The sequence below is a fragment of the Camellia sinensis genome, chromosome 1 (assembly GCF_055761805.1).
Source record: "Camellia sinensis isolate YWXY chromosome 1, ASM5576180v1, whole genome shotgun sequence".
In the NCBI taxonomy this organism is placed as follows: Eukaryota; Viridiplantae; Streptophyta; class Magnoliopsida; order Ericales; family Theaceae; genus Camellia; species Camellia sinensis.
This window is the reverse complement of record NC_138961.1, coordinates 254,017,241-254,089,329: the sequence shown is the minus strand read 5'-3', so window position 1 is coordinate 254,089,329 and position 72,089 is coordinate 254,017,241. Positions and strand designations below refer to the sequence as shown.

Here is a 72,089-nt window from a genome sequence, read left to right as displayed (position 1 = left end):
GAAGAATGAGAAGGATATTATAACAAAATAAAAACCTCACAATACACTCAAAATAAAATAAACAAAAATAAAAAAAAAAAGTTTTGTATGCCTTTGAAACCACCTGAAGTTGGTTAACATTAGAAGACAATGCCATCTTGTCCAAAAGAAGCTAACCGGCCAGCCAAATAGGCTGGCCGGCCAATTAGGTCTAGCAAAACCTGTGTTATTGCAAAACCAAGAAAATGAACAAACAAGAAATATGTAGGTGGCTCAACTAATCACAACCTGTTAGATTAAAAAAAAGAAAACAAATATAAAATAAAATAAAAAAAAAAGTGCAAACTTACAACAAAACTAAGATGAACCTAAAACAAGAATACAAATATAAGATAAAACATGCAAGATTACAACAAAACTAATATAAGACTAATATAAGAAAAATATAAGCTAGGAGATGCAAGATGACAACATAATTACTATGTGTGGACTCGCCTTTTTTCGCGCCCCCTTTCGGAAGGCTTGAAATGAAGGCCTCACAGTTTGGACTCCCGCGGTTCTAAATCTAGTCTCACAAGTGCAATGTGAAACTGATAATCACTAAAGAGTCCAAATCCGGCAAATCGTTTTGAAAAATTGATTTTGAATCAAAAGTGCCAAAATTGGACTGGTTTGCCAGATATAGAGTCGCCACCTAAATATTTTATTTTGGAAAAATTTAGGAAACCCATGACTCGTGCCAAAGGCCACGTGTCCGTCATCACCAAAGTTGACTCAGCTCGAAAACTTAGGTACGAGAAGGGAAGGTCATGAATTGAGCACCCCCGCTCGCCCAATCAAAGATCGGCCTCTACTAATCATGATATGTTTTTTTTTATAAATATTATGTGCTCTTGTTCTGGTTATTAGCTAACATTACTATGTGATGCACACAAGCAAGTATAAACAAGTTTGCTCAATTTGGAACAATTCAACTCATGTTTGTTTGCGAAAATGCTTTGAATTTGCCACCTCAAGTAGGCTTAAAGATTGCGGATTTTCCATCAAACATAGTGGACTTAAGACATGACTTGCCACTCAACAAAGTGGGCTTAAAACGCACATTCGTTGAATCGTTCCAATTCAAACAACAAGCCTTCATCGACAGGCATTCATGTAGTTTAGCATTTAAGCACTTAGCCTCATGGCAAGCATGCGAAACATGGCAACATTCACACTCATGCAAGTATGTTAAAACATAAAAACTCATCGAATACTCCAAGCCAAAACAAAAACTAGTTAGAAAGATGCATGATCCTAACTATACAAGATGCCTAATGCAGCACATGCAATATGAAATTAATAGGCTCGGCTACTAATATGGCATATGGATCAATTTGAATAACATGAGATTAAACACGTATTCAAAGAAGTATTGAAATGACAATGCAGTTTGAATGATGCACCAAGCCTCGGTGCATGCAATACAGATGAATGGATGCAAGCATGCGATATGCTAATTTGAAATATGATGCTTCTAATCTAACCATCAAAAGTGATTAAATAAAAAGGGAGAAAGACGTGGGGTTGGAAGACATACGCACACTTATTACAACATTACGCCCTCGTGAAGCAGAGTCCGAATGAATAAGAGCTAACTAGCTAGCTAAACTAAGCTAATTAAGCTAATTAGACTAATTATTACAAATCAAATGAACAACTAGTTAAGCTAATTACTAATTATTACAACACTTTAACTAATTAGCAAACTAATTAATTAATTTACAACACAAAATACACACAAACTAAGCATGTAAGACATTAAACTATGCTGCCACTGCTCTGCCTCGGGAAGTGGAAGATGCACATGCTCGGTTTTGGTCTGAAAAAACCTCTATTTTGCTCTCGAAAGGCTCTGTTTACAGGGTTAAGCATTTCCAAAATCTTCTTTCTCTATCTTACCAAATCTTTGTTGAGATTTACATCAGTGGCCTACCGGCCATGGAGGGATACTGCCGGCCATCTGCCGGCCAGTAAGGTGTCCTGCCGACCAGAAATGATGCACTACCGGCCATGGATGGTGCACTGTCATCCACTGATGCATTGGATCACCATGCTACAACAGAGCACAAACATAGCAAAAAGGGAATTTTTCCAAGGATTTGTTGTACTGTGTCCCTCCTTATCATTTCAATATCTCAAAGGAGTGACACATTTGGGTCCAAAAACCACCAATCAAGTAAGTTCATTGCATGATGGCCAAAGATCCAGGTTGTACAATTTCAATAAATGAACAAATATGACCAACAAGACCACCACCCTATTATGCATGATCAAGGGCAATAGAGACATAGGAAAGTGACACATTTCATCACTTTTGAGTATGAAATGTCTCATTTTCCTTGTGTTCAAATTAATGTTCGATTTGAACACATGCAATGCAACACAAAGACATGCTTATCTTGTCACTTTTACTTGTTAATTTTATTTACACATTTTAATTACCAAATCATTCTTTAATCAATTTGTCCATTGGTGAGTATCCTCTAAGGTGAAGGAAGTGCCAACCAAGGGATAATAAAAGGCAAGAGAGAGATCATGCCTTTGATAATGAACCCTCAAAGAGGATTAAACCATTGAGCATGACCTTAATCTCAAGCTTAAAGGATCCCAAGTTTGGAACAACCCTCAAAAGCAAATGAAAGAGTGAAGCAAAGAGGGAGGTTGCAAAGATTTAGGTACTGAAATTGAGTGATAAAAGCACTAAAAACATGTAACCAAGTCACACCAATGATGTTTAAAGCTTTAAAACAACAAGCTAGTGCAATGATTTACACTACAACTACACAAAACAAAGTTCAAATGAACCAAACAGCCCAAAACAGAGCTAAAGTAGGCTATTTCAGATGCTAAAATATGTTGGACTTAAGCTAAGTTAAACTAGAAAAACATGCTAATATGTAAGGCTAACTAAGCATGCAAACAAGACACAAGGATGAGAGGCTAACCCCTCTAATTTTGGACTTCAAAATGAGATTTTTGCCACTGAAAAACCTCAGAAATTCAGTGGTTAAAAGGCCCAAAAAAGTTGCTTTCAAAGTGTTGGAAAAAGGCACAAAAGCTTTATAAACTAAGAAACAAGAAGGGTGAACCACCCCCTAACTAAAAAGGGCTCAAACCACCATTTTTAAGCCACAAAAAATAGAGCTTTATGCATTTCAAAACCAGCCCCAAAAACAATTGAAAAAGATAGAAAAACAAGTATTGAAAACAAGATAATAAGACTAGTATTCTACCTCTTAAAGCAAAGAACACTTTAGGCACAAGTTCAAGCCAAAACCACCTTCAAGAGCTCCAAGAAGGCCCCAAGGAACCTCAGCTCAAAGGTGAGAGGATTTGGTTCAAGGGAAGTAGGCAAAAGTGTAGAGAAACTAGGCAAACACACATAATTTTGCAAGAAAGAGAAAGAAATCTAGAGAGAGAAAATTTTTATGTCTCAAATTTTTCTAACCTCTACATATAAGAGAGAGGGGTCTTATATATAGAAAACTCAAATTTCCCTCACAAACATCCAGCCACACACGTGTAGGAAGATGCATGAATGTGTGCAAACAGCTGACACAAAATATCACAAAATATCTGCAGCAAACAATGGCTGGCCGGCCGACCATCAGTGGTGGCTGACAAGGCTTCATTGATGGCAGGCAATACACATCAATGGCCGGCAAAGAAAAAGTGGTGGCCGGCAGCCTCCAAGGATGGCCGACAGGCCATCAGGAACTTCAGGATGAAAAGACCCAGGCATGGTCCAAAGATGAGACAAAATGGATGCAGGGTTTGAAATGCTCAAAGTTGTGGCATTCTGCTAGAGACTTGGAGCGTTCGGCAATCAAACAGACTCATCATCGGATGTACCTGCAAGAATATCCAAGTCTTAAAGGACTATCAAAAATGGGGTGTCTACACTATGAGACTAAAACAAGAAAACATGCAAGATTACAACAAAACTAACATGAACCTAAAATAAGAAAGCAAATATAAGGTAGAACATACAAGATTACAACAAAACTAATATGAAATTAAAGCAAGCGAATAAAAATAAATAAATAAATAAATAATTATGAGCTAAACAAACCACTTAGATTACAACAACACACTATGAAATATAAAGTATGAAAATAAATATGAGATAAACAAACCACTTGGATTATAACAAAACACTATGAGGTAGAACATGCAAGATTACAAGAAAACTAATATGAAATTAAAGCAAGTGAATAAAAATAAACAAATAAATAAATAATTATGAGCTAAACAAACCACTTTGATTACAACAACACACTATGAAATATAAAGTAAGAAAATAAATATGAGATAAACAAAACACTTGAATTATAACAAAACACTATGAAATAAGAAGTAAGAAAATAAATATGAGATAGAAAATATATTAAAAAAAAAATGAAAGACTAGAAATTCACCTTCCAAAGAAAGATTGAACTTCTTTATTTCCAAACTTCCTCTTGATCACCCTCAAGTTTAGAAAGTGTATTCTCAATCCTTAATTTGAAAGCTTGGAATCCTCGCAAAAATGATGAATTGGAGGTATATGTGGGGGAAAATTATTATCTCTCTTGTTTTTGCTCACTTTTACCAACACCCACTCTTCCCCTTGATCAAAGCTACTGAAATTCAAATATTTAAAAAAAATTAAAGAGTTTAAGGTGTAGAAAAGATGGAATTTCAGTTTGTATGGAAGGTATGGGGTGTATATGGAAGATAGGAGTATTTTTAGCTCAAAAACTCAGACTGTGTTTTGAAGTGTTTTGAAACTTTAGTTCCACCCTTTAGTTTGCATATGACGTTTGTTTGCAGCTTTCAAAAATTAATTCCATGCTCACTTTCGAAAACTTGGTCAAAGGCCGGAAAATTTGGGCTAACCAGTTGTCTCACCGGTCGTCCCACCAGTTGACCGGAACAGTGCAATTTTTTTTTTTTTTTGGTGCAATTGACAGATGTTATTTTTTATATATTCAACAAAAAATATTTTCAGAATTCTTTAAAATTTTGCATGAGTTTTAATAGAATTTTGAGTTATGTATTTGATCATAAGTTGTAAGTTTTTATATCAAATATCATATGTCACATAAAAAATTCCCCACTTAATTCAAAACTCATCCACCAAACAAATTTTTCACACTCAAATCATAATTCCAAGACTCACAAACTCAAAATACAACTCCTATTCCCAAATCATATTTAGAAAGTTCTACCAAACGCTACCTCAGTTTTTCTCTCTTTTTTCACTCTTTTCTCACTCTTTTTTCTTCAATTTCGTGGTCTTCTTCTCTCTTACAAATTGATCATTCTATATAGGCAATGAGGGATAGTTAAGGTCAAAAAGAAGGTGGAAGACAAGAATATGATAGGAGGAGTGAATTTTCAAAGTGGTTGCAAGGGATACTCCTTTATGGATGCAAACAAAACCTCTTTTTAACAATGGTGGATGATTAGGCATGTATTTGGCAATATATGTGTTGGCCAATGGAGTAGAGAAGTGTCCCACACACAAGAAAAAAATGCAAAAATAAACCTTCTTTGCCTGTTGGTTTGAAATGATTAAATATTATTTGAGGGGAAATATAACACAAGGTAAAGCTTTGGCAGAGTGGCTAAGGAGTTGGGTATTGAGTGGTTAGGTTAGAAGTTCCAACCCCCTTCCAAGTATTCGTTAAATTCATTTTTTTGGGTAAAGACATGCCAGCGCCACGTCAACAGCAAGAACCAATCCAGTCATGCCACGTCAGCAAGACCGCCACATCAACGTCCCAGTCAACATTGACAGAATATTCTACATATGGACGAAACATTGCCTGACTTAACAGAATATTCCCTCACATAACATAATATTCCCTAAGTTTTGAAAATTACAATTTGGCCCAAAAGTTTCAAATAATTGTGTTCTAACCCAGATTTTGGGAGAATTTTTCAGTGAGGCCTTCGAAAGTGTAACGAAGGTTGATCCTAGCTAAACGAATCATTTTGAAAGCAGCCGTGAGGTCAGAATATTCCCTCGAAAAGGTAATTTGTGGCTGTTTAGGGTTGAAAACAGGGCTCAAATTCTAATTTTTTTTGTTGAGGATTCTATGAGATACACCTTCTTGTTTTCATCATCGGGTGATCAAAAAGAAGCGCCCAAGTCTTAGGGCCGGTCAAAATGGGGTGTCTACAATAGGGACCAAGTAAACTCTGATTTCTAAACTTTGTATTACTTCAAACTCTGTATCAGAGTTTTATATATGAAGTTTCTGATATTAATTTTTGTAAATTTTTGACATCTTTTTGTGTTTTATGATTGTTGTTCGAGTTTCTATATATGAGTTTTCCTATAATTTTTGACTTGATTGATTTGATGAATAATTTTTTTTTAATTTTCCATTCATTAACTGATTGATTTGTAAAAACTAAAAGGGTTTCATGATTTTTTGATTCCTGTGATGATGTTTTGACCTATTAGTTAGCCTTTTTTGCATGTTTCAAATTTGCTTTCAATTGTATATTTGAACTGGGAATTTAGGAATTTTGTAAATAAGTACCAATGTGATATCAGATTCCTTCAAAGTTACCTAGGGTGTTGGTTATTGATTTAGAAACTTTGTAGGTTTGATTGATTGCATGGAGGCAGTTATAGATGCGGTTGCTACAAATTATGGGTTGAACAGACAGTATAGAAAGCTAAAATGAACTGCATGTTCTTGTTTTGGGTGATTGGCATTTTTCTAAACATTTCGTTTAGTGAATTTTAGTGATGTTTGACAAATTTATTTTTGTCACTAAAAGCATTTAGAGACCAAAATAATGGTTTTGGGGGCCAAAATAATTAATCGCGAACAATCTTATATGTTTTAGTGTTTGAGTGCCTTAATACTCAATTTGGATTGAGTGATTTGAAAAGAAAATAAAATGAATTGATTTCTCATGGTCCTAAAAACTTGATTGGATTATTAAATATGAGATATGAGGGAAGATAGAGGCAAATCACCATATATTTTTGCTGGGATTTTACTTTCTTCAATTGGTTATTCTAACTAGATGATCTAGTCCGGCCCATTTATGGTTCATCTCGATGATTCAAACTGTTCAATGTATAGATCTTGTTGAGTACTTTATTCCTGTAAAAATCATGTTGATCAGATATCAATAGCCACTTGGTTGGATCATATTTTTGTCAACAATTTATTTTTAAAAGCATACTTACCGTTAACACAAATTTGATTTGATTAAGTGATTATCGATATCCGATCAACGCGATTTTTTGCAAAAATAAAGTACTCGAGAAGCACTACACATTGGAAGGTAGGATCATCGATCCATGAAAACCTAACAACACGCTTCAGTCTGATTTCGGACTGGATAGAAGTCTGAGCTTCTTTTTTTTTTTCTTACCTTTCTCTCCAACTTATGCAAACAAAAGGCAAAGAAAACACCATATTTAATTATTTTTATTTTCTTTCTTAACTTAACAAATCATTTCTTAGCTCTAGCGCTTATTTATAGTGTAATCTATAGTTCTTTTTATGTGAGATTGCCACGTCAAAAGTGAATCAAATGGGCTGAGATGTTAGAATAATATAATATATGATTATGTGGGTTATTATTTTGTAATTATTCTATGCCTTAGAGCTCCCTTGTAATTATTGATCTTCATTAATATAAATAGGGGATAATATCCTAATCATTTCCTAATCTTGGTATTCTCTAAATTGATTATGGTATCAGAGCCACAAACCTAACCCTACCCACCACACAGCCACCCGACAGCCACCTTGCTCTATCCCTCAGCCACCACCACATTACCCATCCAGTTTTGACAGTGTTCCCTTGTTTTTCCAATCCAGTCGGCTACTGCCGAAGGGTCTCTCAGTCACGTAGCTCATTACTATGTTGTTGCTCGTTCCTGTCACCTGCCAGAGGCAGCCCTAGTCTCAGTGGTCTCCTCCGCCAGACCCCCTGGCCTCGTCGCTTGTCCTTATTGGCCGCCTTAGCCTTGTCGAGCCATTCGACAGCCCTAGCCGATAAACCTAGTCGACGACCTAGCCCACAGCCGCACCAGTCCATTTTCTTCATTCCTTTGTCGTTTTGATGATGTCATTTTGAAGTTTGCTCTTGGTGTGTAGCTCTTCCTTCCTTTGTCGTTTTGCTGCTGGTGTGTAGTTCTTTCATCCTTTGTCATTTTACTGATATAGTAGTACCAGGTTATCAAACAAACAAACTTCAAAAAAAAAAAAAAAAAAACTATGAGCTCTTAAACCTTTATCCTTGTGTTTTTCCTTCCCCCACCATCTTTCGGGTTTGTGATTGGCACTAGTTTTGTTAAGGGTACGGTCGTATAGTTTCCATGGAAGTTTTCCCCAGTATGTCCACTACTTCTCAAACACCTAGGAGTGAGAGTTCCATTCTACCTATTACTATGACTGATAACCCCAACCCTCGTCTTAAAATCACCACCTCTCCATTTAATAGTCAAAACTATTTAGTGTGGTCGCAGAGTTTGACTATTTTTTTGAAGAGCAAAGGAAGGATGGGGTATGTTGATGGCAGGATACAGGCATCTAGTGTCACTGACTTAGGTTATGACCAATGGGAGATTACTAACTCTTTGATTATGGGTTGGCTTATTCGTTCGATGGTACCAGACATTAGCGAGGGCTACTTGTCTATGGAAACTACCTAGGATATTTGGGATGCTGTGGCTGCTACCTATTTCTGCAAAGGGAATTTCTCCCAGGCATTTGAGTTACGTCGCTTTATTGAGAGCTCTATTCAGGGGGAGCAGATGGTTCTTCAGTACTTCACCTTCCTCACCAATGATTGGAAACGCCTTGATCGCCTACAGGACTATAAGCCTATTTGCACTGCTGATTTAGTCAAGTACAGGAAGTTCATTGCACAAGAAAGGGTCTTCAAGTTTCTGGCAGGGCTCAATATAGAGTATGATCTAGTTCAAAGTCGGGTTCGAAGTATGGACACTCTTCTTTTACTTCAGGATGCATTTGCCTATGTAGAGAATGAGGAGAGTCGCCGGTTTGCTATGATGTCCTCTGTCTCTACTGACCGCTCCGCATTACTTTCTACTCCTAGAGATGGCCTTAGCCTAACTCCCATCCTTCCGTCTGCCACCAAGGACTCTGTATTTTGTGATTACTATAAAAAACCGCGGCATAATCGTGAGACATGTTGGAAGCTTCATAGGACTCCATCTAGGGGTCGAGGTGATCGGTCTGGTGTTAGAGGAGGTCGGTCAGGCCAGTCTAGAGGATGGGGTTCTCATCTAGGGGCTCATCAGTCTAGTACTGTTGATACACTTGATTTTACTTCCACTTCTATTGGCTAACCTTTTGATGGTCTCTCTAGCATGACTACTCTTGAGCTTGAGAATGTTCTGCGTCACTTGCTGGACCACCGGTCTTCTACTACTCTCAGTATATATTTCTCGTCATTTGCCCACTCAGGGAACTTACCCTCTTCTCCTTGTGTTTTCTTGTCTCATACGTCTTTACTTTGGATTATTGATTCTGGGGCCTCAGATCATATGTTTAGGTCCTCTGACCTCTTCTCTACCTATAAGCCCTCTTCAGGTCAGGACAAAGTTAGGATTGTAGATGGTACTGTTTCTTCCATTTTTGGAAAAGGTTTAGTCCATGTCACTCCTACTATCCCTTTATCTTCTGTTCCCCATGTTCCTAATTTTTCTGTTAATCTGTTATCCTTGAGTTGTATTACACAGGATTTGAATTGTAGTGTGACATTTTTTCTTGATCATTGTTTTTTTCAGAACCTTGTCACGAGGAGGACGATTGATAGTGGTAGTGCAGAAAATGGTCTCTACTTCCTGGATCAACCGAACAAGCTTGCTCATTCTTCCACCACGAGACCTACTACCCAAGATGATTTATGGCTGTGGCATCGGCGTCTTGGGCATCCTTTTTTTTATTTGCTTAAACATTTATTTCCATCTTGTTTTGCCAACAATAATGTGTCTGAGTTTCTTTGTGAGTCTTGTCAACTTGGAAAACAACACAGAGCTTCTTTTGCACCCAGTTTTAATAAAAGTTTAGTTCCTTTTTCGTTAATACATTCTGATGTCTGGGGTCCATCTCGTGTTATGTCTGTGAAAGGTCATCGATGGTTTGTTACATTTATTGATGATTTTTCTCATACTACTTGGGTGCATCTCATAAAAGATAAGAGGGAGGTTTTCTCTGCATTCCGCAATTTTCATAAGATGATTTGTACTCAGTTTGGGGCCATTGTCAAAATCTTCCGTTCTGATAATAGGGGGAATACATAGATTCTGGGTTAGGGCAATATTTTTCTGCTCATAGCATTATCCATCAGACCTCTTGTACCAATACCACTCAATCTTCTTGACATGGCTCAGTGCATGTGTTTGTCTATGAGTGTGCCTTGGTCCTATTGGGGCAACGTTGTTCTCACCGCTGTCTATCTTATTAATCGTCTTCCTACCCAGGTTTTGCACAAACACCCTCCTCTTCAAGTCCTCCTCGGTTCCGAGTTCGTGTTTTCTATTCCTCCAAAAATATCTGGCTGCATTTGTTTTGTCCACAATCACTCTCATACTCGTGATAAGTTGGACCCTTGCTCTTTCAAATGTGTTTTTCTTAGGTACTCTCCTACTCAAAAAGGGTATAAGTGTTACCACCCTCCTTCTCATAAGTGGTTTGTGTCCATGGATGTCACATTCTTTAAGTCCCAATCATATTTCTTGTCCTCTCCGGTGTCACAGTCCTCTCTTCAAGGGGAGCCTTGGTGTGAAGTGATTCCTTTAATTCCTATAGTGGAATTAGTTCTTGCACCACCACCTCCTACTGGGACTATAGAACCCAAGGATAGGGAAGGACAAGTTTATGTCAGGGACAAAGACAGGGAGAAAGTTAACTGGATACAAGAGACCACTTCTGCTCCACCACTGTCATCTCCTGCTTCTAATGAGAGTCCAGGTAACTTTGAATCTCTTGAGTCCATTGATCTTGATGTTCCTATTGCCAAGAGAAAGAGTGTGAGATCTTGTAGTCAACATCCTATCTCAAATTTTATATCCTACTCTCATTTGTCATCCTCATATAAAGCGTTTGTGTCAAATATTTCCTTTGTTAGCATTCCTTACCATTTTTAGGATGTTCTTGCTACCTCTGAGTGGAAACTTGCCATGATTGAGGAAATGAAAGCACTTAGGAAGAATGACACTTGGGAATTGACTGAGTTACTTAAAGGCAAACGACCTATGGGATACAAATGGGTGTATACTGTAAAACACAAAGCGGATGGGTCTATTGAGCATTACAAGGATAGGCTTGTGGCAAAAGGGTTCACTCAGACATATGGCGTTGACTATTAGGAGACCTTTTCACCAATAGCTAAGATGAATTCGGTCAAAGTACTTCTCTTTCTAGTAGCTAATCTAGACTAGCCACTTCATCAGTTTGATGTAAAGAATGCCTTTCTCCATGGTGATCTCGAAGAAGAGGTATATATGGGCATTCCTCTTGGTTTTGAGGACCATCAGACATAAGACAAAGTCTGCAGGCTTTGAAAGTCGTTAGGCTATGCTTAAATATGGCTTTAAACAGAGTCAAACAGATCACACCTTGTTTGTGAAACATTTCTCACATGGTAAGACTACAACACTCATTGTTTATGTAGATGACATAGTTCTTACCGACAATGATAGTGAGGAAATACCTCTGTTGAAGAAATATTTAGCTAGTGAGTTGAAATCAAAGATTTGGGGAGCTTGAAGTATTTTTTGGGAATTGAAGTTGCTCGTTCCTGTAGACGCGCCCGCGTGGGGCCCTCGCTACAGTTCGGACTCGATTTGTGTCACGGTTCTAAATCTGAACCAAAGAGTCCAAATCCGGCAAATCGTTTTGAGAAAACAGATTTTTGAAAGAAGTGCCAAACATGGACTGCTTTGCCAGATACAGAGTCGCCACCTAAATATTTTTAAAATGGGGGAATTTAGGAAACCCTGACTCGGTGCCGAAGGCCACGTGTCCGTCATCACCAAAGTTGCCTCGACTCGGGAACTTGGGTACGATCGGGGAAGGTCAGCTATGAGCACCCCCTTTCGCCCGGTCCGAAGACCGGCCTCTACTAACCGTGATATCCGTTTTTGAAAACTTTATGTATTCTTCTTCCGGTTATTAGCCTAGAATTACTATGTTATGCGCACAGCAAACAAGTATAGACCAAATTGCCTAAATTGGAACAAAACATTTCATGTTTGTTTTGAAAATGGTTTGCTACTCGCAAGTAGGCTAAAATGCAGGTTTTGCCACCCTCAAGTGGGCTTTTAGAAAAGATGGTTTTGCCACTATCTAGTGGGCTTAAAACTCACAGTTTTAATGCATTATTCCAATTTAGGTAATTCAACCTCCATCCACAGGCATTCAAGCAGTTATATCACATAAGCAGCTAGCCTCATGGTAATCATATTGTCATGGCAACACTCACACGCATGCGATATGCTAAAGCATAAAAGCTTACCTAGTACTCCGAGCCAAAACAGAAACTAGTTAGTAATCATATGCATGATCCTAGTTCATGTTAAAAATGGCTAATGCAACACATGCAAAGATGCAATCTAAACAGGCTCGGCTAACCCTAAAATGGCATATGAAATGCTACAGGTAACATGTATTCAATTTGGAATTGAAAAGTACAATGTAGTTTGTATGATGTACCGAGCCCGGTGCATGTCAACAAATGCATGAATGCACACATGCATAGCATAAGGTATGCTAAAATAAATGTGCCCTAATCTACCATCATAAGCAGGTAAATAAAAGGGAGAAAGAAGTGGGGGTTAGAAGACATACACACACGCACCCACACTTATTACAAGTTTGCCCTCGCTCGGAGGGACCAAAATAATAATACAAATTAATTAACTACGCAAGCTAATTAAATATTACAAATTGCTTAATTAATTAACAAATTAACTAAACTAAAGAAAAACAGTAAACCGCCTCGGGGCGAGGGCCAGATGCAACACATGCTCGGGACTGGCTCGGAATCGCACTGCCATGCATAGTTTGCCTCCGTTTTCCCTGCTCTGCTCTTCTGAAAACTGCCAAAGTCTCAGGGATGCCTCTCAGGACACTGGGGGATATCATCGGCTGAACAGGATTTCCACCGGCTGCAGCATTTAGTCACCGGCACAAAATAGATCCACCGGCCATCGATTGACTTCCGGTCGGCACTAAATACTGCCGGCCGGCAATAAATTCCTGCAGAACCTGCAACTCACAGCAGCAGAGGGCAAAATCTTGCATGGCAATGCAATTCAAGCAATTTATGCACCAATCACATTCCTTATCATGTTAATGACTTAAAGGAGGTTGTGCCCCGATTCTCGGACCACCACTCACGCATTTCCATGCATGATGGCCCAAAGAATCAAGTGTGCAACTTCAATTTCAAAATGCATGCAAACCAAATAAACACACAAGGAGGCCTAACCTCTATCATACTCATCTCAAGAGGCAAGGTGATGCATGCAAGATGCAATGCAACTTAGGCATACGAGCTAAGGATGCAACATGCCGATACAAGCAAACACGCAAGGTGAGCATGCAAATAAGCAAAGGATGGTCTTAAACATGAATTAGGCAGCTCTAGTTAGGCCCAAAACAGTGGCCAAAAATGCTAAGTACATGGAGGCAAACGACATGCAAACATGCATAGATACATGGTCCAAGACTCAAGCATAATGAAGCAACTTTTCGACGCATTTGAAAGGCACAAACATGGACAATTTTCATGCGAATTTCAGAGGTGATAGGTGATGCAAAACAGCCCCGAAACATAACGAAACAACACTCAACGCATGGAATGAATCCCGAAATGCAAAATTAGGCATATGAAATGGCTTACAGCTATACAAAGCATGCATGATATGGACACGGAGCATGAAGACAGAAGCAAGACAGCCCTGAGACAAGCATTTTTACAGTTTATGACATGGCCAAACAGCAAGCAAAGATAGGGCTAAAATGGCATACAAAAACGGGGCTAACACATGGATTTCAAAGCAAGTAGCACATAGAGTATCCAAATAGTGTTGAGCCCTTCTTCAATGTTGAAGAAGGGCTCCAAATAAGCAACTTCACAGTTTATAACATGCCTCGAAACAGATCACACACAAGCCAAAAATATTATGCGAAATTATGGCATAAAGAGGGCTAATGAAGGAAGTGCTAGCTACTGTCCTCAAACAGCAAGAGGTCCTCAATCAAACATGAAGAGGACCTCAAAATATGATGATTTGAAGTTTGGGTTGGAGCCCAAAGATGTAACCACGAGGAGCTAAGATATAGGCCAAGAAAATGCACAAAAGAGGGAAAGTGGGACTCACCCTTGTAGAACCAATCTTTAGCAACCTTTGGACCGAGTTTGGGAGCTTTTAACCTCTGGAGGACAGCCTCAAGCTGCTGGAATGGGCGTTGGATGCCTTGTGCTATGAGTTGATGAAGAAATGGCCCAAGAACAAAGGTGTTTGATGGTTGAATGAGAGAGATATGGAGAGAGATGGAGGTTTGTATGTATGTATATCAGATATATGTGGTATATCTCTAGTTTTTTTGCCTCAAATCTCTAACCTCAACAAAGGAGGAGGAGGGGTGCTTATATAAGCAATGCTAAGCTTCTAAGACAAGCTTCAAAGGGGCCAAGGGGTTCAAGGGGGGTGCAAGACTTCTAGAGGAAGCTAAAACAGCTGGCCAAGCTTGGCCAAAGGGTTCAAGCTTCTAGAAGGTTAGGGGGTTCAAAGACTCACAAGGTGCAAAACAAACACACATGTGCGTGGTGGATCGATTCTGTGCATTCCAGCTGGCACAGCTGGAATCCACTCAATCTGCAGAATGCCCCGGAAGGTCGTCGGCTAGCAAAAATTGCCGGTCAGCACAATAAAGTGCCGGTCGGCACAATAAATTGCCGGCCGGATAAATATAGTGCCGGTGGATGGCCGGTAAGGTCAAAAAATGACCGGTTGGTGTCCAAATTGAAGCCCCGGAAGTTAGCTTTCCAATGGCGCAAACCTTGCATTAAAATTCCTCCTGTGGAAAAAGTTATGCCCATTTTGGTGAAGCCGCGCAGATTCGATCCAACCGGGATGATACCCAACTTCAACCAATCATATCTCCCCCACCCGGACTTGGCTTTAAGAGATTCTTGAGTGCAAAATGAAGCCCCGGAAGTAAGCTTTCCGACGGTGGTAGCCTCATAGCTAAACTCCAAGTGTACAGACAGATAAGCCCGATTCAGCGAGGGCTGCTCGACTCGCTTCTACCCGGATTCATGCCGAACTTTTCCCAAACTAGTTTTCTCCTCTCCTTTCCTCTCTTCTTCAACTCCAAACCCCTAAACAAAGTGTTTTGAAGGATTTGCCTCTCTCCTTGCCGAAGAAACTGAATCTTTGCCCTGCACATCTCTCAACACTGAGCAAACCATCAGTAGTGCCCAAGTCTTAAGGGCGGTCAAAAATGGGGTGTCTACAGTTCCAAAGATGAGATATTTATCTCATAGAGGAAGTATGTGTTTGACCTGTTGAACGAAATTGGGATGCTTGGATGCAAGGCTTGTAACACTCCACTGGAACCCAATCAGAAACTCGGGGATGATAAAGGAGGAGCAGGTGTTGATAAGGGGAGATATCAGCAATTAGTGGGTAAGCTCATTTACCTATTTCACTCCCGTCTTGATATTGTTGTTGCTGTCAGTGTGATTAGCCAGTTTATGCATACTCCTCATTAGATTCACTTCAAGGCTGTCATGAAAATTTTGAGGTACTTGAAGTCTGCTCCTGGTAAGGGTCTTTATTTTTCGAAGTATGATCATCTTTGTGTGAAAACCTATACAGATGTTGACTGGGTTGGATCAGTAACTGATAGGAGATCAACTTCAGGGTATTGCACCTTCGTTGGAGCCAACTTAGTTACTTGGAGGAGTAAGAAACATAATGTGATTGCCAGGTCAAGTACAAAAATTGAGTTTAGAGCTATAGCACAAGGGGTGTATGAGCTGTTATGGATCAAGTTATTGTTGAGTGATATAGGTATTGATCAGACGGACTCCATGAGGTTATATTGTGATAATAAGGCCGCTATCAACATTGCTCACAATCCGGTTCAACATAACAGGACAAAGCATGTTGAGATTGATCGCCACTTCATTAAGGAGAAACTCATTAGTGGCACAATCTGTACTTCCTTTGTGCAGTCTGGTGAACAACTTGCTGACATTCTTACCAAGGGAGTTGGAGAGTAAGCCCTTTCATAGCATCTTAGGCAAGCTAGTTATGAGAGATATCCTCGCACCCGCTTGAGGGAGCGTTTTAGAATAATATAATATATAATTATGTGGGTTATTATTTTGTAATTATTCTATACCTTAGGACTCCCTTATAATTATTAATCTTCATTAATATAAATAGGAAATGGTATTCTTAGGCTCTGTTTGGATGTGTTTTGAAATTACATTTCTATCCTATCACTCCCGCTTCACGTTTGGATACCACTTTCAAAATAGAATTCCACCATATAATTCAAACTACAATTTGAAAACCCGTTTGGCATCTTTGTGATTTATTTCTCCACTTTCAACATCTTCAGCCTTCTTCATCTTCCTTTGCTGAAAAGCTTCTATGTCCGTCTTTCAAAAGGTTCACATGAACTGATCTACTCATCTTTCTTTCTCTGTATCAAAAATTAGGACTGAAGATTCGTCGTAGATCATCTTTCTTTCTCTGTATCAAAGATCAGGACTGAAGATTCATCACGGGTAGTATTCACAAAGAACTCAAACCATTTTATAAATCATGAATCCTGTGAACCCGCTCCCTACTCATACTATCTCCCACAAATCAAGTGACTTACAATTTGTGCATTGTGGAAGATTCCTTCTACGAGCAACCAAACAACGATGAGTGCGCGATCAAATAACTCACAAATTTAATTCACATATTTTCTTATAGGTCACTGATTTGAAAAAACATCCCTAATTTTATTCCCAATTGTTTTTTTTTTTTTTTTGTCTCAAGTCAAATTTATCAAACCTATTGTCGAATCAGACGATTACTAAAAAGTCGCACATTCAATCATTGTACGCACTCCATCACCGGTGATAACTATTCAACTCCCACTAATCTGGTAAATATATCCTTCAATCATCTGTTATGTGCAAATGATTTCTGAGAAGTCCAAATAAGTTCTGAAATGATTTCTGAGAAGTCCAAACGAGTATAGAGATAGTTTGAGATATCTGTCTAAACTCTTTGCACCTTTTCTCACCTTTATTACTGAGTCGGTCGACCGGCCGATCGACCTCCCTCTGTCCTGCTGCTGCTTCTTTCTTCTTCTTTGTTTCTGCTTATTTCTTCTTGTGGCCTTCTTCTTCTACTTATTTGTGGTTATTTTTTTAGTATGTAAATACAGATAATGTTACGTGATTTTTATTTTGTCTCTATTTTGGCCTTCAAATCACCTGCCTTTCCTATAGTTGAAATAGACATTGATGTTATGTGTATTTATTTTCTCTCTGTTGCCCTTCAAATCATCTACTTCTCGTAACATTATTTAACAAGTTGAAGTAACATTAATGTTATGTTTTTATTTTTTTATCTGTGTTGCCCTTCAAACCATCTATTTTTCCCAACATTATTTACTAAGTTGAAACAAATATTACTTTTGGTTCCTACATAAATAATTGTAATTAGTTTTTGCTCTGTTATTTTTTTATAACCACTCCAGAGTAGTTTGCTCTGTTATTCTTTTATATTCACCCCATAGTGGTTTAAATATAAACATACAGTTTGCTCTGTTATTCTTTTATATTCACCCCACAGTAGTTTAAATATAAATTGTATGTTTATAGATGGATGGAAACAATTCCAATGACAATCAAGATACAAAAATGTGGACTCCCAGAATTGAAATGAAATTAATAAACATGTTGAGAGAAGAGGTTAAAAAAAATCAAACAACGGGCCGTACTACTGTGTGGACAATTAGGCATTGGAATCATTTTGCAAATCAGTTGCACAATCTGTATGGATTTCGGTATACAACAAAGCAAGTGCGACAAAAATATCAGTAATTGAAAGTTGATTACCAAATATTTAAGCGACTCTAGGCACAGACTAGTCTGGGATGGGATCCCATTGTAGGCATTGTTGTTGCACCCGATGAATTTTGGGATAAGATTTTTCATTAACCTGTACCATTTTCAATTTTTTTTTAACATTTCATCACACATACGGTATGTTTAATTCTGTATTTTCAATTGTTGTAGGCTACCAGAAATGTAAAGAAGTTTAGGACAAAAGGATCTGAGTATTTCCAAGAAATGACAGAAATTGTTAAAAATTGTTGTGCCATAGGGGCCTTGTCTCGTGCATCTACACAAGGAGCCCTTGACTTAGATGAAGAAGATGAAATGCTAAATAAATTTTGGATCCCTGAAGTTGGTAGGAGTAATGATGCTGAAGCCATTCCTGTTGACTTATTCGGCGATAAGTACATGGATCCAGCGAAGGGCAAAAGTCACAAGAGGGGCCCTACAAGTAACTAGACTGACAGTGGTCGTTCCAAAAAGTCATGATCAAGTGGGTTCGATGATGTGTGTGCAGCTTTCACATCCTACGTACAGGCAAAAAAAGAGCATTCATGTGCACGAGAAAATGAGACAGAGGCTGTATGTGCAGGTGGTGATGAGTATTTCCCTGATGCATGTCAAGATGCATTGCTAGAGCTTGGGGACATACCACCGGTGCAGTACGTTAGGGCACTAACACTGTTTAAAGACAGAATGGCAAAGGTTTTTTATGCGTACTCCTACCCATATGCGCCTAGCCATGATCCTCGCTTTGCAGTGAAGTGAGAAACTGCGTTTTGATTTGTTAGCGAATCTCTTTGTCCTTCTGCAAGATGATTTCATGATTCCTGATTTGTTTTTTATCATTTTTTTTCATTCCATGAGATGCTCTTTCTTTTCCATCTTCGTATGTTTAATTTTATTAAACTTTTAAGTAGTTTATGTTTTATTAAAAATATGTTGTGTTATTACAAGATGACTACATATTAAACAAATTTTCTTCTCGTATACATTTTAGTGGATGCTAGTAAATGACTAAGGCCGACTATTCATGTAGCCACTTTTTAATTCAGTTTCACCAATAATGGTAAACGTTACAATATTGTCAAACATTATTTTATACATATGCTTTTACTGTGATGTAGACGAAACCATATGTCATCCGACACAGAAAACAATGCAATGGAGATCTCATCAGAGGAGGATGAGGTTATTGAAGATTTTATGGATTTTTTGATGATTGCTTTCATGCATGACCATATGAACGCGTCAAGTAGTCGCCGACCGCAGCGAACTTGTCCATTCAAAAGTGATGATTACATCTTCAGCTTATTAAATGGCCATCCAAAAACAATGATGGACATTATGCGAATGGATGCACAAACATTCATTTTATTGAAAGATACCTTACTCCAAAATTGCTTTATCAATACTGAACATATGCATATCAGTGTGGAGGAATCGCTTGAAATTTTTTTATACACTTTTGCCCAAAATGATCGCCATCGACTACTGGTAGATATATTTCAACGCTCCACAGAAACAATTTGTCGGCACATAAAAATTGTTATGCGGGCATTGTGCAAGCTTGCATCAACGGTTATCAAACCATGTAACCAAGACGAGATACCGGCAAAAATTTTAAATGACAGGAGGTTTTTTCCCTGGTTCAAGGTATGAATTTAATGATTGTCTTGTAAGTTCTACATAACAATAAGGGACGATATTTTTTTTTCCTCCTGTTATACAAATAATATCCAAGTTTGTTTCGCTTTTAATGTCAAACAAATATCTTTCAATTAGGATTGTGTCGGTGCTATCAATGGTACATTGGTGGATGCATAGGTCCCTGCTTCAAGACAAAATACATTCCGCGGTCGCAAATCTACGGTATCGCAAAATGTACTCTCAGCTTGCGATTTCGACATGTTGTTCACATTTATTAATTCTAGATGGGAAGGTAGCGCACACGACAACGCTATTTTAGTTAACTCTATTACAAGAGCTGATCTACAGTTCCCACATCCACCCAATGGTGAGTGTCACGAAATAACATACGGTACACTTTTTGAAATTATTTTTTTTGTACATCTGTTTGACAGAACAGTGCATTCATTATTCACATGTAGGCAAGTATTATTTAGTGGATGCTGGTTTCACGAATATGCCTGGATTTCTTGCCTCATTTCGTTCCCAACGTTATCACTTGCAAGAGTTTCATGGCCGTCATTATTCAGGACCCAAGGAATTGTTTAACCATTGACATTCGTCGTTACGCAATGTCATAGAAAGAACATTTGGTGTTCTGAAGAAGCAATTCCCAATATTGCGGTCTATGTCAAATTACAAGTCTACAAGACAAGGCCCTCTCGTGATTGCATGTTGTGTAGTGCACAATTGAATCCGTTTTCATGCAGAAATGGATCCATTCTTCATGGAAGCTGATAATGAAACGGCGGCAGAAGCAGAAGCAGACGGGCTTGTTGGAGACCAAGCTAACTATGTTGACATGTCACAACATGGGTTGATGTACCAATCTAACTTTAGGGATGCAATTGCTACTGCTATGTGGCAAAATCATGTTGGTCATGGCTAAATTTGTGATGTGAACAAGGCAAGTGAATATCGTAGTAACTAATGGTTTTAAATGTATAATTACTCTACTAGTTTCAATCATTATGACACCTTTATTGCATAACTTCGCCCACTTTGTGTAATTGTGAATTTGATGACGTCTTTCCTCTTTTTGTAGGATAACTAACAATGAGGACAACGATTGGGCTAAATGGCAATTAAAGAAAAGGGAACACAAAGATCATCACATAGTCAATCAACAAAATGTTATTACGTTAATGAAGACACTTAAATATGTTGTTGATGCAATGTATAATATGCAGGGTCAAATAGTTTATTGAATTTGATGGTTGAATGATGCATGTAAAAATTGTAGTTTATGATATTCATTCAGTTTATGATGTTCATTAACATTTTACGGTTAAATGTCTTTTTATTAATTTTTTTTTTCATGTTATTAACATAATGGTTTTGTTAGTAATTGTTATACCAAAAATCTTTTTATTAATTTTTTTTCCTTTTTATTAAATAAAATATATAATTACTACTTTTTAACTTTTTTTTATTTCATTTTAGCCGAATTTTTTTATAATTTGTTTTTTTCATTTCATTAAAATAATGGTTTTGTTATTAATTTAATTTTTTTTTAAAATAATTTGTAGATGACATATTTTTATTAATTTACTTTTCTCATTTTAAAACAATTTGAAGACTATTTTATTAATTTTAATTTTAATTTCATTTTATTAATTATTTTTTTCTTCATGTTAACATAATGGTTTTGTTATTTTCATATATTATACCAAACAAGTTTTTATTAATTCTTTGTTGGGGTGTCCTAAATAAGTCTACTTTTTCACTTTCTGGACTGAAAAGTTGAGGAAAAAAAAATGATTGTTTGAGATAATTTTTTGACTTTTTATGAAAAAATGTGTATTAAAAAATTGTATAAATTACTGTATAGGATAAGATTGGATGGAATAGGTGGTACAGTGCAGGGACAGCGTTGGTAGAGTAGAGGCTGTGAGATATTTCCCTGCTATTTGGGCATTGAATTGGAGGTGTTGTTCTACCCGTGGGGACCCACCACGGGTCCCGTTTTGCTAATCAAAATCGTTCAATATGTAGAACTCGTCGAGTGCTATCTTCTTGTAAAAAATCACGTTGATAGGATATCGATAGCTATCTAATCGGATTAGTTTGTTTTTAACCGTTAACTATAACACCATCCATTTTATAAATTTTAACTGATTTGATCATATAGTTACCGATATCTGATCAAGATGATTTTTCACAAGCACATAGTACTCCACGATTTCTATACATTGCACGGTTCAAATTATTTAAACGGGATGAGTGATGGGTCCCAACAGCCCGAACAACACTGAGTTATTAGTGCAGCTAAATAGAAGCTCGTTTCCAAAAAGTGAGCTCTGCCTGTCCCACATCAGAGTTGTTTGAAAATTTGTTTTGTGATCCCAAATTAGTGTGTAATTCTTTTTTCCTTTTCATTAAAGAAAATGTATAATTATTAATTTTTAACTTTTTTTATTTCATGTTAGCCGATTTTTATTTTCTTAACTTCTTTTTTTTCATTTTATTAAAATAATGGTTTTATTATTAATTTAATTTTTTTATAATGGTTTTATTATTAATTTAATTTTTTTATAATTTATTTGTAGACGACATATTTTAATTAATTTACTATTCTCATTTTAAAATAATTTGAAGGCTTTGTTATTAATTTTAATTTCTTTTTATTAATTGTTTTTTTATTCATGTTAACATAATGGTTTTGTTATTTTCAGATATTATACCAAATAAGTTTTTATTATTTTTTTTCCTTTTTTATTAAAAAAGTATAATTATTAATTTTTAACTTGTTTTATTTCATTTCAGCCAATTATTATTTTTAATTTGTTTTTTTTCATTTTATTAAAATAATGGTTTTGTTATTAATTTATTTTTTTTATTAATTTGTAGACTTTTTAAATTTAAATTTTTTCATTTTATTGAAATCAAGGATTTGTTACACATTTATTAATTTTTTTTTATTAATTTTTGTATGATTTTTTTTTAATTTCATAATATAACTCACAAATTGTTATAACATTGTCGCTGGTTAATTTTACAGTGCAGAAAAAGAAAATTGATTATCCATTACGTCAATACAAAAGATTACAACAAAATAAACAAAATAAAATAACCACAATAAAATGAGAAAACAAAATAACCACAAAAAAATAAGAAAACAAAATGTAACCATAGCATGTGTGAACTATTTAAACGGTCATCGAAACAAGTTAAGCATCATTGTCTGATGGTGATGGAGGTGGAGGGAAGTAGTGATGGTACACCTAAGTGACTCGATGGTCAATCTGATCGATGCGGTTCCGCGTCACTTCATCACGTCTCCCTGAGTCTACACGAAACTCACCAAATTATTGAATTAGTGAGTTCTGAGCGGCGGCAAATTCATCGAACCGAGTACCCAATGTATTGACCTGATTAGCCATTTGTTGTTCTCATTGTAGGTGCTGATTGTACCGTTCTTGTTCCAACGCTAAATAATCAGTCCAGTATTGGGGTTGTTCATTTGGTGGCATGGCATTGTCATTGGGTTCTTCCTCATCAGGTATTGGTTCATTTTCAAAATTAATAGAACCCAGTAAGTTTTCAGCGCCACCAGCTCGGGTCAGTGTGTACTCAGAAATTGGTGAAGTGATTCTCACATCTACTTCACCTTCGAAATTGACATTATGCGCTTTGAAAATTTTGATTAACAAAGCTCCAAAAGGTAGTGACCGGACACTCAGAACACCAAGTTTTGCAACCATCATTTCTCTCAGTAATATGAAGCATAAATCTAATTTTTGTCCAATTTCAAAACAATATAACAAATAAACATTAAAATATGGAACAACATCAAAATGTCCTTTTTGGAGAGTGACATTTTCAACTATCCATCGATGAAGAATACGAAGGTAGGGTTTTAAACGTCTGGCTTGTAAACTAGTGCCGGTGAATCGGCTCTCACAAATTGTGGTATAAACCTTAGTTAGATCATCAACAATGTTAGCTAACTGAGTCTCTGTTTGAAAATAGCATTGCAAATCTCCTGTTTCAACTCCAATAATTTGTGCGAAACTGCGGGGGTTAAGTGTGATTACTTTCCCCTTCACATAAGAAGTCAGACTTAACGGTTCCACTTGTTCCTCTGCAGATTTCAAGTGAACGTAAAATAGATGTACAAGACAGGGATATACTTTATGTGGTAAATTAGTTAAAGGTAACCATCCCATTGTATCCAATCTGCCAAGCAACAATGGATTATATTGAAAAGGTAGATTTACCTTTCTCCCTGTAACAATAGGTCAATTAGCGAAATTTGAATAAGCTTGTTGATGATTATATGTGAGAAAATCAACAGTTGGATAGTCATGATGTTGCTGTGGTTCACGTTGTACAAGGTTAGAGGTTTCGCCACGTTCGGGTTTCGTTCTTTTTGTTTTTAGCATGATGACTGCAAAAGTTAAGAAAAATGTATGAAAAATGTATAGTAAAATGTATGATGTTGGTGTGAAAAAAAGGAACAGATAGGCAATAGATAGCGAAACTGAATGGGGAGGACGAACTAGTGGCTGAACCGGCTGACCCGCCGGATGACTGGCCGGTTGTCCCTGATGGCTGTTCTTCGCCTACAATTCGCCTTCCTGCAACTTAGCTTTGAAGCTATCAAGAATATGAACTGTGCTTCAAACTAACCTTTTCTCTCTTTCTTCAGACAAATATATACACTGAATGTAGTTAATATTGTAGTGTGATGGAGCTGCAGAAGGTGTTGGAATGAGATGGTGAAAATGGTGTGGTTAAACGAATGCAGACTCAGATCTTATATAAAGGCTAAGGTTCAGAAGGTCCAGAAGGGTTTCTTATTTTGTGTTTGGTAACGTTTACATTTTCAGTTTATATTTACAAAAATTTTATAAACTGGTTTTTGTTTATTTTTTGTTTATTTTTAGAAAAACATAAACTATAAATGCGTTTGGTAATTGACAAAATGTTTAAAAAAAATTTAAAATATAAAAAAAGAATGAGAAATGGGAAGTGGTGGCAAGTGGTGGCGGAAGACAGTGGTGGAAAGTGGTGATGGTGGGTGGTGGGTAGCTGGTGGTGGCGGGTGGGTGGTGGTGGTGGATGGGTGGGTGACGGTGGTGGGTGGTGGCGAGTGGGTGGTGATGGTGGTGGTGGCAAGTGGGTGGCGGATGGCAGGTGGTGGTGGGTGGGTGGTGGCGACGAGTAGGTGGTGGTGGGTGATGGTGGCGGGTGATGGGTGGTAGCGAGTGGGTGGTGGTGGTGGCGGGTGGTGGGTGGTGGTGGTAGGTGGGTGGCGGATGCGGTGGTGGCAGGTGGGTGGCGAATGTGGTGGTGGCAGGTGGGTGGTGACGGTGGGTGGATGGGTGATGGTGGTAGGTGGTGGGTGGTAGCGAGTGGGTGGTGGTGGCGGTGATGGTAGTGGTAGCGAGTGGTGGTGGCAAGTGGGTGGTGGATGGCAGGTGGTGACGGGTAGGTGGTGGTGGTGGTGGTTGGTGAGTAGGTGACGGTGGCGTGTGGTAGGTGCCAGCGAGTGAGTGATGGTGGTGGTGGTGGTGGTGGGTGGTGGTGGCAGGTGGGTGGCAGGTGGCTAGTGGTGGTGGGTGGCTAGTGTCAGATGATGGATGGTGGTGGCAGGTGGGTGGTGGGTGGTGGTGGCAAGTAGGTGGCGGATGGTGGTGGCGGGCGGTGGATGGTAGTGGCGGGTGGTGGATGGTGGCGGGTGGATGGCAGATGGGTGGTAGTGGCGGTGGCGGTGGCGAGTGGGTGGGTGGTGAGTGGTGGTGGCAGGTGGTGGTGGTGGTGGTGGAGGGGTGGGTGGTGGTAGCGGAAGACGGTGGTGGAAAATGATAGTGGGTGGTGACTAGTGTTGGGTGGTAAAAAAAAAAAAAAAAAACTCAAAACTCAAAACGGAAACACATTTTTTTTGTTTTCATTTTTTGACCAAATTTATAAACTGAGACCACTGATTTATAAATCAAAAATTTTACCAAACAAGTTTTTATTTGAGTTTTTTTAATTTTTGTAAATATAAACAGAAAACTGAAAATGTAAGTGTTACCAAACAACACCTTTTCATTTCTTACTAATTATTATTATTTTTTCCTTACTTATTTTTAATTGCATCCGTATACTGATGACTGACCATGTATGCAGTTTTTGGCTTCGTATTTCTTTTCCTTTATCCCACAGTGATGAACAGACACCTAGGATAGGAGGGCTGGGTGTATTGGATAAGTGAAATTACAGTGTTATCCTTTTTTATTTTGTTCTTACATAACAACCTGCCATTCAAATCAAGAGAGGCGAATTGGTCATTTTGTACACAAACATCACTCCCCCCAAATTATATGACCTTCACGGGTGGGCGACATTCAAAGTACAATAATGCACCAACAAAAAAAACAATTTTTTTATTAAATTAATAAAATGTAATAAATAAAAAAATATTGATAATGACCGGTAACGTTTACGTTTTGATTTGTATTTAAAAATATTAAACACACTTATTTATGTTAATTGCTATCAATATGTATTCTCCAAAGTAGTTCACTTCAACAAAATTTTTGAAAAAAATTAAAAATGTATTGTACAAAATGTTTGTACAGTCCTAAAAAATGAATTGACAGAAAAATTAATTGACACAAAATAATTAGCATAGAAGTTATTTAAAAAAAATTTATTTGAAAAAAAAATTATTCAAAAAAATTACTTAAAAATTTAATTAAAAAAATTATTTTTTTATTTGAGTATTTTAAAAATAGTTTGGTTATGACTGTTGATAAAAATACGGATATCAATATATGAGTGGTGTGTTTGATTATCAATTATAGGTTGAATTAAGTTTTGAAAATTATTTTAAAAACTCATTAGCAAACAAATTTTCTTATTTCACATATATATCAAACTTTCAAAATTCAATTCCACATACAATTCAATACTCTATTTAAAAATCATAACTAAATAAATTTTTTACATTCAAATTATAATTTTAAAACTTACAAATTCAAAAAAAATTCTACCAAACGCAAGCTCCTTGATAGGTATTCTCTAATTGATCGAAGGTGTCCTATCAACACACCATCGTTTTGTTTATTTCGATCGTGTTTCTGTTCTCTTTCTCTCTCTCAAAACTGAACCTAGGTTTGGAACGAACTAACGAAGGAAGAGGGAAGTAACAGAGGAGAGGAAGACGTCGACTAACATGTACACCGGCTGCGGCGGCGAGACCCAAATCCTTCAGGCGAGACTCGAATGAACCCAAACCTGAATACAAAACTGTAAGTTCTCTTTATCATTTATTTCTCTCTCTCTCTCTCTCTCTCTCTCTCTCTCACACACACACACTCTAATCCAAAGAATCCTAATTTTATAGATATATTTTGCCCCATTATATATAGTTCAATTTGGTGATTTGTACGTGTGTGTTTATTACCATATTGGCTCAAAAAATTTGGGAAAAATTAGATTGATGGTTATGTATATTATTCAAAATAATTGGTTGTTTATTACCTAGTTCACTTTGGTGATCGCACAGTTAACTACTAGTTTTAGAGAGAGAGAGAGAGGAGGAGGACGTGAGTCGGTCGAAGCCTCGTCAGCTAAGTGGATTTCACTCCCACTCCACTGTAACCTCCTTATTCAGTCTCTCTTTGTTGTCGACAGAAGCTCCCAATCTGTTCGTTGAAGCCTAGTCTCGACTTTTCTCTGCTTCTCTCTTTCTTTCTTTGTTTTCTTCTACTGTAACTTTCTCCTTCTGTCTTACTTTTTTCTGTGAAAAGAAGTTCGCTATAGCCCTGCCATTGCTCTTTAACCCTCATATTTTGAGGTCAGTCCATCCCTTCCTCCTTCCTTCCCTCTCGTCGTATTCACTGTTAACCCTACATATATTAAACATGAAATACAAACACACACACACACACACACTTATATATATACAATTTATTGTGAGTAACCTGTATAATTGAATGTATAAAAATATGATTTTTTTTGTTTTTCTTTTTTAAAATTGTTTCCAGTGAACTATTGAATTTTTATTCTTATGTTTTAGACCGCAGTAACTTGCAACATTTGTTTAGGGAAAAAATGTGTTCTTATGCTTATGCTATTGTGATGTATTGATTGAATAAACGTTTTTTTTAATATGATTTACAACTTTATTTAATCACGGTAGAGTCTTTGAAGATGGAGTGGAATACAATTTTTATATGATTTTTTTTCAAATTTAGTTTGTGTTATGTCTTATATTTTTATTTTAAGTAAAAAGAAAAATATGTTGAAAAGAGGGGAAGTATAAATTACAAAAGCTCAATAGAAAGAGAATGAGAGCACTGTAATAGTCTAGACTTCAAAAGGTAGATGTTGAGGTGAAACTTAATGTTTATGATTCTAAAGGTGCCCAAGATGCCAACAAAATACGATATGTAAATTGACTAAGATGAAGATGATGGTGCTGGTGATGTCATTATTGTGGTGGTGATAATAACAACTACAATGCAAAGTTTTTTATTTTTATTTTTTTATATTCATCTTTCTCACTTGGAATATAGGAACCTTAACTGGTAAGACGATGGAATTGGTAGATGTTATGATTGGGAGGAGAGCTAGTATAGCTTGCGTATAAGAAACAAAGTGGACGGGTGAGAAAGTTAGGAAAATTGAGGATATCGGTTTTAAACTGTATTGTAGTGGTAAAGATAGACGCAGGAATGTGGTAGGAATCTTAATTGCCAAGGGTCTTGTGGAGAATGTAGTAGCGGTCATTAAGAAAGGGGATAGGATTATATTAGTTAAACTAGTTATTAGAGGGAATATGGTGAACGTTATTAGTGCATACGCCCCTCAAGTAGGATTAGATGATCAGACAAAGAGGGATTTTTTGGAGCAAATAGATAAGATCTTACAGGAGATACCCGCAGGAGAGAACTTGGTTATAAGTGGAGATTTTAATGACCATGTAGGCGTAGATAAATTAGGCTATGAAAAGGTGCATGGTGGATACGGTTTTGGTGACAGAAATGAGGTGGGGGAGAGTATTTTAGATTTTGCGTTAGCTTCTGACCTGGTGGTGGCCAATACTATGTATGAGAAGAGGGAAGAGCATTTGATAACCTTTAAGAGTGGGTTAGTTAAGAGCCAAATAGATTACTTCTTAGTGAGAAAAGTGGACTGTCTAAAATGCAATGATTGTAAGGTGATTCCTGAAGAGAGCCTGACCTCTCAACATAGGATTTTAGTACTAGATTTATGTTTTAGAGGGCAATACCAAGCTAAGAAGGATGGTGGGCATCGTAGAACGAGATGGTGGAACCTAAAAGGGGATAATTAGAAATATTTAAAAATGAAATGGATAAGGAAGGTACGTGGGACTTGGAAGATGGTGCTAACACTATGTGGAACTCGATGACCAATTGTATGAGGAGAATCTCAAGGGAAGTGCTTGGAGAGTCGAAAGAAACGGGACCCAGCTCTAGGGAAACTTGGTGGTGGAGAGAAGAGGTTCAAGCTGTCGTTAAGGCAAAAAAAGAGTGCTTTAAAAAGTGATAGAACTGAGGAAAACCTTAACAACTATAGATTGGCTAATAAGGAGGTCAAAAAAGTAGTAAGAGAGGCTAAGTTAAAAGCTTATGATGACCTATACACTAAACTAGATAGTAAGGAGGGAGAGAAGAGGGTATATAAACTTGCTAAGATACGGGAGAGGAAAACAAGAGATTTTAATCAAGTTAAGTGCATCAAGAGTGAGGATTCTAAGGTATTGGCGAGGGATGAAGAGATTAAAGAAAGATGGAAGAACTATTTTGAGAAACTATTAAATGAGGAACATGGAGGTACGGCAATAGGGGAAAAAATAGCCAGTAATACGATAAATCAAGACTATAGGTTCTATCGTAGGATTAGGAACTTTGAAGTGGAGATTGTACTTAAGAAGATGAAATCAAATAAGGCTTTAGGATTAGATAATATCCCTATTGAAGCTTGGAAGTGTTTGGGTAAAAAGTGGATTACTTGGTTGATTAGGTTGTTTAGCAAAATTTTGTTAACTAAGAACATGCCAGATGAGTAGAGGAAGAGTATTTTAGTGCCAATCTATAAGAATAAAGGAGATGTCTAGAATTGCAATAACTATAGAGGAATCAAGCTAATGCGTCATATAATGAAAGTGTGGGAGAGAGTGATAGAACGCCGATTGCGAGATATAACAGAGGTGTCAGAGAATCAATTTGGGTTTATGCCTGGTAGGTTAACAATGGAAGTGATCTATCTTTTGAGGAGAGTAATAGAAAAATATAGAGAAAATAAAAGAGACATTCATATGGTGTTTATCGACCTTGAGAAAGCATATGATAGAATGTCCCGAGATATAATATGGTGGGTGTTAGCGAAGAAAGGGGTGACAACAGGTTACATTGATGTGATTAGGGACATGTATAAAAGGGTGATGGCCGCTATTAGATCGCCCGCTGGAGAGAAATGAATTTCCTATCATTGTAGGGTTACACCAAGGATCTACTTTAAATCCTTATTTTTTTGCTTTAGTTATGGATGAGTTGACTTGAAATATCCAAGATGACGTGTCATGGTGTATGTTTTTTTCAGACGATATAGTGCTAGTGAATGAGACTAGAGAAGGAATTAATACAATGTTGGAGATTTGGAGAAAAGCTCTTGAATCTAAAGGATTCCAGATAAGCAGAACTAAGACAGAGTACATGGAGTGTAAATTTAGTAACAGTAACAATGAAGGCGGAGGAGAAGTGAAGATTGAGAATTAAGAACTACCTAAGAGTGAATATTTTTGTTGTTTAGGGTCGACTATCACAACAGCGGGGGAGATTGATGCAGATGTGGCCCATAGGATTAAGGCGGGATGGTGTAAGTGGAGAAGTGCGTCTGGGGTATTGTGCGATAGACGAATACCCACTAGACTTAAAGGTAAATTCTATAGAATGGCTATTAGACTAGCGATGTTGTATGGGACGGAGTGTTGGGCAACCAAGAAACAACATGTAGATAAGATGAGTGTGACTGAGATGAAAATGGTAAGGTGGATGTGTGGCAAGACTAGACAAGACAGAATTATGAATGAGTGTATTCGGGAATGGGTAGGAGTAGCACCAATAGAAGATAAGTTGAGAGAGAATCGATTAAGATGGTTTGGTCATATTCAACAGAGACCAACAGAGGCAGTAGTGAAGAGATGCGATGCTGTAACGGTAGATGGAAGTGTTAGGGGACGGGGTAGGCCTAGATTAACGTTGGTTAACGTTGTAAATAGAGATATGGATCTGCTTAATTTGACTAACGAAATGGCCTTTGATAGGGCCACGTGGAGAAGAAGGATTTATGTAACCGACCCTATTTGATGGGACTTAAGGCTTGGCTTGGCTTGGCTTGGCTTGGCTTGGTTTGGTTTATTCATCTTTCTCTATATCTCAAAAGTTAAAATAACAAAAGCAACAATTATGTGAGATTTTAAATTTATGTTGACATAGTTTTTTGTTTCGGTATGTTTTGGTGCATTTCTCTATGTTTTGGGGTGTGTTTCATTAGTTACAACACCCGATCCATTTCCTCAAGGGTGTCCTAAAGTTTCTCCACCGAACTGTAGTTTTACAAAATTATCCTCAATGATTTTGATCAGAGTAGCTAGAAAAGATAGAATTTAGTTATTTCATGCATGTTTTGTTTCAGTCTTTTAGGAAATGTAAAATCTTTTGATTGCCGATTAAAAAAAAACAAAGAAAGAAGTCTTTTAGGAAATGTAAGTGTTTCGGATGTTGTGATGAAAACAAAATGATGGTGATTGATGACCTTTATAGATGCCGCGCTAAGTAGCACAGACACAAACATGGACACACGACCTAACCCAACACATTGATTTTCAAAAAAATGTAAGACGCAACATGCTTGGGTTATGTTAAAATTTTAAAACATATTTAGAGTGCATAAGTTGTGTTATGAAGAATAAAAACATAGTTATGTGACACAGGATGTGTTCAGAGAGTTCAAGGAGTGTTGTTGAAATGTCTGTGAAGTGTCCGATGCTATAGATTTGATTTTTTTGTTAAGACACATTGAAGAAGTGCCTGACACTTTTAGGAGTGTCCAAAGAGTGTTGGCACGACATGCTTCCTTGGTAGAAGTTTTGGTGCTTCTTAGCTGCGACATTTAACTATTAATGCCTAATAATGCTATTTACTTAACTTTCTATACAGCTTACTGTCTCCCACTCCCAAGCACTCTCTTAACATTACTAGTAATGTCTTTATCAGTTCCCATCTCAAATGGTATTAGATGATGTGCTTTATTAAAAAAAATTGTATTTGTATTGATGATTTGCTATATAATATGGAAAATCCTTGATTAGTCCCCTACGGGATGCCCCAACAGCTCAGTCAGTATTCCCCAAATAAAGAGACTCAAGTTTGATTCTCCTTAACTTATTTTATCCAAAAATAATGTATAAATCCTTGATTTAGTCTTATCTTTATTTATTTATTTTGATAGATGAGATTGAAAAAACAGAAACGCCATCGTAAGGTTGTTAGGTTCTACACAGCTTGCTTTGGCTTCCGAGAGCCATTCAAGGTTCTTTGTGATGGAACTTTTGTACATCACCTTCATGTCAATTCTATTACACCAGCCAATACTGCACTCTCAAGTATCCTTAGTGCCACTGTAAAAATATTTACTACCAGGTCAGCAGGCTTTTCTGCCCCTTTTTTTTGTTATTATACTAGATGACGATGATATAATGGTGTAATTCTCTTTCGGTTTATGAATTAAATGTTTCCTTGTACATGAATTCTTTATTATTTCCTTTTTGATTGTAGATGTGTTCTTGCGGAATTAAAAAGCCTTGGTGAGTCCTATTCTGAATCTCTTAAGGCAGCTTGTAACCTCTTTACTGCAAGGTCAGTGCTCTCTCTCTCTCTCTCTCTCTCTCTCTCTGTGCTTGTCTCTCCCTTCCTCCCTCCCTCCATGTGTACTAGCATCAAGTTTTGGAAGAAAAAGTAATGAAGATGGCAGCCCGCTGACCTTACTATTTGCAGAGTACATGACCATATCAATATATGCTTCATGCTTACTGTCATTTAATCTTTCTAAAGACATGATATTGTTATTCTAAGCTCTGGGAGTACATTTTTGAGCCATTTTTAGATGTGACCATGAGAAGAGGAAGAGTGCTGTGGCTTGCATCATGGAAATTATTGGAGAAGACAATCCCGAGCACTTCTTTGTTGCTACTCAGGATGCTGATTTGCGGAAGAACCTCCAGGAGGTTTGTGTATTTCTTGTGTTAGATTTCACTTATTGTGGTCATGAGTAGATTGTATGGTTCTGTACAATGATATTGTTTTCTATGGTATGTGAGGTTTTTCTTCTTAATCAAAGGAAGTTATGTCTTTAATCAAAGGAAGTTCTTAATCAAACGAGGCCTTGTTTATGTGATTTCAAATAGCATAAAATTACTTTGTTCCTTTGAGTTGGATATTTATGTTGTCATTTTAATTCTTTTTATCAGAGATTGGAAAACTTGTAAATGAAATACTCAAAAAGGTTACTTTGGAACCAGTGGCATTCTTGTAAATACTATTTTCTTCATTTTTATTGTCTAATTAGTATGAACATTGTTGTAGACTTTCAATTCTGCAGCTCTAATCTAACTATCCTTTTAACCTTTTTGTTAGCCCATTTGTATCTCTGTTATTATTATTATATTCTTAGATCCTTTTGCCACTGTTTAAAATATATATATTTTCCTTACTTCTTGTATCTTGTCACACCACCACTAATTTTCTTTAGATATACGACCTTTTCCTTTTGACCTCCAAGAACTTCTTTCAATATTCTTTTAATGCATTTTATTGTATTCTACATACTTTTAGTTTCATTTTTCGAACTCAACTATTAGTTTCATTTTCAAACTTCACATTGCTTGTTAAAAACATTTTACACTAATGTTCTTTAGATAAACAACATTTTCTTTTCAACATTCTTGTAATGTATTTTGCCCATTGTATTTCATGTATTATTAGTTTCATTTTCAAATTCCACACTGCTGTTTTAAACATTTTATGCTTAAAGCATTCATAATTTTTTAGCTTTTAGAATCCACCATCTAGTTAGTAGGTTTATAATATTTTTGTTTTTATTTGATTTTTCCTTTTAGCATAGATATCTAGTATTATTAGCCTATGTTGTGATGTTAAACACTCTCTAGGGATGACATTACAACCTCTACATGTTGAGCAGTTTGTGTTTCCTACAAAAAAAAGGAAAATGATTCACAAATAATTTTTTTCCCTCTCCGCCCTTTACAGCATCACTTCAGAATAAATAGGTAATCTATGTGGGCATGCTCTTTCCTGACCACTAGGCATTTTGTGAATGTAGTGTGGGGTGGATGCAAACTATAAACCTAAAATTGTTGAAAATTTAATAATCCCTCCGTCCCAAAATAATAGTCCCTTTTGTGGGGAATGTAACTTTTTATGGTAGTACAATTATTGCACTTTAAAATTATTAATTTTTCAAAATTACCCTTTGATAGTACATTTTTTTGGGAATATCAATTGTCATAATTGCACTTTTAGTGTTGTTAATGAATTTAAAAGAGGGGCAAAATAAGAAATTCATATTATTTTAGTCCTTGATTTTTTAAAATGGACTAATATTTTGGGACAATGAAAAATGGAATAAGGGATTAATATTTTGGGACGGCGGGAGTATATATATTTTATCCAAAAATATGTATATATATTACTGGAACTTCTTATTTGGATGCTAATGCTACTTGAGTATCCAGAACTAGACTTGGCTGTTTGTTTGAAAATGAACTTATCAGTGCAAGTATGGATGCCTTCTTTTTATATTCACCAGTTAGAACTATTTTTTCTGTTTTGTGCATTACCACATTGCACATGGACACTCAATACTCCTATGCTAGTGCACACATACAAATGCTCTAATGAACAGGTATGGTTGTGATTTTGATATTTGTTTTGGCTGAAGGTGCCTGGTGTGCCTGTGATATTTGGTCTGCGAAATGCCTTACTGCTTGAGCCTCCATCTGCATTTCAACACCAGTTTGCCAAATCTACTGAAGAAGAACGTTCACATATGACTGAGTTTGAATATAAAATGTTAAGAATGAAGAAAAAGAACATGTTGGCCGTGGAGGAAGCTTCTGATGTGAACGGAAGTGAAGGTGATTTAGGGACCTTGGCAGTGATGAAGACAAACAGTGGAAAAAATGGAACAGAAGTGAAGGATAAAGTTCAGTTCAAAAGAAAGAAAGCCAAGGTTCTGATCCATGATCATATCTTTATTTTTCCTATTTGCTATCTTGATTCATTGCTTTAAATCTCGATTGTTGCTGACTGCTGTTGTTTGCTTGTATCTTTAGCCTTTTCCAAGTATCCGCATCTTTTTATTTCCATAGAATATGATAAAAATGCCATGTAGTATGTATGATTCTTTAATTTGAGTGATCTTTTGACAATCACAGTGTTTTGTGAGTTGTTATACCCATGAAGTGTTTTTTTGGAGAGACTTGATTAGCAGCTGTAGAAATTAAGTATAGTATTTTTTTCCCTTTCTAGATTACTAGTTCTGTTTGTTGTGGTTGGTGGCATAATGGTCATTTGGGTGTCAAATAAACCTTATTCATCAGAAGCCACTAAACATACTCAAATTTCTAAATAGTCTCAATTCTCGGTTGACACCTGCACCTAAAATTTGTGTGAAGGCGTTCTCATTGATTCCTATAGATTCTCTCCATATGAGAAGACGGCAAAAATTTTCTTCCATCTCACAAGATATTCTTGGATGAAGATGGCAAAACTTATCCTATGTAACCCATGTATCATTGGTATCCAAAATTTTCGTACCAAGAGAAGAAATGTCTGAAGTCTCAAAAACATTTGTGATCTAATCGTCATGAGGTGGTGGAAGTGGTAGAAGATGAGGGATAGGCGCTGGAACTAATGTAAAAGGAATGACTCCTGTAGATAAACATGTTGGCAAATTGGTAGGCTCAAAAGTGTCTTGGTAAGAAAACAAATCCTCAACATTGAATGTAAGACTAATATTCATATATGAAGGTAATTCAACAAATATACATTATAGGTTCACATTTACGAATGATACGAAAAAGGCATAGTGGCTCAAATGTGAAGTTTATAAAAGAATTTCTTAACATAATGCTCAGGGCGTCAATAAGTCTGGAGAGAAAACCAGCCACAAAAACAATGACATTAAACATTCCTGGCCATACATATCAGATGTTGGTGCCTGTCATAAAAGAAACAGTTTCACTCATGGCTCTAGAGCCTCACCTTGTTTTCTATGGCTGGTTCTGTGGCTGTAAACTTATTGTCAGGGTGCATACAAACCGTGACATAGATCCTTTAGCACTTGACATAATGGGTGTTAGAAAAGATTCATGTAGCGGACACCAATTAAAATAGAGATCAATACTTAAATGTAGAACGGAAATGGAAATGGTGCAAACATGATTTAATTCTCTAGTCGGGGACCTCTAGCATTCTAGATCTGTGTCTTTTGGTAGGTAGGTCGAGTAGGTTTACACGGTTAGGATTTATTGCTTTCATGGGTAGCAACCCTAAGCTGAGAGTCAGTAGTACCCACCACAGTAGGAATCTTCATTCTCTAGTTCTTTTCGGCATACTTTCTTCCTTGAGTCGAGTGTCACCATTGCCATGGCAGGAACATATTTCTTTTTGATGGCCACATTGTACCTTAACCATTGATTATGAGTTGAATGAATTTGCAGGAGAGAGAGAATGTATTGATGAGGGTAGTTGACCCTTTAAGAGTTTGAGGAGGAAGGTGAGGATAATATATGGGGAGTAATGACACTATCCACTCTTACTAGGATGACGTGTAGAAGCATGCTGGCATTTTCCATACATTTGTAAAATGTTGGGATAAAGTTTGAGATCATCATTGATGATGGGAGTACAATGAATGTGATCACTAAATAAGCTATTGCTACATTGAAGATGCAGTCTGAGCCAGATCCACAGTCATTTAAGGTTGCTTGGGTAGATGAGACTTCATTACCGAATAGAGAGGTGTTGACTGTTGAGTCCAGATTGTGATCCTCTCTAGAACATATCCAATGATTATAAAATAGGCATGTGAATTTATCATTATTTCAAATTAAAAAAAGTCACTATACTTATTGAGGTGGTTTTTCCGCAACCATTGGATTATGTAATAGAGATCCTTCATTCTGTTTTGAGTCCCAATTCATATGGGAGACTATTCTAAGAACATTTAGAGAGAGGTTGTTTCTATGGACTTGGGATGAAGTCCAGGATAACCTTTTCCGACCTTATCCCTTATTTGTTTTCCCTTGTGCCGATTTGGATTAAAAGTGCTAAATGACTGCATTGTCCCTCATTACTTCTTGTATTCCCTTAACAACTGTAATGGCCAGTGGACATATAGGTAGCTGGTGACTTTATCAAATCTGGTCAAAACTGGTTTGACCATTAACATTAAATGGGCCAAAATGAAATTTTATTTGGTTACCCAAGTAGCCAAACACGTGATGCACCAAAATTAAAAATAGTTATAAGTATTGGTAAAACATATCAACTGTTTCGTCATTGAACCCAAAACATTTGCTTAAACATAGCCACACTATGTTGCATGCTACGCTCATAATGCAATTGAACAAAAGGCCCATTTGATGGCAAGGCGGCTGTAAGATTTTTAAATATTTTATGTATATTCAATTGTGTTATAATACAAAGAATATATCTGATTATATAGTAACCCTAACCCTAAGACTAAAAAGAAAAAGAAAAATTGCCATATATCTACACAATATACACTACCATATTTATAAACCGAACTCAATATTCTCACACTCCTGTTCAAACTCAAGGTGTTTTAGCAGAAAACACTGAGAGTTTGTCAGGAAGAAACTAAAACTGAGCAATGGTGTGAGTTTTGGTAAAGAAGTCAGCAAGTTGCAGAGCCAAAGGGACGGAAGGAAACGAGATAGAGCCAGAATGCAGATGCTGACAGATAAAGTGACAATTAATCTCAATGTGCTTTGTTCGCACATGGAAGACAGTGCTATGGGCAATCTGAATAGTAGTACGGTTATCACAAGAGAGGTAGGTTGGAGAAGACTGAGGGATGCCCAAGTCAAAAAGAAGACAATGAGCAGTAGTGCACGATACTCAATTTCGGTAGTGTAGCTCGACTTTTCGTGCTTCTTTCGGATACGACTAGCCCTACAGTTCGGACTTCTGTGGTTCTGAATCTGATTCCACAAGTGCAATGTGAAATAGATAAACACAAAAAGAGTTCAAATCCGGCAAATCTTTTGAAAAATCAATTTTGAATAAAAAATACTAATAATGGACTGCTTTGCCAGATACAGAGTCGCCACCTAAATATTTTTAAGAAATTTAGGAAACCCTGAGACTCGTGCCAAAGGCCACTTATCCATCTTCACCAAATTTAGGAACCTCTACTAATCATGATGTGATTCTTATTTACATTATATGCTCTTGTTCCGGTTATTAGGTTAACATTATTATGTGTTGCACACAAGTATAGAATAATTTGCAAAAATTAGAACATTTAATTTCAAGTTTGTTTTGAAAATTGTTTGAAATATGTACCACTTGAAAAATGTGATCTCATATGCACATTACTCAAATTATTCCAATTCAAGCTATTAGCCTTCATCTGTAGGCATTCAAACAGATACAACATTTAAGCACTTAGCCTCATGGCAATCATGCTAGACATGGCAACAATCACATTCATGCGATATGCTAAAGTAATAAAATACTCACCTAGTACTCCAAGGCAAGCTAAAAAGAGAGAATAATTAGGAAAAATACATGATCCTAACTAATGCAACATGATTAATGCAACACATGCAATAATGTAATTAATAGGCTCGGCTACTAATTATGACATGTGAATCAATTTGAAAGCATGCGGTTTAAACACGTATTCAACGAAGTAATAAACAACAATGCTTGTTAGAATGATGTGCTGAGCCTAATGCATGCAAGACAAGTGGATGCAAATATGGAATATGCTAAATGAAACATGATGTTCTAAATTACCCATTATCAGCAAGTAAATAAAAGGGAGAAAGACGTGAAGTTGGAAGACATACGCATTATTACAAGTTTGGCCTTCGCACAAGAGGGTCCGAATGAATGGGCTAGCTAATCTCTTTACTAATTATTCCAAACCAAATGAGATAAATTAACTACACTAGTTAATTAACTAATTATTATAACAGCAAATTTAACTAGCTATTCTAGCTAATTAAATAATTACAACACAAAACTAACTAGCTATTATAACTAATTAGTTACAAGCTCGCTACTTTAAGCATAACATACTAATATTATAACATCACTTTGACGAATCCCGAGAATCTAGGGATGGCTCATGCATGGATGTGAATTTCCACCCGATAATGCTCTCCGTTTTGCTACCAAAATGCCTTTGTTGCGCAGTTGGAAAATTGCACTATTTTTTCATCTCAGCCTTTGCTCTGCTCTACTAGAAAAAGGACACTACCTACTTGGAAAAAGTGGCTGGCAAACCTAGAAGTAGTGGGTGGTCGGCCGGCCACTAATAGTGGGTTGCCGTCTAGTAAAAGTGGCCTGCCGGCCACTAATGTTGGTTCTGTCTTGCAGCAACAGAGGAAAAACAGAGTACGAACTAGAGTATTCTCAGGGAGTGTTTGTCTCCTTATCAGCAAACAAGTCAAAGGAGAGATAGGCTCACTTCGTAAGCCATCAATTGATGTAATCGCATTGCATGATGACTTATGAATCAAGGGACACAATTTCAATAAATGTAAAACAAAAGACTAACAAAACCTCCTCCCTATCATGGATTGATCAAGGGAAGTGGTTGATCTTGGAAACTTGAACCATTTCATCACTTAACAAGTATGAAATGACTCAAGTCTCCATGTGTTCAATTAACGTGCGATTGAACACAAATCATTTTATTAACTTATTTTATTTTAGTCTAAGTTTTATTACTTCATTTAAATTACCTTCCATTCCTTAATTCATTTAGTCCAGCAATGAGTTTTAAGTCCTCTAATAGAAAGAAGTACCAAACCAAATGTCGTTTTAAGCATGAGAGAGATGTCATGCCGTTGGTAATGAGCCCCCCAAAGGGATTAAACCATTAAGCACAATCACCTCAATCTTAAGCTTAAGCAAACAATCGGTTTGAAACAACTCTCAAAGTAAAGGAGAAGCCAATAAATGAAAGAAGTACAGAGGTGATTAGAGATAAACACAAGTATGGAAAGCTTGAAATAAATATTATCAACTCAAATAGGTTGGTGTCTAATGCTTAAAACACCAAGCCTATGAGGACCAGTATACTACAAGCATACTATACAAAGCATGAATGAAGCTAACACATAAAAACAGTCTTAAAACAGTCCAAAAAAGTGCTGGAATGAAGACAAAAACAACTACAACAACTAACTAAAATATTGAGGTATTAAAACTAGCACACAAGCACAAGGAGGGGAGGCTAACCCTTCCATTTTTGTGACTTCAAAACATGATTTTTGGCTCTAAAAAATCTCTGAAAATTAGTGGTAAAAAGCTCAAAAAAAGTTTATGAAAATATCGGAAGCACAAGGGCAAAGGCCTTAGAAGCAAGGTTCAAAGAAGGATTGTCAACCCCTCTACCTTTAATGCCCTTAAACCACAAGTTTCAACCAAAAAATACAGATAATAAACAACTCAAAAACAACAAAAAATGAGAGAAAACAAGTAGTGTAGAGATGGTACAAAAGCACTAGAATGGATACCTCTTGAAGAGGAATGATCCCTTGAGTTACAAACCACCAATTTCACACTCTCAAGTGCCTCAAGAGCTAAAATACAAGCTCAAATCATCTCAGCAAGGAACTCTCTAGGTTTGGTTTAGAGTGTTTAGGAAAAGGCTACGTAAGTTGCAAAAGAAAGAGAATTGTAGAGAGATTTTCCAAAATTTTGCTCTCCAAAAATATTCTCACTTCTAAATTTTTCTAACCTGTACAACCAAAGAGAGGGTCATCTATATATAGAAATATATGAGAGATTCTGAAAAATATCCTTACAAACACAGCTGGAATGGTGCATGCATCTGTAGGGACAGTTGGCATAAAATATCTAATTTTTTGCACTAGTGGGCGGCAAGCCACACTAGTGGACGGTAGGTCCCTGGAGGCACAGGCCTGAAAAACCACTATTTTGGTCTAAAGCAAGGCACAAGGTTTGTCGATTCAAAACTGAGATTTTCTGCTGAGGAAGTCAAGCATTCAACGAGCGTACACATTCATCATTGAGTGATCAATCAGTGGCACCCAAGTCTTAAGGGCCATAAAAAATGAGGTGTCTACAGGTAGTAGAACGGGCAACAATAGTTTGTTTCTTACTTTTTCAATAAATCAAAGAATCACCAAAAAACATATAGAAACCAAAAGTGGACTTTCGATCTGTAACATTACCAGCCCAATTAGCATTAGCGTAGGCTACTAAAGCCAAGGAAGAAATAGAGGACAACAACAATCTTTGGAAGATAGTACCGCGAAGATAGCGAAGAATCCGAACTAAAGCAACCCATTATGTAGAATTAGAAGCAAAAACGAACTGACTAACCACATGAACAGTATAAGCAACATCAGGGCGAGTAACCGTCAGATAAACTAAGCAATTCACTAGCTCTCGATATAAAGTAGAATCAGGCAGAGGAACACTATTAATAGTGTTAAGTTTCACATTAAGCTCAATGGGGGTATCAACTAAGACCAGCACGGTGAATGCTGATATCCACATACAGTAATAAGGCAATCCCAAAACTTATCTAGCACAAAACAAGTTGAAAACGAAAAAATGTGGCCCAACCTAAGTAATCATCGTATCAATTGCAATAATGCTACGTGCACAAAAAAGTGGACCACACCAAAAATGAATCATGTTTAGTTCATTCTTGTCGATTTTTCACCCAATCATATCTCTCCTAATGCATTGGGGGGTAAAGATCCGTGCACAATGTAACCGAGTAGGGATCAGAATCAGCATTCCTCATTGTATCCCCACTAGGAAGTTGCATGATTTTCACCATCATATGCCTCTGCATGTTATTTTGAGATGCATACCGGCTAGTTCTCTGCGTAGCATTGATTGACATTGTCAAATTCATGTGGTTTGGTTTAGTATCATTAATATTATCTTCCATTTGGGTGTTGCTAGACCCTGGAGTTTCTGAATTAGACAAAGATGAACTCGATGTTGTGCTCTCATCGAGAAAGAATTCAGAACACGGGTCAGAGGACGAGCGAGTAATTTGGCCACTCATAGGAGGTTTAGCTATTATCCTGGTTGAAAGATTGTTCCATTTAACCTTCACAAAGTCCAGCCCAGAAAAACTAGCCCTAGAGCCAACAATAGGAGGAGAAGTAGCTTATGATTCTTCCATCATCCTACTTTCCCATGGCTTACCTGCCATCCAACGCTTGGACTAGGTCTGTCCTGAGATGTGCTTATCAAACTTGTGAGCGGCTACTAGCTTATTTGATTTTGAATTTGAATCGGGATTTGATTTTAATTGCTGAAAACAAGTTCATTTCAATTTGCTTACTGAAAAAACAAAGAAAATCAAAGCAACATTAAAATGGTATTTCAAATTCATTACCTGTTGAGATACGGAGTGTGCAATTGTCCTCTCCCTCTGGATGGCACCTTCTTGCCTTATTTGAAGCTTTGCCTTCAATTGTTCTCTCCCTCTTGATAGCACTTACGTTTAGCCTTAAGGACAAGCTCCTCAATGGTGGTGCCAATGATCTCATTAGCACGCTTAAGACTGACACAGTAATGTCTTCCAATCAAATCCTGTATTGAAATATTGCACTCTCATCAAAAGAACAAAACCACAAAATATAAATCTAACACAACGATATTTAGGTCAACGGGCATCAGTTAGGATTTGCATAGAGAATGCTTTACTGAAGCTATGTCCTGCACAAGAGTAATATTATCAAATTATCTGAATGCAACTACAAAAACGTACATCATACGTGTTCCATAGGCAGAGATAAAGCATCGTACTAGGGCCATAATTCATTCAGTTCAATGAACAAACCACATGTCTAGCAAAGTTAGATCCCTTGGCAAGGGTAGGGTTTCTGCTCAGTTCATCCCCTTACTAGTGTTAAAACCGACAAAAATTCATTTGAATTGAGGAGAGAATAAACATATTAATTCAAGTATAACCCACGTTACCAGGAAGGAGAAAAGTATGATCGCACCCGAGCAACAATGCCTAATTTCTTTAGCATCATCCACATCAAAATTACAACTCATCAAATTCTTCCTTGATTAGTTCTTCACACTGCAGGTCAAGATCCTATTTCACAGTATCACGAGTCATGCATCAACAAGTTTACAGATAACACTGGAATCGGTAAATAAACATTCCAAAAGGCAGCAAGAAAGTAATGTTTTGTGCCACATTTTTTCGTTTTCAACAACTTTTTTTGTGCTAGATAAGTTTTGGGATTGTCTTACCCACATACTGTATCATCCACATACAGTAATAAGGCAACAAAACCAGCAGAGATGTGGAGAAGAAACAAAGTAGAGTCCTAGGCAGAAGGATGCAGCCCAAGCTCAGTAACAATAGTTTAAAAGCGATCATACCAAGCATGAGGAGATTGTTTCAGACAATACATAGCACATCGAAGACGACAAACTTGTCCAAAGGAACAGTGATGGCCAGGGGGAGGACGCATGTAAACCTCCTCAGTGAGATGACCATTAAGAAAAGCATTCTTAACATCCATCTGATAAAGAGGCTAATAACGAACAGCAATGACAAATATCAAAGTACGGACAATAGTCATCTTGGCAATAGAGGCAAAGGTCTCCTCATAATCAATACCATACTCCTGTGAAAAATCCCTGGCAAGTCTTGACTTCGTAGACCCATTTGCAATCAATTAGATTCTTACCAGCAGGCAAGAGAACCAACTCCCAAGTACTAGTTTTCTACAAAGTAGACAACTCATCCTCCATAGCTTGAATCTAATGAAGATCCTGACAAGCCTCCTTGTAAGACTGAGGTTCTGAAAGAGAGTTAATAGCAGACAAAAATGTACAATATGAAGGAGAAAAACATATTTTAGCAAAACTAAGTTTGACTACCTGTTTATGGATGCGAAGGGGATACTTTTGGTTAGTAAGATCAGAGTTGTCAGAAGTAGGAGGATCAGTAGTAGGGGCAGAGACAACTGGTGGAGGGAAAGCCTTGTGACGATAATAGACTAACACCAGAGAAGGAGAAGGAGAAGGAGAAGGACCAAGAGCAGGAGCAGGTGGGAAAGGATGAGAGGAGGGAACAGACTCATGGGGGTTAGTGGAGATGGACTCATGAGGAGGGGTGGTACAAGGAGAAGAGGGAATAAGCTCATGGGGAACAGCAAAGATGTACTCATCAGGAGGGACCTCAGAAGGAAATGAATATATATGAACTAAATCCTTTTTGAAAATTGGGGTTGTGAGAGGAGGAAGCTGAAAGCAAGGTAAACGTTCGAGAAAGGCAACATAGCAGAAGACATAAAGGCGACAGGAAACAGGGTCATAACAGTGATAACCTTTCTGAATGAGACGGTAACCCAAAAATACACATAGGACAGACCAGGCACTAGGACCAAAAAAGTAGACCCAAACACACGAAGGAGGGAGTAATTAGGAAATTGAGAAAACAAAGCCTTATAAGGAGACCGACCAGAAAGAAAGGGGGTAGGCATATGGTTGAGAAGAAAAGCAACAGTAAGAACTGCCTTACCCCAAAATGGAGCCAAAACAGAGATAGAGAGGAGAGACCTAGCTGTCTCAAGGAGATGACGGTATTTACGCTCAACTTGACAATTTTAGCCAGGTGTATCAGTACAGGAAGTTTGGTGAATGGTACCCAAATTGGCCAAATATTCACAGAACTCATTTTTAAAGTATTCCTCGCCCAAGTCAAACCGTAACAATTTAATAGTAGACCCAAACTGTGTAGTGACCATAGACTGAAAAGTACGACATAGTTGGTAGAAATCAAACTTATGAGTCATAAGATAAACCCAAGTGTAACAGGTGCATCAACAAATGAAACATAGTATGCAATGCCCCCTTTAGTGAAAACAGGAGAAGGAACGCAGACATCGGTATGAACTAAAGAAAACAGTGTATCAGATATAGAGGTACTTGTATAAAAAGGTAAGCTGTCATTTTGGCAAGTTTACACCCCCGACACTCGACAAGTTGACTATGACAAATGCCTTAATCTAGAATGCCACAAATAGAAAGGACTTGACAAAAAATCTAACTGAGAAGAGGAAAAAACAATCGGAGAGGTAATCATAGGCAGATGTAGGCTCTCCACCACATAGAGATCTCCAACTCTATGACCAGTCCCAATCTGTTGCTTAGACATCCGATCCTGCACAGAACAGATAGAAGAAGAAAAGATAACATCAAAATCGAAGACATTAAGCTGACTGATAGATAATAAACTGACAGATAATTAAGGAACATAAAGGACAGATGGAATAAAAATAACAAACATAGCAGATGGTAAGACAGATCCAACAAATATAACAGACATACCCGACTCATTAGCAGCATTAACAATAATAGAAAAGGGAGGGGGAGTACAATTTTGAAGTAAGGAGAAATGAGGAGTCCTATGATGAGAGGCACCAGAGTCAAAAATCCAAATAGGCGAAGAGATACTTGAAGAAGACCGCTAATCTGAGTACTCAAGGAAGCCAAGTCAGGATCAAGAGTCGAAGTAGATGCAGTAGAACCAGCGGGAGGGTGAACAGTACTCAAAGAAGGGGCGCAGAATTGGATCGGAAACTACTGAGAAGACGAGGCAAACAAACATCCCTTTTTAGGACAATGGTACTTCCAATGACCCTTTTGATGGCAGAAGGCACATTCATCAAAAGCTAGAGACATTGTAATAACTAGAGACATTGTAATAACCAGAAAGCTCAGGGGTTCAAGTGTAATAACCTAAAATCAAAACTAGAGGGATCAAACTGTAATAAGCAAAAAAGTTATCCAACGAACCCATAAATTAACAAGGTTGTGAATGAAAGATATAATAACCAGGTGGGGTCTCTTTATAATAACCAGAATCTTGACCCAAAGACCCACAAATATTCCCAAGTCAGATGGACAGAACTAGAAGCACCAACCCACAAATATCCCAAGTAGAAACACAGAGAGAGCAAGAGAGAGATTGAAGCAGAAACAAAGACAGAGACTAGCGACGAAGCTTTCTAGGGCTTCGAACAGCGACGATAGTGAGAGAGATGATGCCACAACCAGTGACCTGCGATGACTTGCGTAATCACAAAGAGAGGCTTTACGGTCCTAAAGAACCAACAAAGACGAACCAGACGAAAGGAAGATGAACCAGATGAGTTGACTTCGAATCATATGAAAGAACCAAACGAAGCACACCCAAACTCAGATGGGTCAACTTTGAATATGATGAACCAAATGATGAAAGGAATTAGAGAGCAAAACAAGAGAGAGATTCGTGTTGGCTGCTAGGGTTTCAAATCAAGCTCTAATACCATGTAAGATTTCTGAATGTTTTCTGTATATTCAATTGTGTTATAATACAAAGAATATATCTGATTATATAGTAATTCTAACCCTAACACTGCCATATATATATACACAATATATGCTACCATATATATAAACCTAACCTAATATTCTCACAGCAACATCTAGAGAGCCAACCATCACAAATCTTGCAAACACACGAGTGCTTTGGCTTGCAAACTCGACAAAGCCTTGATAGGTCTAGTCCCTGCCGATAGTTACATGGTGTAAACAAAAATCAACCACCAAAAAGTAAAAGTAGCCACTGATTTTACTAAGACAAGAAAAGTGTATTTCGTATATTCAAAATACCCCTTGATATCAAGACCCCAAAATTTAATAAAAAGCACAACATAGAATTTTTTTTCCATAATTTAAGATGAAAATGTGATATTGAAATCGTCTAATAAGCTACACACATATCTAGAGAGAGAGACAGATCGGATGATGTCTGGTACACTTTTTGGGGAAGCATCAATTGGCCAACAGTGTGCAGCTGCTATGACATCTTAAAGAGAGATCCACATAGAAGCGGAACAAATATCAGATGCGTTTTATGTCACCTGAAGGGTAGAATTAGTGTTACTCGAACACATATTTCTTCAATCATTGATAAGTGAACAGCCTGGGGCAAATCTTCTAGAGAGCGTACCCTTTGTTTCTACTCTTCCTCTCTTCTAAGAATGTTTTTGGAAATACTTTTTTTTTCTACTAAGAATTATTACAAATTCCAATTGATTCAACAATCAACAATGATTCATCCCACTAAAAACATCACCACTAATAGCACTAATACATTAAAAAAGTAAAAAAAAAAAAAAAAAACACAACTCCAAGACTAAAACATCACATCATTAATGGCGGGACCCACTGCCACCTAATTAGTGGGAGCACTAATTAGTGCTCCCAAGCATTTTTCTTCAACAATGGATCATTGGAGTTATTGTGTTACTAGTATAGGGTTTATCTTTTTAACCATAAAGCAATCCCAAAATATTTTCCAACTTGAACGTTAAAGTTTACATTAGCAGAAAAAACAAATGAAATATAATAAACTAAAATATAAGAAGAGAGGGGTTTTGGTATCATAAAATGTAAAAAAAAATGGGTCATATTGCTCATACAAATGAGTTGTAACATGACTAATTTGAAAGGGGAAAAAAACATTATTTAATGTTGTGCCTAATTGTTAAAGAAAATTACTCTAGAAGTATCTTAAATTCTAATAATGTAATCTAAACAAATCTAACCTTATTGTACCATGTTTCCTATCCCTTTCCACGTAACATAGGGTATAACACTAATTTGGACAACCTTATCCCTTCCCCCTCTAGTCCCCGGATTCCCAAACCTAACCCCCCCTTGGGATTGCTATTTTCCTCTTTTGGGATTATTTTGGTAGCAGGATTAGGTTGTCCAGAGTTGAAAAGTGCAAACATCAGATTGGAGGGGTAAGGATTGGGTAATCCAATCCAGAGTATTTGGTGGATTTTACTAGCGTGTTATTAGATCACCCTCGGCTTTATGATAAAATTGTGCTTAATTATAGTTTTTAAACCAAGATAACCAGGAGTTTAGATTTGTTAGGAATTTTAAGAGATTTAGGATTCTACTTCTATTTGATATTTTAGATTTTGTTTCTATCCCTTATTTTATTGGACAAAGCTTGGTGTAGAAACTTATAAGAGCTTTGGCATAATTGTATTATGCTTAGAAAAATTTATGGATGTGTACACTTGTAATCTTGTGTTCTTACTCATAATACAAATAAAGGTTAATTACATTAAAACCTTCTCAATTTGCGAATCTCGTCTTACCCCCTCATCTATGACATGTACATTTTGATCCCCCCTTAACTATAAAAATGCATCACTTTCAACCTCATGCCCTGTTCTAGAAGGGCCATTTGTACAGTTTTTTATAGTTAAATGGGGCCAAAATGCACAAGTTCATTGATGAGGGAAGGTAGGTAAGGTGTTATTCGCTAGTAGTTGAGGGGGTGTTGATGTAATTTCACTTAAAGTAAGTACTTTAAAATAGTTCTATATTATCAAGTGGCTGTTGGTTTAATTATCAAGTGGCTGTTGGTTCCTTAATGGATAGACTAGTGGTGGAAGCAATATTTGGTTCGCTGTTGTCTCATATATTTTGTCTTTGATCATTGCAAAGCGTAGTTCTATATTACACCACCCTATCATTTTTGGATCTACTTTGTTCAATTTTCTAAGGTGGCATTCCCATCATTCATGGATCTACTTTTCTTGGACTTTGCAGGGTCCAAACCCACTCTCATGTAAGAAGAAAAAGAATTGTGGGCATGCCAAAGAATATCTTGTTTCAGAAAAGGTGAGTATTTCTGAATGCTTATACTCTTCAGTCTTCCCTTTTTCTTGTCTGCTTTATATCATTTGAGGGCAATAATTTGATGTTTGGTGATCCTGGCCATACTATGGTTGATAGTGTTTCGTAGTGAGGTTGATATCGTAGTGATGCACAGATTTGTTTTGAACTTTGGAGCAATGAAGATCCTTGACTGGGGTGCATAATGCTTGTGGCATGATTTTGGAGGAGGCTCTTTATTCTGAACCTTGCCTGTTTGCCCATCAAAAACCGTGCTTCTGCTTGTTAATGTTTCGGAATTACTTGTAAAAAATAGCTTCAGAATTAGGGAAATGGATTCAATCATGGATTATATAGGGTCTAGAAGCCAGCAACTTTAAAATGGATACAAAATGAGTTCAAGCTGTGATATGTTTAGATTAATGTACAATATTGTTTGCAAAAGCAGACTTGGAAATGTCGATATATAAAGTATCCTCTGGTAGATGATAACCAGCAAATTGGCTGTAGTTTACTTTTTCGAAATAACAGAATTGTTCTTCAACTTTTCTATTGCTGATCATCATGACATTAATATATGGTAGTCTAGATGCAGGACAGCAATGATGGCAGTGAAACCACAAGAACCAGGAGCAGGAAACGGAAAAGATCACGTAAGCAAGGCAAAAAGCTTGAAGTGACAAATGATTTAACAGTTCTCGGCATGTGGAAAGAGCATTAAATGGTGGTTTTCTTATTAGCTGATAGCTAAGTGAGTGCATTAAGTTTACAGACAAATTGCAGGATAAGCTGACTCAATGGCAAGTTGGCTTTTTTTAGGTAGGGAACATTCTTACTTTTCCTAAAAGCTGACTAGATTTTATTTATTTATTATTTTCTCTGGTAAGTTTATAGTTTCGACGATTATATAACTTCCTGGAAATGTTTAAAGATAAAATTGATGTCTCTTTGTTTATTGTGTCTGTGGTTAGTGTATTTCCCTTTCTGTTGAGTTGGTTTGGACACAAGAAAAAATAAATATTAACGAAGAAGAGCTAGGGGAGGGAAATTACCTTTCTGTTCTGAATATATATTTCTGAGTTGCTGTTTCACCAAGCTTGTGATGAAATATAAGCAAATTCCAAGTATTTTTTTATTTAGGATTTCCTGAGAGAATGGCTTGGGAGTATCAAGCTTTAAGATATGTCTTTAGCATATTGTGAATAATTAGAAGGAAAATATGTTTCATTGATCCCTAGCTACTATGGATCATACTTTGTTAGCTGTCGTATGGGTTATGATCATACCAGGACAGGATTAGCTACTTTTGGATTGGAAGCAATATGTTTTCCATTTTTATTGGATCCAAGGTCTCGAATTAATGGTGGATTTTGTTTTACTTCAGTTTAATAAATTGCAATCTTGGGAAAATTACTGTGTGTGGATTTGAAGTGCATATTGTGACTTTGAACGAAATATGTAGTAGTTATTCACTGTGTTCTCATGGCTGATGATGTCAAAATGTTTCCTTGTTTATTCTCCATTCTGCTTCTCATATAATCTACTAAGGCCAAGGCTTGTGTTCTTTAAGCCATGGCGATGGTCTCCTCTCTTCAGTTCAATTTGACTTGGAAGACACTCGTCCGCACACTTGAATTTACATTTTTTTTTGATCAGCCACTTGAATTTACTTTTGTTTGCATAGGTAAGTCAAACACAAACCCTTCTTCAAGGGCCCTGCCTGCCTATATTTCCCAACTATATAACTATATATATAGATAGATATATGGATTGAAGGGAATGTTTTTAGTGGAATTCTCTATTCGATCTTTCCGGATGCAACCTACCAAGAAGATACGGCCAGAACATGATGTCAAAAGTTTCATACTCTGGTGGGGTGGTGGTACTATACATTTCCTATTATTATTCTTATTTGGGTCCCTTCCTGTTCTGTTGTGTTCCTTTCTGTTGAAAGGGTCACTTAATTTAATTAATTAAATAAATATATTAGAGAGAGAGAGAGAGAGAGAGAGGGCTTCGTTCATTCACGTCGGTTGGTTAGGGGAGGGGATGCTAGCTGCTAGGATAGGGGGAACAACTTATGTTGTTTTTTGGTCTTTAATGAATGTGGGTGTGGGTGATTTGGGGTACTTGCTGTGCAGTCCTATGGACTTATTTTGGAGTTCGTTCTGATAATTTAAACCGTTCATATTTTAGAGTACATCGAGTAGAATATATTTGTAAAAAATTAAATTAATCGGATATCGTTAATTTTTTCATCCACTCACATTTGTATTTATTTTAATATTTTAAATCACGTCATTTTATTTTTCAAGATGTAAATGTGAGTGGATGAAAGGGTTAATGATATCCAATTAATTTGATTTTTGGCTGGCGGCCCGAATCCGGGTGTGGGTGTGCTTTTCACATCTTATGTGGTTGGTTTGAGTTAGTTTATTATTATTATTATTATTATTATTGAGGAATTTATCAATCAGAGCTAATTTGAAAAAGTTGTTACATATGTATGGAAAAGTTTATAATTTTAATATTGATAAAGTTTATCATTATTTTTGTAATTAATTTTCAAATTTTGTATAAAAAAGTTTATAATTTTAATTATTATGTTGGCACCACATTTGAATCATTGAATTCAAAAGTGACACGTGATATTTTGAGTGTATTCTATAGTATTTGATGCGATAGGGAAAAGTCTCACCTTGCAAGTGCTCACCTGAGTTCCAAATGTTAAGTTCAACCAGTAAAAGAAAATGAGCAACATGTGAGAGGCACGTGAAGGAGTTAACAAGGAGCAGTTGTTAGCAGTTGCAAATGCACGAAGGGAAGATTATATCCTTAAGTAGTGAGAAGAAAAGAGATCATGGTGGAAGATAGCAGTCTAACTGCTTCAAAGGCCAAGAGAAAGCTATAAATAGATGGAAGCAAAGACTGAAGAGGCCCTTGATCAAATTTAGACTCTACGTCTTTGTCAATTTCATTTATCTTTAAATTTTTATACCTCACTTTTATGCATTGCACTTTCATTTCGTAGGAGTAGATTAGCCTTGTAATTCCAAAACCCGATCGGTCTAAAAGTTTCGAAATTGTCCTTACTAAATGTAACATTTTGTAATTGTTTATTCAGTTAATCAATTGCAATTTCTGCCCAGTCTCTCCCTCCAATTTTGTTACGAATTTGAGTTAAAACTTTCGTTCATTTTTTAAACACAACACAATAAAGTCTTTTTCATTGACGCTCAAAGAACTTTAATACAATCACTTAATAAAAAATGGTATTTATTATCTGTAAAAAAATTTCAGACTTTTACTGACACGTTTGAATTATATTTCTAACCTTCGAAATGTCAAAAATAACCAATAAATATTGATAAAGTTTATCATTATTTTGTAACTATTTTCCTAGTTTTGGACTAATATAAATTTTCTCCTATTATTATTATTATTGTTATTGCAGATCTCAATTCTTATGGATTTGTTTCTTTCTTTTGTTAACAATGTTAGAATTGCCCTATCCCTCTCTTAATTGTATCTTTAATGACATGATAAATAATATTAACTAATTAATTTTTTTCAAACTCTATTCTCGTCGTTTAAAATTATTTAGTTAGGAATGATAAAATAAGTGAGGTAGAAAAACTCTTCCTTTTATTACATGGCATGGCACACAGATTTCCCAAAAAAAGAAAAGAAAAAAGAGGCCATTATTTTCTGTTCTGAATCATCATGGGTGGGTTTAGGTTTATTCTTTATTATCAAGGGAGACTTATTGTCTAGTGGAGAGTATCCTTGGTTCTTTGATATTTGCTTTGTCCAATCTCTTCATTCTTGTAAATTCACTTTTTGTTGGAGAAATATTCCCTGTAGGACAATCTTCACTGTATTTAAAAGATTTAATTCTATTGTGTACACAACAACAAATAGAATTTAAAGAAATAAAGAAAAGGAGAGAATTTGTTTGATTACAAAAATCAAACTCGAAATAAAAATAAATAAATAAAAAGCAGATTTTATTTTGTTACCAAAACAAAATTAAAATCTGATTTAAATAAACAAATAAAACAGAATAATAAATTAAACAACTTACTTGATTAATTTCTTCGAATTATTTTTCTGATCAAGTCCAGTGTTTGACACTGTGTCCTTAAGACAGATTCGTCCTCTCCACGGTGCTTTCAGAATGTGGACGTCTATCTCCCAGGATAAAATGATCTACTACAAACAATAGCAGCACTACAAATTGTTTGCCTTACGAACACACTAAGTGTTTATACTCTCTCTGACAAGAAAATAATGCAGCAAAATGAAGAGGAAGTTTGCAGAATTATGAAGGACGAAAATTAGAGTTACAAAATCCAAATGAGGGTGGTCCTATTTATAGATGTGAAGGTGACTCTTTGTTTTGAATTGAACAGGTATCATACCTGTTGGGTTTTGAATTCAAACAGATTTGAATCAATTCAAACAGATAGTAAAACGGGAAGGGCCCTGTTTGGGTGTGCATTAATTCCAAAACAATTTATTTCTGTTTGAAAACGGGAAGGGCTCTGTTTGGATGTACACTAATTCCAAAACAGTTTATTTCTGTTTGAAAACGGGAAGGGCCCTGTTTGGATGTACAAAAAATCCAAACCAATTTAATTTGAATTCTGGATTTTATTTTAATAAAAAATAAAATTAAATTCAAATGTTTTTGGCCCAAAAAGATTAGAAGCCCAACCCAACCACACACCACGCACCCGCGCCCAGGCCCAGCCCGCCCGACCGGGCGGACGGCGGCGGCGGCGCGCGCGCGCGTGTGTGGTGATTTTTGGGTCCAATGGGTCTAGCCCATTTTGCCCATAACCTCTCCCTCTAAAACACTTGGGTACCCCTTGGGGCACACCCCAAGTATCTCACCCTAAGCCTTATAAACCCTTTCAAAACCTCCCACCAAATCAATGTGGGACAAGCCAATTTACAACCTTAAGGAATTTCCACCAAAACTCCATTTTCATGGAGCACACTTTGGCTTCAATTTCCCATTCACTCGGTAATGGTTTTGAGCAACCAAATATACCACGTGAATCACAACGCGGCATAGAACGCGTTACCACTTTGACCCGAGTTAATCGACACTCGGGGCCCACCTAAAAAATAGACCTAACTTAGGAAAAATTAACCATTTCCAACAATCCCCCACATGAATGGAATTTGATGACAACGGAAATGCAACAATATGCAGACTTAACGAAAGAGTATAAGTCGAAAATATCTTGCATCAGGATAGGTAGTTTTCGGCTTTGAACCTTCCCTAGTGATAACCTATCGGACTTACTGGCTAACCAATGGACGCGATGCCTTGAATTGTTCAGCCGTTTGTGTAAGCCAAGACAATAGATTTCACACAAAATATCTTCTAACACATCGTGGTTCTCACTGTTGTGTTCATTTTGGCCTTGAACGCGCCTGGTTTTCATAAGTGTTTCTAGAGAATTTAGCCTCTTCATTCTCATAGAACCGGCCCCAGTTCAACACTCATATAGGTGACTCTTATTGTGAGTATCTCCTTATACTCGTCTTGATTTTATGTCTTAATCAAGATATAAGTAATCATTAAAAGCAAAGCTTATCCTTATACCCCTGCAGACAACATATGTTGCAGATATCACTCTCACCATAGGAATGGGTAGGAATTTTAATCCCTTGGTGATTTCTGGCGAGCCATACATAACTTAGTTGTCCCTTTGAACTTAGTTCTTGGGATCTCCAGTCATATAAGTAGGGTTACCATTATGACGACTCTTATGTAATAGGCTTTAATCCCATCCCCTTTGATGAACTATACACTAGCTCTTTTGTCAAACCTTTTGTTAACGGATCCGCAATATTCTCTTTAGATTTTATATAATCTATTGAGATTATTCCGTTTGACAACAATTGCCTTACGGTATTATGTCGACGACGTATATGTCGTGACTTACCGTTATACATGTGATTCTGTGCCCTGCCCATTGCAGATTGACTATCACAATGAATGCAAATAGCTGGCACAGGTTTTGGCCACATTGGAATGTCTTCTAAGAAGTGACGAAGCCATTCTGCTTCTTCACCTGCTTTGTCTAAAGCAATGAACTCGGATTCCATTGTGGATCGTGCGATGCAAGTTTGTTTCGTGGACTTCCAAGAAACAGCAGCGCCTCCAAGAGTAAAGACATATCCACTAGTGGATTTTGAATCTTTAGTATCCGATATCCAATTGGCATCACAATAACCTTCGAGTACTGCTGGATATCGAGTAAAGTTCAAACCATGATCACGAGTAAATCTTAGATATCTAAGAACTCGAATGATCGTTTTCCAATGGTCTTCTCCAGGGTTACTAGTGTACCTACTCAATTTACTTATAGCATAAGCTATATCAGGACGAGTATAATTCATTAGGTACATTAGGCTTCCAATGATTTGGGAGTATTTTAACTGAGACACTGCATCACCTTTATTTTTCGATAAATAAAGACTGATGTCTACAGGTGTTCTAGCTAAATTCAAATCATCCTTGATAAATTTATCAAGAATTTTCTCAATATAATGAGATTGAGATAATGCATATCCGTCAGATGTTTTAGTAATTTTCATTCCTAATATAACATCTGCGACCCCCATATCTTTCATATCAAATCTTTTGTTAAGCATCTGCTTAGTTGATTTGATCATGTTTTGACTGCTTCCAATGATAAGCATGTCATCCACATAAAGACAAACTATGACATATCCTTGGTCAGTGTTCTTAACATAGACGCACTTGTCACATTCGTTTATCTTAAACCCATTAGTAAGCATTGCATGATCAAATTTTTCATGCCATTGCTTAGGTGCTTGTTTTAATCCATAAAGGGATTTTACAAGTCGACAAACTTTCTTTTCTTGCCCTGATACTACAAACCCTTCGGGTTGTTCCATATAGATCTCTTCATTTAGATCACCGTTTAAGAAAGCTGTCTTAACATCCATTTGATGTATTTCTAAATTAAACAACGCTGCTATAGAAATAAGCATACGAATGGATGTTATTCTTGTCACAGGGGAATATGTGTCAAAATAGTCCAGACCTTCCTTTTGTCTGTAACCTTTAACAACAAGTCTTGCTTTATACTTGTCAATTGAACCATCTGCTTTCATTTTTCTCTTGAATATCCATTTATATCCAAGAGGTTTAGAACCTGGTGGAAGATCCACCAATTCCCAAGTATGATTTTGCATAATGGATTCAATTTCATTATTAACAGCCTCTTTCCACAAAGGTGCTTCAGGACCTGTCATTGCTGCCTTAAAGCTTTGAGGTTCATTTTCTAACAAGTATGTCAGAAAATCTGGACCAAAGGATTTTGATGTTCTTGCTCTCTTACTTCGTCTTGGTTCATCATTAGTTAAATCCTGTTGGTCGAGACTATTACTAGTCTCGTGTGTTTGATTGTCATTAGTCTCTTGACTTTGTGTACAATCATAAGTTCTTTTCTGTGAACTTAATTCCTGTCCTTTCTTGTAAGGAAAGACATGTTCAAAAAACACAGCATTCCTTGACTCTATAATAGTGTTCACATTTATATCAGGTATATCTGATTTATAAGTCAGAAACCGATATGCACTACTATTCTGAGCATAACCAATAAACACACAATCTACTGTTTTTGGTCCAATTTTAGTCTTTTTAGGAACAGGTACTTCAACTTTTGCCAAACACCCCCACACTTTTAAGTATTTGTAGGAAGGTGGTCGACCTTTCCACAATTCATAAGGAATGCTTTTGGTTTTCTTGTGGGGTATTCTATTAAGAACATAATTAGCAGACAATATTGCTTCCCCCCACAAGTTCTGTGGTAAGCCTGAACTTAGTAACATGGCATTCATCATTTCTGACCTTTCCACAATTCATAAGGAATGCTTTTGGTTTTCTTGTGGGGTATTCTATTAAGAACATAATTAGCAGACAATATTGCTTCCCCCCACAAGTTCTGTGGTAAGCCTGAACTTAGTAACATGGCATTCATCATTTCTTTTAGGGTTCTATTCTTTCTTTCAGCAATATCATTTTGCTGTGGAGAATAAGGGGCTGTAGTTTGATGAATAATGCCATGTTGTGCACAAAATTCATTTAATGGTGCATCATATTCACCACCCCTATCACTTCTAATATAAATCAATGAATTTTAAAACAATTTCAAGAAAAAACCAAAATAATTATGACTACTCAAGTCAGAATTAATGTTTTGACAAAATCATATCCTCATAAAAAATTTTGCCTAAGAATCAAACAATTCAAAAACCCATTTGATTGTATACATTCTTGCAAGCTCAATAACAAATAAATGTCACTGTCATAAAAATATTTGTGACAAAAGAAAATTAAATTATCTCAACTAATGCAAGAGATACACCCCCATATTAATAAAATGGTTCATGATTTAATAAATTCTACTACGCAAGTAAAATAATTATTAATGACATCTCATGTCACATAATTCAATAATCAACATAAAAATTTCTTAAATTTCTTCCCAATTAAACGGACCGATAAAATTACAAACATCTTCATGTTTAAATTTCTTTGGTGTTTAAACACCCATTCAAAATTGATTAGAAATATTCAAATTAACTTGCTTATGTCCTAAGTCGACATAACAATTTATCATTCCAAATCACTTGAAATTATTGTTAAGAAATAACTTGAGTAGATATCATACATGCATATCAAACGTATCAACTAAAAATAATGAATCAACAAAATAAATTAATCATGCGTGATCCCATCGCTTGCACCATGAAATAAAAGAATTCTCAACTCATAAATAAAATCCAACGCATTTAAACATTAAACTTTAAAATGACAAAACATACCTTCATTTAATAAGTTTGATTTGTACATAAATAAACAAATTAAATATGCATTAAAATGTTCTTGTGAATATATATATATATATATATATTTTTTCTGACTCAAGAGCAGAAACAATTCAAGACTATGAATCCACATTATAATAAAATAAAATTAGTTTGTAAAACTAATATTTTACTCTAGAAACAAATTCTTCCATGTATACTCACGATGAACTATGATAAAGTCAAAAGAATTAACACCTTTTCACAAAGGGTTCAAAAATAAGTGGTCTATCAAACGAAACCATAAGTTACTTACAAAAATAACAGATTGTGACCAAGTCACAGAGTTACATGATTGATTAACAAAATTAATTTTCTAGTTACTAAAACCAGAAAATAAATTACAATACAAAATAATTTTATTTTTCTTGTTACTGAAACTAGTAAAATAAAATACCGAAATAATATCTGATTACAAAAATCAGAAAACCAAACCACAACTTAATTTTCTAGTTACTTAAACCAGAAAATAAATTATAGCACAAAATCATTTTATTTTTCTTGTTACTGAAACTAGAAAATAAAATACCACAAAACTATCTGATTACAAAAAACCAGAACAAACACAAAATAATTTTCTAGTTACCAAAACTAGAAAATAAATTAAAACACAAATTAATTTTCTAGTTACTAAAACCAGAAAATAATTATAACAACAAAATAATTTTATTTTCCTTGTTACTAAAACTTGAAAAATAAAATATCACAAGAATTTTCTGTAATACCAAATAATATTCTGAATTGTTAATGACACCAGTATCGTACTACTAGTAGTTGTCAAAGAAAAGAGACAGTATATTACTACTATCTGTCAAATAGCATAAATCACTATTTGTTTTTCCAACCAGAATATTAATTTGAAAACACAGAAAATTAAATACAATGAAGATACCCAAAAAAGGGGTCTGTCTTAAGATTGTAGGACAATCTTCACTGTATTTAAAAGATTTAATTCTATTGTGTACACAACAACAAATAGAATTTAAAGAAATAAAGAAAAGGAGAGAATTTGTTTGATTACAAAAATCAAACTCGAAATAAAAATAAATAAATAAAAAGCAGATTTTATTTTGTTACCAAAACAAAATTAAAATCTGATTTAAATAAACAAATAAAACAGAATAATAAATTAAACAACTTACTTGATTAATTTCTTCGAATTATTTTTCTGATCAAGTCCAGTGTTTGACACTGTGTCCTTAAGACAGATTCGTCCTCTCCACGGTGCTTTCAGAATGTGGACGTCTATCTCCCAGGATAAAATGATCTACTACAAACAATAGCAGCACTACAAATTGTTTGCCTTACGAACACACTAAGTGTTTATACTCTCTCTGACAAGAAAATAATGCAGCAAAATGAAGAGGAAGTTTGCAGAATTATGAAGGACGAAAATTAGAGTTACAAAATCCAAATGAGGGTGGTCCTATTTATAGATGTGAAGGTGACTCTTTGTTTTGAATTGAACAGGTATCATACCTGTTGGGTTTTGAATTCAAACAGATTTGAATCAATTCAAACAGATAGTAAAACGGGAAGGGCCCTGTTTGGGTGTGCATTAATTCCAAAACAATTTATTTCTGTTTGAAAACGGGAAGGGCTCTGTTTGGATGTACACTAATTCCAAAACAGTTTATTTCTGTTTGAAAACGGGAAGGGCCCTGTTTGGATGTACAAAAAATCCAAACCAATTTAATTTGAATTCTGGATTTTATTTTAATAAAAAATAAAATTAAATTCAAATGTTTTTGGCCCAAAAAGATTAGAAGCCCAACCCAACCACACACCACGCACCCGCGCCCAGGCCCAGCCCGCCCGACCGGACGGACGGCGGCGGCGGCGCGCGCGCGCGTGTGTGGTGATTTTTGGGTCCAATGGGTCTAGCCCATTTTGCCCATAACCTCTCCCTCTAAAACACTTGGGTACCCCTTGGGGCACACCCCAAGTATCTCACCCTAAGCCTTATAAACCCTTTCAAAACCTCCCACCAAATCAATGTGGGACAAGCCAATTTACAACCTTAAGGAATTTCCACCAAAACTCCATTTTCATGGAGCACACTTTGGCTTCAATTTCCCATTCACTCGGTAATGGTTTTGAGCAACCAAATATACCACGTGAATCACAACGCGGCATAGAACGCGTTACCACTTTGACCCGAGTTAATCGACACTCGGGGCCCACCTAAAAAATAGACCTAACTTAGGAAAAATTAACCATTTCCAACATTCCCAACTCAGGCTTTTGATCCACCAAGATTTGCAACATTCTCTAGAATCATCTCAGCTTGGGACACTTCATTCCCTTTTGATAATAGTTGACCTTTATTCAGTTGCTTTGGTCCAATTACTTATTTGTAATCATCAAAATTAACAATACAAAATAAAAATACAAAATGAATTAGGGGGTGGTTCAAGCAACCGAACCATCCGACAAATCCGACCCAAACCAACTGACCTGAAGACATTACAGACGGTTTCGAGCTTCAATTCGATCGAGGACGGGCCTATTTTCAAATTTAAATTCGGGTTTCGATCAATTTTCGGTTCCACATAATTAAAAGTAACTAAACCTAAACCGACCGAATATATTACTAATGATGCAGAATTCTGATTCCATTGCCACATGTGTTTATCTAATTGGTTTGACAGATTACACACAACTTCCAACACCCTTATCTCTTTCTCTTCTTCACATTTACAGACTTCTCTCTCTATCTCAAAAAACTCAAAAGACAGAACATGATGATCTCACCAACCCCCCTTTCGTCTCTATCTCTCTCTCTCTTTCTCTCTCAGTCACAGATTTCAAACCATATTTGTATCTCAAAAAACTCGAACGGCAGATAGATGATGATGAGCACCCACCTACCCCTTTCTCCCTCCCTCTCTCCCTCTCTCTCTCTCTCTCTATATATATATATATATATCCCTCTCACTTTCTTCAGAAATCTCCCAAGTTCCTCTCTCTCTCTCTCTCTCTCTCTCTCTCTCTCTCTATTTGAAACCCTAATGCATCCATAGATTCTTTAATGGTCTCACCCATAGATCTGAACTCAATCTTTAATTTCAAACCCTAAATACTCTATATATTAAAGATCAACTATGAAAACCCTCTTCAATTCAAGGCTATTGATGAAGAAAACCCTGTAACTTCGAAGTTTTGAAGTTTCAAAACGAAGCTTTGTTGTTTTTCTCGACTCCCTAATATCTTCCTCTGGAGACAGCCATATTTTACGACTCCTGGTTCTTGACTCAACGATCAACCAAACCCCAGGTAAAATTTTATGAAAATTTTGTATTTTTTTTTTAATGGTATAGCGATCCTAGTTTTTCCTCGTCATTTATTGTATTCTGGACTCGGGTTCCGTAGTTGTATGTTGTTGTCTACCTTGTTTCCATCCTTTAATTCCTTGTATTTGAGTTTTGGAATGTGTTGGGTAAGTTTGGAACAGGTTGGTTGTGAGTTAGTTCAAATGGTTGCTGTCCAGGTTTGGTCTCTTCGAGCGAGCCTTGGGTAATTGCTTCTTCGCTCGAGCGAAGGTTCTTGCGCTCGAGCGAGCTTTGTGTGGTGTGTCTCTTCGTTTGAGCGATCATTCTTGCGCTCGAGCGTGCGTCTACGTCTCTGTGAAGACCTGAAGGTTGGTATTCTTCGCTCGAGCGAGCTTTCTTGTGCTTGAGCGACCTTGTGTTTTGTGTTCCTTCGCTAGAGCAAGAACTCTTGCACTCGAGCGTGCGTCTGCGTGAGTGGCAAACCTGAAGCTTCGCATTATTCGCTCGAGCGACGCTTCTTGCGCTCGAGCGAGGTATTTGTTGTGTCTGGTCGCTCGAGCGAGCCTCACATATATCAGATTGCAGCAGCGTGATTTTAATCACTTTTCATCTCTTTTTTCACTCCAAACCCTAGATCCGACTCTCTCTTTCTACATACTCCTTCTCTCTACAAATACTCTTGATCTAGAGTTCTCCTACCATACTTCCTTTGTAAAAAAGGTAGAGCTTGGCGTAGGCTACCCTTTGATCCGAAAAAGCTTGGACTTGGAGCATCTTGGGTTTTCTCTTCATCTCCTTTGAGTCTCTTCATTTGAGGTAGGGATAAACTACTCCTTATTATGAGTTTTAACATAGATTTTGGTCATTTTATATAGATTGTGGTATATGGGAGTTTGGGCAAGGTTAGGGTTTGATTTGAAAATTATAAAAGAGGGGTTTTCTTATTTTGGCTTCATATGCGTATGTGAGATCTTGACAATGGATTAGTTGCGTATAATGGGTGAGATATGGCCTTTGGGGCAATATTTGAGAAAAGGGAAATGCCCTAATTTGAATTACATACATTATTTGTGTAAATGATGAAATTATTATGGAAATATGAGATTGGATTGAAAATCATGAAATTGGAGGAAATTGTGATTAAATGGTGTAGTTAGATTGATAAATCACTCACCTATGGAAAATGTGATAAATTATCTGTTTGATAAATTTAATTATCTATTTAGAAATAAGTGTTTTGGGCTATCGGTGGAGGATAGCCATGATTGTTGTAGAATTGCATGATGATTAGGTAAATTGAGACTAATCAATTGGATTATGTCATTGAATATGGCGGTTGGATTAACACATTGAATGTGATTTGATTGATCATTGTATATGATAACGTGTTTTAATACATTGTATATGTATCATTATTTAGGAGGAGATAGGGGATACACTCCATTGTTTTGGGAGGAGATAGGGGATGGACTCCATTGATAATTAAGTTGGCCGGAGTGTCCAGGATGAAAGTCCCGAAATCCTGTATACGTTTGAATGACGTTAATGATTGAAGTGTTGATGATATGAATTGTAGTCTCATTTTGAATTGTTTGGTTAAATAGTGAACCATGTCTATGAATTGATTTGGATAAATAAATAGAAGTGAATTGAAATATGGATGTAAATGTTTTTGGGCTATGGAAAGGATGTAAGATGATTTACAAGTGTTAACCATTTGTCGAATGCCAATATTTTAGTTATTTCTCATATTTGGTTTAGCATATCTCTACTAGGCTTTAGCTCACCCTACTTGGAACACCATTTTTAGGTACAGGTGACATGCCGCCTCCAAGGTCTTAGCTTGGGAGGTCTTGGAGTCGAAGGCTCCATTTTGTTATTTTTGTTTTGATGATTACATGTAAATTCAAGCCGAGGGCTTTGTATGTAAAGACTTAAAACTCTTCTTTTGTGTAACCAAGTAACAACTTGGAAAGATGTAAGCCCGCGGGGCATTATATTATTTTGTGAACATTTGTAACTTATATGAAATATCCTTTTGTAATACTAACTTTGATGAATGGAAATGTAACTTATCTATCATGTTTATAGAACTATTAAATGATGGGTTTATGTATTATTTTGAGGGCGTTACAACTTGGTATCAGAGCGTACCGGGTTTGAATACTTTGGGTACGTGGGAAGTGGTTAGTACCACAATGGGTTTGTCTTGCTTGTGAGAGACTTAAGTGAAATGTTATGTGTTTATATGATAACATGTTTATATGACTATATGAGTATGGGATTTAGTTTCTAGGATGTTGATCGGGTCTATGGGTTTTTGGGAGTCTTGTTGGAAAGGCACTTGATCACTACCGTTTCTAACTGGAACTCTAGCAACGCCACGGGACGGTCGTTATTCGGAAATGAAATTCGTAAGTGTTTATGTGCTTAAGTGGAGTGAATTACTGTTGTCCATCGCATTAGGACGCGAGTGAAATAGCTTCGGCACATTTGTGAATGTGCTAATGTCAGGCGTGGTAGGCCTAGGAGGCAGGAGATGCCTATACCGGATGAGATTTCGGCACAGGATGAAGGAATTGGTCAGGCTAACGTGGCCAAGCCAGTAGGTCAACAGGCCATGGGCGCCTTGGCCTGCGAAATGGTTGGAGTATGGAGGAAATCTATGGACATTCTCAGGGCTGAGAATCAAGTCCAGGCCCAAGTAGCTGAAGCAGGGCCTTCTTTTTCGAAGAGAGAGTTCTTCCAGTCGAATCTGGACGAGTTTTTAGGTGACCCTAAGGAGCCACTGAAGGCTGATGAATGGCTTGAGCAGATGACGAAGACGTTTGAGATGCTTGGCATCGAAGACGGAGGTTTGAAGGTGACCTTGGCGTCTTTCCAGTTGAAGGGAGACGAGGGTCAGTGCTAGAAGTTTGTTCGAGGGCGTATTTGAGGGACTTCAGAGGCTTTTGTTGACGCCGTTTAGGATAAGTTTTTGCCTCCCACTATTAGGAAGAAGTTGAGGGATCAGTTCTGTCAGCTCAAGCAGCTAAATACACCTGTGGTAGAGTTTGAAGCCACTTTTACTAGCTTATCGAGGTTTGCACTAGAGTTAGTGGCGACCGAGGAGTGTAGATGTTTGGAGTTTAAGAAGAAATTGAGGATCGGACTCATGTTTCGAGTGGACAAGTCCATGATTAGGGAGTATGAGTGCCTTGTGGAGGCTGCAGCCTATCTTGAGACTATTATGCATACTGAGAAGGAGAGGATGAGGGGCTCTAGGAGGAGTCAGGATGGCCAGGGGAACGGCAAGAGGCATAGGGGTTCTAACCCTCAGCAGTCCCAGGGAGTGAATTCGAGGTCTACCTTTCCAGTGCCGAGTTCAGGTTCTGGGAGAGGTGGTCAGGGAGACATCACCTGTTACAAATGTGGTCAGTTGGGCCACAAGTCTCCAGTTTGCCCGTAGAAGGGAGGAGGGCAGCGTACAACATCATCTTCGGCTCGTTCTCAGGGCCAGAGTCAGGGCAGAGGCCAGCCACTCACTTGTTATCAGTGTGGGCAGGCGGGGCACCTAAAGAGGTTTTGCCCGCTGTTAAGTGACACATCTGGTGCGTCTGGTTCGAGGCAGACACAGGGTCACCAGCCAGCTTAGTCAGTACAGGCCTCAAGGGCCAATCAAGGAGCCTCTTCGACTCAGTCTGTGCAGCAGTCTTATGCTCCGAGAGGTGAGCAGGTAGATCAGAGACCTATAGGGCGCGTGTATGCTGTTACGGCGCCGGACCTTGTACCGGCTCCATCTGTTGTGAGAGGTACCTTCTTGTTTTGCAACTCGGTTGCTAATATGTTGATTGATACAGGTGCATTCCATTCCTTTATATCTTCTGCATTTGCATCTATTTTGGGGTTGGAGTTGGCGCATTTAGCGTCTCCTATTTGTGTTGTATCACCTATTGGGGGCAAGATGGTTTTGAAACAGGGGTGTCGGGGCTGTGATATAGAGGTCGCTAATCGTCGGCTTTCATTTTCTTTTGTATTGATAGATATCTCTGGGTTTGATGTGATTTTGGGTATAGACTGGTTATCGTCATACCAGGCTGTGATAGATTGCTACCGTCAGAGGGTTACTGTATGTACTTTGAGCGGTGACTGTTTTCATTTCTTGAAGGATCGGGTTGGTAGAGTCTTACCACCGGTGTATGATCCGCGAGGGTAGAGTGAGCTTAGTTGCCTTCTCGCTGGCTTTATGAGTAGTGAGTGTGATGGGACTCAGACTGAGTTGCCAAGAGTGGTTTATGAGTACTCGAACGTCTTTTCCGAGGATCTTGTTAGTTTACCACCCCATCGAGAGATCGAGTTCTCTATTGACTTAGTGTCTGGCACGGCACCGATTTCCATGGCACCGTATCGTTTTGCCCCAGCCAAGTTGAGTGAGTTGAAGATTCAACTCCAAGAGTTGCTAGATAAGGGTTTTATTCGCCCTATTACTTCACCTTGGGGAACACTGACCCTCTTTGCTAAGAAGAAAGATAGGGCTTTGAGACTTTGCATTGATTACCAAAAATTGAACCGGGCTATGGTTAAGAACAAGTACCCTATGCCTCGTATAGATTATCTGTTTGATCAGTTGAAGGAATCCCATTGTTTCTCTAAGATAGACTTGAGATCGGGTTACCATTAGTTAGGGAGGAAGATATCCCGAAGACGACATTCCGTATGCGGTAGGGCCACTATGAGTTTCTGGTGATGCCTTTTAGGCTTACCAATGCACCGGCTGTGTTCATGGACTTGATGAACTGGATTTTCTGAGAGTTCTTAGACCGCTTCGTAGTCATCTTTGTGGACGACATTCTGATTTATTCACCTTCTGAGGAAGAGCACAAGGAACACTTTCGAGTGGTGCTTAAGTTGCTTCGAGCCCATAAGCTGTATGCTAAGTTTGGGAAATGTGAGTTATGGCTAAGAGAGGTTAAGTTCTTAGGCCATGTGGTATCCAGAGAAGGGGTGACTGTAGATTCATCCAAGACAGAGGCAGTGCAGGATTGTGCACAACCTAAGAATGCCTTTGAGATCTGTAGTTTTCTGGGATTGGCCGGGTATTACCATTGGTTTGTGAAAGATTTCTCTAGGCTAGCTTCGCCTTTGACTAGATTGACGTGGAAAGGGGTCAAGTTTGTGTGGAATGAGACTAATGAAAAGTTGTTCCAAGAGCTTAAAGTTAGACTTACCACCGTTCCAGTCTTGATTATTTTGAAGAGGGGTTTGGGTTATACAGTGTATTGTGATGCCTCACGAGAGGGTTTGAATTGTGTATTGATGCAAGAGGGGAAAGTAGTAGCCTATGGCTCACGTCAGTTGAAAACACACGAGAGAAATTACCCTACTCACGACCTAGAGTTGGCGGCGGTGATATTTGCCTTGAAGATTTGGAGGCACTATCTTTATGGTGAAAGGTTCAAGGTGTTCTCGGATCATAAGAGTCTGAAGTATCTGTTTACACAGAAGGACTTGAATTTGAGGCAGAGAAGGTGGATGGAGTTCATAGAAGATTATGACTTCGAGTTGCATTATCATCTGAGAAAGGCCAATGTTGTGGTCGATGCCCTAAGTAGGAAGTCCATTAGTGATGTAGCTTGTATTGCTATCCGAGAATGGGAGATGTTAGGTGCTCTTGGCGAGTTTGACTTGCATCTGGGTGAGACTATTAAGTCTGCAGCCTTGTTTTCTGTAGTTGCATAACCTACGCTTGTGAATCGAGTGTTAGAAGCACAGAGGGGTGACTTTGAGGTAGAATCCCTCCGGGAGAAAGTCTCTAGTGGGAAGGTAGAGAAGGGTTTGACTGTGTACCCCGACCTGAGTGTGAGGTACCAAAATCGCTTGTTTGTACCGAAGTCTTGCCGAGAGGAGGTACTCTGAGAGTTTCACCATTCACGCCTTGCGGTGCATCCGGGAGGCACAAAGATGTATCATGACCTGAGTCGCCAGTTTTGGTGGAGGGGTATGAAGAACGATGTGGCGGTGTTTGTATCGAAATACCTTACTTTTCAGAAAGTGAAAGCTGAGCATCAGAGGCCAGCGAGTTTGTTACAACCCTTGCCTATAGCCGAGTGGAAATGGGAGCAGGTCACGATGGATTTTGTCGTGGGTCTTCCGAGGACTCAATGGGGTAGAGATGCCGTATGGGTGGTAGTGGACCGGTTGACTAAGTCGGTGCACTTTATTCCTATACGCGTGAGAGATTCGGTAGATCACCTTGCCGACTTGTACATTCGGGACATAGTGAGGTTGCACGGGGTCCTAGTGTCAATTGTCTCAGATAGAGATCCGCATTTTATTGCTAGGTTGTGGTAGATTGCAGAGTGCCTTGGGCACTAGACTGATTTTTAGTATGGCTTACCACCCTCAGACTGACAGGCAGTCCGAGCACACTATTTACATACTTGAGGATATGCTTCGAGGCTGTGTCCTTGACTTTAAAGGGTCATGGGAGAGACACCTACCCTTAGTGAAATTTGCCTACAACAACGGTTTCCAATCGAGTATTGGCATGGCACCGTTTGAGGCCTTGTATGGCCGACCGTGTAGATCCCCAGTGTGTTGGGCCAAGGTGGGTGATGCACCTTTGTTAGGCCCGGAGTTGGTGCGAGAAACGACGGAGAAAATAGCACTTATCCGTAAGAGGTTGGTTACTGCCCAGAGTCGTCAAAAGAGTTATGCCGACCGTAGGAGGAGTCCTTTGTCATTTGAGGTGGGTGATTACGTCTTTCTAAAAATATCACCTAGACGGGGCTTGATGAGGTTTGGGAAGAGTGGGAAGTTGTCCCCTTGGTTTATTGGCCCTTTTGAGATCCTTGAGCGGATTGGGGAAGTTGCATATCGTTTGGCATTGCCTTCACAGTAGTTTGGAGTGCATGACGTATTTCATGTTAGTATGCTTCGGAAATATGAGTCGGACCCGTCACATGGGTTGGATTGGACCGACTTAGAAGTAGATGAGGATGCTTCGTATGAGGAGAGACCGATGAGGGTCTTGGATAGGCGGGGCCAAGTCTTGCGAGGCAAGACGATTCCCTTGGTCAAGGTATTGTGGAAACATCACGGGGTTGAGGAACCCACTTGGGAACGTGAATTGGAGGTCTGAGAGAAATATCCGGACTTGTTTGTTAATGTTTGACCATGTATTGGAAATTTTGTTTTATTGATGAACTTTAAGAACATTGTATATGTTTTGGATTATGAAAATATTGAAATTGTTGAATATGTTTCGGAAATGCAAGTTTACTTTGACATTGTATATGTTGAATGTGTTTTAGAAATGCCAATCTATTATTAATATCGAATATGTTATGGAGTTATGGAATATGTATATTGAAGATTGTTGAATTTCAAAAGAATGCATGTTGATAATGCATATTGAGTTATATATTGTAAATTGTTTCTCTTGAGAAGAGATGGAATGACCGGTAATGGGTCATGTTGGTGAATATTGAATCGTAATCATGTTGAAAATTGAATAATCACAATTTTGAAACTTATATAAAAATTTTGGGGACGAAATTCTTTAAGGGGGGGAGGTTATAGCGATCCTGATTTTTCCTCGTCATTTATTGTATTCCGGACTTGAGTTTCGTAGTTGTATGTTGTTGTCTACCTTGTTTCCATCCTTTAATTCCTTGTATTTGAGTTTTGGGATGTGTTGGGTAAGTTTGGAACAGGTTGGTTGTGAGTTAGTTCAAATGGTTACTGTCCAGGTTTTGGTCTCTTCGTTCGAGCGAGGCTTTTTGCGCTCGAGCGAGCCTTGGGTAATTGGTTCTTCGCTCAAGCAAAGGTTCTTGCGCTCGAGCGAGCTTTGTATGGTGTGCCTCTTCGCTCGAGCGAGCATTCTTGCGCTCGAGCATGCGTCTACGTCTCTGTGAAGACCTGAAGGTTGGTATTCTTCGCTCGAGCGAGCTTTCTTGCGCTCGAGCGAGCCCTGTGTTTTGTGTTCCTTCGCTCGAGCAAGAACTCTTGCGCTCAAGCGTGCGTCTGCGTGAGTGGCAGACTTGAAGCTTCTCATTGTTCGCTCGAGCAACGCTTCTTGCGCTCGAGCGAGGTATTTGTTGTGTCTGGTCGCTCGAGCGAGCCTCGCATATATCAGATTGCAGCAGCGTGATTTTAATCACTTTTCATCTCCTTTTTCACTCCAAACCCTAGATCCGACTCTCTCTCTACACACTCCTTCTCTCTACAAATACTCTTGAACTAGAGTTCTCCTACCCTACTTCCTTTGTAAAAAAGGTAGAGCTTGGCGTGGGCTACCCTTTGATCCGAAAAAGCTTGGACTTGGAGCATCTTGGGTTTTCTCTTCATCTCCTTTGAGTCTCTCCATTTGAGGTAAGGATAAACTACTCCTTATTATGAGTTTTAACATAGATTTTGGTCATTTTGTATAGATGGTGGTATATGGGAGTTTGGGCAAGGTTAGGGTTTGATTTGAAAATTATAAAAGAGGGGTTTTCTTATTTGGGCTTCATATGCATATGTGAGATCTTGACATTGGGTTAGTTGCGTATAATGGGTAAGATATGTCCTTTGGGGCAATATTTGAGAAAAGGGAAATGCCCTGATTTGAATTACATATATTATTTGTGTAAATGACAAAATTATTAAGGAAAAATGAGATTGGATTGAAAATCATGAAATTGGAGGAAATTGTGATTAAATGGTGTAGTTAGATTGATAAATCACTCACTTATGGAAAATGTGATAAATTATCTGTTTGATAAATTTAATTATTTGTTTAGAAATAATTGTTTTGGGCTATCGGTAGAGGATAGCCATGATTGTTGTAGAATTGCATGATGATTAGGTAAATTGAAACTAATCAATTGGATTATGTCATTGAATATGGCGGTTGGATTAACACATTGAATATGTGATTTGATTGATCATTGTATATGATAACGTGTTTTAATACATTGGATATGTATCATTGTTTAGGAAGAGATAGAAGATGTACTCCATTGTTTTGGGAGGAGATAGAGGATGGACTCCATTGATAATTAAGTTGGCCGGAGTGTCTAGGGTGAAAGTCCTGAAATCCTGTATACGTTTGAATGACATTGATGATTGAAGTATTGATGATATGAGTTGTAGTCTCATTTTGAATTGTTTGGTTAAATAATGAACCATGTCTATGAATTGATTTGGATAAATATATGGAAGTGAATTGAAATATGGATATAAATGTTGTTGGGCTATGGAAAAGGTTTAAGATGATTTACAAGTGTTAACCATTTGTCGAATGCCAATGTTTTAGTTATTTCTCATATTTGGTTTAACATATCTCTACTGGGCTTTGGCTCACCCTACTTGGGACACCATTTTCAGGTACAGGTAACATATTGCCTCCAAGGTCTTAGCTTGGGAGGTCTTGGAGTCGAAGGCTCCATTTTGTTATTTTTGTTTTGATGATTACTTGTAAATTCAAGCCGAGGGCTTTGTATGTAAAGAGTTAGAACTCTTCTTTTGTGTAACCAAGTAACAACTTGGAAAGATGTAAGCCTGCGGGGCATTATATTATTTTGTGAACATTTGTAACTCATATGAAATATCCTTTTGTAATATTAACTCTGATGAATGGAAATGTGACTTATCTATCATGTTTATAGAACTATTAAATGATGGGTTTATGTATTATTTTGAGGGCGTTACAAATGGTTCATTATTGTTTTAATAATTTTAGTTTTGTAAAGATTTTTCAAATAGATTAGTATTAATTTTTTTTCATTATTATTTTTTTTCTCAAGATTTTGGTTTTTTTTAGTGTTAAAATGTGATAGATATCATATACGTATTTGATTATTGTTTCATGAGAGCTGAATGTGATGGTGCTAAATTTTTCAATTTGCAATAACAATTTATTTATTTTTGGTTTGTAAGTAATTGGATGTTGCCACATTGAAAGTTGAATCTACTAATCCCTTAATCCGAACACTACTATTTCTAATACCATGGCCACTTGGGAAGAAAACTTGTTTTGGATGTAAAAGGTTGCTTTTTTGTTTTTTGTATTTTCGACCTACTCACTAGACTAGCAAATCATTTTTCCTTCATAGAAAAGACATATTTAATTACTTAAGTTGACTTGAATTTTTTTTAGATGGTTAGATATTAAAGGTTTAAAATGTTTTAGTTCATATTGATTGTTCAGTTTAATGTGTTCTTAATTCAAATTAAAGGTACTGAAAGTAGAATCTTTGCTCATTTGTTCAAGTTCTGATTAAAAATACATTGAGCTATAACTTATGCTTACATTGAACTTCATTTATTTTTTGTAATTGGTTTAGACAAATCAAATATATTTATTTGTTGGGTTATGAGTTTTCAAAAAATAGTCTTTGAGTTTTTTGTTTTTTATTTTTTCAGTTTTCAAGAATTGGTTTTAAAAAAAGTTAATCAAAATGTGTATTGTTTTTTAAATGTTGTTATGATTTTTGTTTAAGTTTGTCATTTTTTGTATCATTGCTTTTAAATTGTTCATGCAATCTTTCATGAGGTTCTTTATTTATTTATTTTTTTAAATTTCTAATAGATAATGGATCATCTAAATCAACCTATTGCCCAGGATGCTACTGTTATTCCCCCTTCTACTATCTAAGAAGACCCTATTGATAATCCTTCAAAACCACCTAAGGTGCATGCAAAAGGTGCTGGTAGAAAACCTTCAAGGGCATGGGATCATTTTGATAAAATCAAGTCTAAAGATGGGGTAACTAAGGTTGTTTGTAAATATTGTCAAAAGGAGTATTTGGCTGATTCAAAGGGGCATGGGACAAGCAACTTATTGAGTCACTTGGTTTTTTGTCAAAAATATCCTCACAGAGATGTGGATAATAATGGACAACAAACTTTGTCTTTTCAGTCCAAAAAAGATGGAGATGAGGGTGTTAATCTTGTGGCAACGAGCGTTAGTGTAGAAGCTACAAGAAGAGCTCTTGCTGAGATGATAGTGCTTGATGAATTACCTTTTACGTTTGTGGAAGGTGGAGGGTTTAAGAGATTTTGCGCTGTTTTACAACCAAAGTTTAACATTCCATCTCGTGTT

General features: G+C 37.2%; 2 protein-coding genes across 9 annotated transcripts; both read left to right on the top strand.

Moving 5' to 3' along the window:
* Positions 1-8,539: 8,539 nt before the first annotated feature.
* Positions 8,540-9,352, top strand: LOC114261231 (uncharacterized). The gene is made up of 2 exons (XM_028201473.2): positions 8,540-8,647; positions 8,747-9,352. Exons 1-2 carry the CDS (start codon positions 8,540-8,542, stop codon positions 9,350-9,352), a joined length of 714 nt encoding a protein of 237 aa, XP_028057274.2.
* A 17,465-nt stretch (positions 9,353-26,817) lies between these two features.
* On the top strand, positions 26,818-49,791 carry LOC114261197 (uncharacterized). 8 transcript variants are annotated; one of them, XM_082902832.1, is made up of 7 exons: positions 26,818-27,077; positions 32,308-32,498; positions 32,634-32,714; positions 32,962-33,082; positions 34,816-35,106; positions 48,771-48,842; positions 49,432-49,791. In XM_082902832.1, the coding sequence occupies exons 2-7, from the start codon at positions 32,308-32,310 to the stop codon at positions 49,555-49,557; spliced, it is 882 nt and encodes a 293-aa protein (XP_082758958.1). In that variant the 5' UTR covers positions 26,818-27,077; the 3' UTR covers positions 49,558-49,791. The 8 variants fall into 8 exon arrangements, with proteins under 8 accessions (XP_082758958.1, XP_082758954.1, XP_082758961.1 ...); XM_082902828.1 differs by having other exon boundaries at positions 49,426-49,791; XM_082902835.1 differs by having other exon boundaries at positions 49,421-49,791.
* Positions 49,792-72,089: the final 22,298 nt, after the last annotated feature.

Excerpts from the sequence above, each read along its gene's own strand:
- LOC114261231 (XM_028201473.2), top strand. The coding sequence starts at position 8,540 with ATGGGGTATGTTGATGGCAGGATACAGGCATCTAGTGTCACTGACTTA. Across the intron at positions 8,648-8,746 it reads GTTGGCTTATTCGTTCGATG|GCATTTGAGTTACGTCGCTT; the intron begins GTACCAGACATT and ends AATTTCTCCCAG.
- LOC114261197 (XM_082902828.1), top strand. The coding sequence starts at position 32,308 with ATGAGATTGAAAAAACAGAAACGCCATCGTAAGGTTGTTAGGTTCTAC. Across the intron at positions 32,715-32,961 it reads TGTAACCTCTTTACTGCAAG|ATGTGACCATGAGAAGAGGA; the intron begins GTCAGTGCTCTC and ends AGCCATTTTTAG. Across the intron at positions 33,083-34,815 it reads TGCGGAAGAACCTCCAGGAG|GTGCCTGGTGTGCCTGTGAT; the intron begins GTTTGTGTATTT and ends TTTTGGCTGAAG.